The sequence below is a fragment of the Dipodomys spectabilis genome, unplaced genomic scaffold, assembly GCF_019054845.1.
Source record: "Dipodomys spectabilis isolate Male_0828 unplaced genomic scaffold, ASM1905484v1 ptg000069l, whole genome shotgun sequence".
In the NCBI taxonomy this organism is placed as follows: domain Eukaryota; kingdom Metazoa; phylum Chordata; class Mammalia; order Rodentia; family Heteromyidae; genus Dipodomys; species Dipodomys spectabilis.
In genome coordinates, this window is record NW_024870746.1 from 24,176,513 (window position 1) to 24,247,399 (window position 70,887).

Genomic DNA, 70,887 nt, shown 5'->3' on the forward strand with positions numbered 1-70,887 from the left:
CTGAAATATGGATACTAGGTCTAAGTAACACCAACTTGTCCTCACCATCATCCGGGCATCTTAATAGATAATGGAGACTTTTTTTACCCAGCCCAGACAACTCTAGAGGTGAAATAGGTCATTCTTTGAATTGCAGATGTGTCATGTGGTTTAGCTCCTAGAAAGTTTTGCTCCAGAGAATAGTTGCCCTTAATGCCCCTGATTGTTCTGGATAGTTTGCTTTGTTTATATACAATACTTCTATTAAGTTTAGTTCCCCACACCAATCATGTGGTTTTTGACTTTATAAGCATTATGCTACCTGCATTTGGGGCTGTGAGCTTTTGGGAGACACGTGTCCACTTGCAGACTCCTGATTTGACCTCTCAAAATGTGGCTTCTCTGTATCTGGATGATTGATTTCCCATGTAACACAACAACAAAACACCTGAAGCTGGGTGTCAGTGACTCATGACTTTATCCTTGCTACTCAGGAAGTTGAGTAGCAAGTTGAGATCAAAGTTCAAAGCCAGCCTGGTAGGTAAGTCAGTGGAACTCATCTCCAATTAACAAACAAAATGCTGGAAGTGGAGCTGTAGCTCAAGTGTTAAGAGTGCCAGCCTTGAGCAAAAAAGCTTAAGAACAGCACACAGGCCCTGAGATCAAGCCTGATGACAGAAGAAAAGAAAAAAGAAAGGGGAGGGGGGGGGGGGAGGCAGGCAGACAGAGACAGGAAGAAAGGAAGGGAGAAAGGAAGGAAAATAAAAAATAATTAAGCCATTTCTAATTGCAGCAAAAGCAGGAATGTGACTAAGTTCTAGCACATAGGCCTTTAGGGGATATTTAAAACCCAACCATAACATGGAGTTAGCTATTTTTATAGGAATCCTGAGCTCCGTCTCTTAGTTTTCAGCATCCAACAAATGACCTGTGGTTCCCTTCATTAATGATTTTAAAGTCTTAAGCCAGCCACACCCACCTATAACCAAGAATAAGAGTCCTCTTTTTAAAACTCAATAAAGAGCACATGCTGTGTGCCAGACATTGTTTTTAAAGCCTTTTCATCAAGCAAACTATTTATTAGGGTTATTCCTCATAACCCTGTGATGTAGGTGTTGTTGGTTCCCACTTTGCAGATGATAAAACTGAGGTAGCAATTTTCCCAAATTAAACAATTATTAAGTAAATGGAATTGGTATTCTAATTAAAACTCCTTCGTGGCCCCAGAGCTCATGCCCCTAATTCACCATGAATCTCTTTTCTTCCCCCATGAAAACAGTAATGTCAGAGACGGGGACATAAATGACCCTGAGGAGCCTCTCTCAAGGACCAGAATGGATAATGGAATTGGGGGGTTGGGGGGGGGGGTGAACCTATTTCTCGATCTTGTGTCCTTACTCCGGCAGCGTGGCGGGACCTTGGAGACGTAACGCTAGAGCTCGGATAAGGGGCTTGTAGATTTAAGGTCAAATTTTTTGAACCTAAGGAATTTCCCTCCAAATCGGAAGCAGCCCCTTCGTGACGAATCTGCTACCTACCCCACGGGTTCTGAAACGGATAGATTTTCTCGGTGAGCAAAGCAGACGAAAAGTGAGGCCGTTATACCAACGCCAAAGGACGCCGAGTCCTATAAGATCCCAGTCGTTCCAACTTCCAAGCCGTGGCGAATCTGCCCCTCCGGCGGGGCAGCCAGGGGGCGGGCTGAACAGCGACCATTTTTGTTTTGCGGCCGTGCGCTCTCAGACCACCTTGACTAACAGGACCCCACGGAGGAGGCGGAGCCTATCAGAGGGCGGGGCGGGGCCAAAGAGACGTGATGATTCAAATGAACTAATGAGCAGGGCGCATCTGGCAGAAGTAGCCAATGAGCGGGCGTGTTGGGGCGGAGCGCACAAGCCCTAGTATGCTCGGTTGTACCGCAGCTTTGGCGCATTTTCGGCTGGTTTGATTCATCCATTTTGAAGAGACGGGGGAGCGGGGGGCTCGTCTGATCCAGGGACCCCGAACCAAGGAGCAGCGGAGTTTGAGACACCAGGAGCCCGGGACTCGGCGGCCGCGGCCTCCTCGGCCGAAGTTCGGGGGGGGTGGGGCGCCGAGTGCGCGGGGTGGGGGGGGGTCGCGGTCTTTGGCTTCTCGACTCGGTCCTGTTTGGACAGCGAACATGTCTCGGCCTGTCAGGTCAGTGCGGAGCCCGAGGCCTGGAGCGGGCGGTGGGGGTTGGGAGTGAGGGGCGAGGAGTGGGGGCCGCACGCCCGGAGTGGGCCCTCCCGGGTGCCCCCTCGGCCTCCTCCCTCGCGGGGCCCGCGCGCGCCCTTGGACGTGGGGGGGCCCCCGGCGCGCGGGGCCGGCGGCAGCGCGCCCGTGCGCGCGCCCTCCCCGCCCCACGCCGCAGCCCGCGCTCCGGTCGGCCCCGCCGCCTCCCCCCCCCCCCCCGCGGGGCGGGGTGTTCCCGAAGCGCCGGGGCCGGAGGGGGAGGGGTGAGGAGTCGTCGCTGCGGAGCAGGCCCCACCTCCGCGGAGCCCGCCCGGGAGCGCGGGGAGACGCTGGGCCCCGCCGCCGCCGCCGCTGAGGGCGGGAGACGCCGAGTGACCCCTGCCCCCGGAGGCTTGTGCGGGGACACCCGGCCCTGTGGGCTGAGCCGACGGGGGAGGGGGGCGGGTTCCGGGCAAAGGGGGAGGGGCCACGGAGTCGCCGGGCCCCGCCTTCCAGGCCGGGCGTGGGCGGGACTCCCCCGCCCCCCCCTTCTGGCAAAAGTGAGTTTGAGATCAAACCCCGGGACACAGTGGACGGCTGTCCTCTCCAGGCCCGAGTTTGGAGAGCTTTAACACCCCCCCGCCCGCCCCCATTCGCTTTGGCCTCGGACTGGAAATGCCCTTCCTCGGGGACACGTCCATTCCCAGGGAGGTGCGGGTTAACAGCGCGACCCAAATCCCGTGTGGTTCTCGTTCCACCCTCGCCCGGCCTACGCGTCTCGGGGTATGTCTGTAACCCTCTCGTTCTCGGGGCGTCTTTCATCCTGAAGGAAATAAATAGGTGTCGTTAGCCGTCAGACTTCTATTTTGCTCGTTTCAACAAGTTTGCCGCCCCTGTCCCTCGCGGCTCGGTGGGGTCGCCCTTCGCCGGCTTCCGGGCGAGGGTTTGGACGGTGCCATTCGCGAAGGGGTGTGGCCCAGCCCCGCTGGGGAAGCCTTTTTTTTTTTTAAAGGGGTGCGCTGTTGTAAATAAATACAACTCTTACTGCAAAGGAGTGGCTACTTGGTGTAGTGTTTTCTAAACGGTTTGTAAAGGTTTTTGAATGCCTGCATGTAGTCGCTTCCCCTTCGTTTCAAGTTTTGTGGGTAACAGGAGTTTTCAAAGAGTGGCTTGTGAGCTGGGAGGGGTTCGGTGGCGAACCTCTCTATCTGGATGCAGCTCCAGCTGGAGGGTGGTGTGGGACCGCCTGCTGCAGCTCCCGGAATGGGAATATGCTGAAAGTGTAGCTTTTCTTTCCACCATGCACCATCTCTTCCACTGTGAAAGTTTTCCAGGCTTTGGGCAAGGAGTCAGGATGGCTCTTTCAGATCATAGGATGGATACTAGTCAGTATACGCATGAATTCAGAATATTTTTTGTAGGAGTAGGTGGTGAAGGCAATATTGCAGTAAAGATTTCTTTTTTTGGGAGGGGGGGGAAGGGATGCTGATCCTGGGAATTGAACTTGGGTGCTCTCACTTTTCTCCTTGAGAATGGCGCTTTACCATCTGAGCCACACACTACACCGTTGTTTTTGGTGGTTAATTGTTGATGAGCAGCGTGGACTTTTCTGCCCAGCCTGATTTTTCGAAGGTCCCATCCTCAGATACAAACCTCCTGAGTAGCTAGGATTACAGACATGAGCCAGCCGGCCCAGCTACTAAACATTTCTTTTAGATTGCTTTTTGTCTTCTGAAAGTAATTACAGTGTGGTAAAATTAAATCAGTTTTCTTTTCTTTTTTCGGGTCCGGTCGTGGGGTCTGAACTCTGGGCCTGAGCGCTGTCCTTCAGCTCAAGGCTAACAACGCTCTACCACTTGAGCCACAGCGCCACTTCCGGTTTTTTGCTTTTTGCTTATGTGGTGCTGAGGAATCGAACCCAGGGCCTCAGTCATGCAAGGCAAGCACCCTATCACTGAGCCAACTTCCCAGCCCTAAGTCAGTTTTCTCTCAGCCTTAAATTTCAGATCACTTCTAATTTTGTTTATTTTTGGTGGTACTGGAGTTTGAACTCGGAACCTTGACTAAGGGACCTTGGTGCTTCACTAAGTAGGCTTTCTTAACATTTGGGCCATTCCTGCCAAATTTTGGTGTTTTTATTGGAATTATCTTATTTATCAGAATTTGTGTTCCCAGATTTAAACATTGGAACGGAACAGAGCTTTTTACTGAAAAACTAGATATTTTATATCATTGGGTGGGGATAAACATATTGAGCACATTTTAGTTTGTGTTTTGAGTCATTGGGATTGCTATGCTTTTTCTTACTCAGTGTATTAGTAAAAAAAAAAAAATGACTTTGCCTTAAAAGTAAAGTAACATTTTGGGTCACTTTCAGCTTATTTCAGAGTGACTTGGTCCTCTTTTTTTTTTTTTTGGTCCGTGGGGGGGGCCTGAACTCAGGGTCTGGCCATGTCCCTGAGCTCTTTTTCTGAAGGCTAGTGCTCTACCGCTTTGAGCCACAGTGCCACTTCCCGTTTTCTGGTGGTTAATTGGGGAGTAATATTCTCTCGGACTTTGAACTGCAATCCTCAGATCTCAGCATTTTGAGTAGCTAGGATTACAGGCGAGAGGCTCCCTGCTCCCAGCAGTGACTAGGTTTCTGATTATATTTTAGTGATAAAAGTCTTGCAATTTTTTTAAAGAAGTCTGTGATATGACCAAAAAGGCAGAAATAGTTAAATTTGAGTTTAGTTGTTTGTTAAATTTTTCATAAGAAGTTTTAGGGAAATGCTGTTTCAAAATATAATTGAATGGTCTGATAGGGCAGAGCATTAAACAACAGCAAAACACATTGCATTGACTTGGCTTTTACTAAACATGAAGCAAGTGTTGAAGAATATTGGTGTCAATTTTGCAGTTTTCTGTTCATTTTTTCTGGTAATAGTATTTCACTAACTTCTAAATGAAGCTAGTGATGGGCTGGTCTGCTGCAATGTAGTTATCACAATGAAACTAACACATTGCTTTTCTGATTTTATTGTGAAGATTGAACCAAGGGTCTCACATAAGCTGGTGGTATACCACTTAGCTATATCATCAGCTAGCAAATTATTTGTGGGTTTTTTTTGTTCTTTTAATGCAAGGTGGTTACTACATTTTATGTTTTGACAGCTCAAATATTTTGAGTCTTAGATTCAAATTACTAACACAAAAATAATCTTGGAAGTAGGAAGACAGCACCTAAAGTCAATTCCTCAGTTCATAAGGGACCATACTTAGTGGGTGTTGTTCAGCTTAGGACCTACGTTTCTTTATTCCAAGCCCTGCCTATTCTCTGACTATAGTGGTAATCAATTTACTTTCTGCTTGGTAAATAGTATTTTTCTCAGGGTTGACTAAAGAACATAGTTTGGGATTTTTTTATTTTAACTTTTCAGAGTGTTTCCATCCTTGTGAAGTGAAGCAAAATATTACAATACATGTCTTGCCCAGACCAGAACCCTGGTTTCTTAATCCAGCTTGGCATACTCTCCAAGGATTCTACACACCTAATAACAATAATCACTCAAAGCAATCTATTCTTTGCAACTTAAATGTGCTTGATGACACCTGTTGTTGGATACTAAAAAGTACAAAGAACTTATTGGGGGGGGGGAGTTAGTCATAGGGCTGGGAGTTCATAGACTTTCTTGCCTGGCTTTGAATGAGATCATCAGATCTCAGCCTCTAGAATAGATGGGATTACAGACATGAGCTACCAGTGCGTGGCAAATAGATTGTTTACTTTTAGATTAATTCTTTGTGGGTAATGTTTTAGGGAGAACATGACTAAAATATTTTAATCTGAGCATTTTTGTTCAGTATAATTTAAAAAATATTTCAGAGATATTTTGAAAATGTAGAGGTAATAGCAAGGCTGGATTTAGACTGTAAGAATCTGCTGTAGGAGACATAGCTGACATTGCTCACATGGTAGAGCATCAACCAGTGAGCAAAAGCCTTGGAGACCAATTTATCTGCCTCTAGTTTGAAACGACTAGAACCATTTATGTATGTTGATTGAACATTTGAAAGTGGTAGGTATACTGTGGTGCCCGTGGCTCATGCCTGTATTCTTAGCTACTCCGGAAGCTGAGATCTGAGGATCATGGGTCAAAGCCAGCCAGGCCATGAAAGTCCATGAGACTCTTTATCTCTAAAAAAACCCACCAGAACACCCCCCACCCCCCCAAAAAAAATAAAGTGGTAGGAATACTGTAACATACCATCGTCGTCTGGAGTACTTCTGTAATCTAATACTTCTTTATCTAATAAAAAGTTTTTTTTGTGTATGCCACTAGGACTTGACCACAGGGCCTAGTTCCTATCCCTTAGATTTTTCCACTTAAGGCTTATCTCTACTACCAACTTTTTGGTGGTTAATTGGAAATAAAAGTCTCAAAGACTGTAATACCAAGACTTGTCAGATCTCAGCTTCCTTGAGTAGCTGAGCCACTAGTGCCTGGCCTAATTTTTTGAATTTTTTCTCTAAGTAAATAAAGATCATTAAAAATCTTCATGTGTAAATTAGAGTTTACTACTAGGTAAATTTTTAAAACTTAGTCCTTAAAACTTGTGGGTTTCTAAATTTTGAATTGTGGACATTATGGACCTTCAGTGGCATAAATTGGAAAAAGTTCAGTCACTTTCATGTTCAGTAGAACTGAACTGAGCAGCTATACTCTGGCAGGTACTTTATACATATTTCAAAGTCATATATATATCCATATATATATACTTTATACATATTTCAGCAAGGTATACTCTTCCCATTTCATAGTTCCTTTTGACTATTAAGAGATGAAGCAGAAATTTGAATTCAGGTGAAGTCAACCAGTGTAATCCTACATGACACAATCATGAGGTGCTCTTTGTCATGATGGTAGCACACTTTGGAAGGGGTTGTAGCCCTTGATAGGAGTTCTGTCTGAGAGGACTGACTTTAAAATAAGATTTTGGAGAGTGGGGGCAAGTGGAGCAGTGAGTAATAGAGAATGAAAGAACTAAAGGAAAACATACATGGCAATGAAAAACAACCAAATGTTTAATGTGAGCCTTTGGATGGTGTATATTAGGTTGTACTTTTTTTTTTTTTTGTCGGTCGTGGGGCTTGAACTCTGGGCCTGGGCGCTGTCCCTCAGCTCTTCAGCTCAAGGGGAGCACTCTACCACTTGAGCTACAGCGCCACTTCCGGTTTTCTGGTGGTTTATTGGAGATAGGAGTCTCACGGTCTCTCCTGCCCGGGCTGGCTTTGAACCGGCCAGGTTGCACTTTTTAAGTATATGTATTTACTAATGTGAGACTATTAATTTCTAATTAAGTGAATAAATTCCAAAGCCACTTAATAGAGAATGAAAGAACTAAAGGAAAACATACATGGCAATGGAAAACAACCAAATGTTTAGTGTGAGCCTTTGAATGGTATATATTAAGTTGCACTTTTTAAGTATATGTATTTACTAATGTGAGACTTAATCTCTAATTAAGTGAATAAATTCCAAAACCACTAAATAGATAAGACAGTTAAAGTTTCAGAAAACCTCCACTGAATTTAGGTAATTAAATCCATTGGCTACTAAAGTATTATGTGACAAAAAAAAAAAATTACTATTTTTTTTGATCCGGTTGTGGGCCTGAACTCTAGGCCTGGGCGCTGTCCCTCAGCCCTTCAGCTTAAGGCTAGCACTCTACCACTTGAGTCACAGCGCCACTTTTGGCTTTTTTTTTTCCCTGCTTATGTGGTGCTGAGGAATCGAACCCAGGGCCTCATGCATGCAAGGCAAGCGCTCTACCACTGAGCCACCTTCCCAGCGTGACCAAATATTTTGTTGAATGAACAAAACAATTTATCAGAGTATAAGAGTAAAAGGAAAACCAAAGGCATTTGAAAAAAGGTTTAACACCTATTACATAACAATGGGTTAAAATAAGATTAAGATTAAAATGAGTAAATTTAACAGTGAAGGTTACAAATAAAGGCAAGCAGTTTTTAGGATCTTAAGCGCAATTAGTGATAAAACTAATTCTTGGGAGGGGTAGCAGTAGAGCAAAAAAGAAATGTTGGTGTAGGGAGACTTTGTTTCAGCCTCTTCTAAGTTTATGTAATACAGATGTTGAACGCCCTTGAGATTATAGTACTTTGTACTTGTAAAGCATTTTGCAATACCCAAAGCTTTCTCATCAGTTTCTTCTAGCTCTAAAATTAATTTCATTATCAAGGAGAAAGGTGATTACAACTAAAAGTTTATTTTTTGGAGTTTTTGTGTTTTTCCCAGAAATGCAAAACAGTGTCATGTACTGTGTAATTCTGGAAAATTGCATTATAGTCAATATGTATACACAAGTATTATTGCTGTGCTAATTTAATTCTATTTTTAAAAATCCTTATCTGCAAAGAGAAATAATTGTGACTTCATTACTCTAGAATCAGAAGAAGCTGAGGAGGCCTTGTCAAGGAGACATATTGTACACAATACAAGGAAACCTTTGACATGGTGAAGAACCACTTTGGTCATACTGGCATCCTTGTTTCATGGGGAAAATATATTTAGATTCTAGGAGGTGGAATTGATTGTAGTAGAATTACATTGCCATTTTTAAGATAAGTATCATAATTATAGATCTTTGAAATACTTTAGATGGAAGAAACCACTGGCTGTCAAAGGTGTTTGAGCTAAGCAATATCTTAAACCTATGTATTTAATTGTGTACTTGTTCTGTTTTCTGAACAAGTGATCTTCAGGGAGATTTCTTTTCCAGCTACTGTAGGTTGAAGTGTATAGAATCTTTTATCTGGTAAGATAAGACAATCTAGCCCGGTGCTGGTGGCTCATGGCTGTAATACTAGCTACTCAGGAGGCTCAGATCTGAGGATTGCAGTTTAAAGCCAACCCAGGCAGAAAAGTCTATGAGACTTGTAATCTCTGCTAAACTACCCAAAATGCCTGAAGTGGAGCTGTGGCTCAAGGGGTGGAGCATTAGCTTTGAGCAAAAAAGTCAGAGACAGTGCCCAGGCCCTGAATTCAAGTCCCAGGACTGCCACCAAAGGGGGTGTGGGGGGGGGGGGAATAAACTACTTGAGAAACTAAAATTTGACCAATAGGTTGAAATCCAACCTGCTGTTGGTTAGAACAGAGTAACAGACACAACTGTCTTGTCATCCAAGGACATGCCACAGCTGAGAAGCTTCATAACCCTTCAAAACAACACACACACACACACATACACGCGCGCGCGCGCGCGCTTTTCTTCTTAACAAGAATAGTGGTTCTCTAGAATCAAGAGACTTGCCCAGGCATCAGTGACTCATGCTTGCAATCTAGCTACTCAGGAGGCTGATAAATGAGGATTCCAGTTCAAAGCCAGCCTGGACAGACAATTCTGAGAGACATTTCTAATTTACTGAAGTAGAGGTATGCTTAAAGTGGTAAGAGTGCCAGCCTTAAGAGCGAAAGGCCAAGTGAGAGCCTGAGGCCCTGAGGTCAAGCCCTGGTACTTGCACAAAATAAAATAGAATCAAGAGACATAAAACTTTGGCTGGAATTATATCTATAAGAATGAAGCAGCTGGGTGCCGGTGGCTCACGCCTGTAATCCTAGCTACTCAGGAGGCTGAGATCTGAGGATTGCGGTTCAAAGCCAGCCTGGGCAGAAAAGACGGTGAGACTCTGATCTCCAATAAACCACTAGAAAACAGGAAGTGGTGCTGTGGCTCAAGAGGTAGAGCGCTGGCCTTGAGCTGAAGAGCGCAGGGACAGTGCCCAGGCCCAGAGTTCAAGCCCCATGACTAACAAAAAAAAAAAAAAAGAATGAAGCATTGTAACTTCTTGTTAGACGGATCTAAGTCATTTTGACGCACAACTTATTTCTAAGGTACAACTTCAGAGCTTTGGGTGAAGGATTGCTGGCCACTGCATCTATCTTGCTTGCTACCTTCCAGGTGATTAAGGACTCTAGATCCATTTTGCAGCCAGGACTTGATTTCTGTTCCTTTAGCACACAGTCCTATACTTAGAGACTCTAAATGTTGATGTACTGATTATTCCTCCAAAGCCCTATTTTTTTTTTTCCTGTTAAATGAAGTACCTCATACCATGATAAGTTTTCCCTTGTGATATAAGCCTAATGTGGTTGGGCTACAGGTTTTGACTCTGATGATTGCTCTAAATGATTTTAAAGATACTTCAGTCTCACCCATTTGAAGTTTGTCTGTTCCCAGTTGAGTAAGTTTTGCATTAAGCCTCTATTGGGGAGGAATCTGATTTTACCTTATCTTGTACTCATTAAAATATTCTGTGTGAATTTGAAAGAAAATGTTTTCCTCTGTGGTAAGCTGAATATTCTGTCATAAACTAAAATAACTTGAGTCCTGGGAATAAGTGTTAATTAAGGATTAGAGGTGTGGCTTTTAAGTGGTAGACCACTAAGGTAGAGCCAGAGCTTCAAGTTCAAGGCCCACTACCACTGAAAAAATTTAAGAAGTGTTCACTAAAGAGCCAAAATGTAACTAGTGGACCAAAACAAATTCAGTAAATGTTCAATAGGAAAACTGACACCTAGCAAATATGTGGCCCATCATTCAGATCTTACACCCTCCCTGGAATTTGTCTTACTCATTTGAAAAATTTAGAAACTTATTTCCTGTCATTTCCTTTCTTATTTTATTTGTTTATTCTGTCAGTGGTGGGGCTTGAAGTCTGGGCCTGAGCACAGTCCCTGAGCTCTTCAGCTTAAAATAAGTGCATTACCACTTGCGCCACACAACCACTTCTGGTTTTCAGGTGGCTAATTAGAGATTTAACTGTTGAGTAGCTAGGATTACAGGCATGAGCCACCAGCGCCCAGCTTCCTTTTTTTTTTTTTTTTTAATTTTCTTGCAGTCGTGGGGCTTGTACTCAAGGCCTAAATGGTGTACCTGAGCTCTTTTGCTCAGGGCTAGTGCTCTGCCTCTTTGAGACACAGCTCCATTTCCAGCTTTTGCTGGTGAATTGGAGATAAGAGTCTTAGAGACTTTGCTGCCCCAGCTGGCTTTGAACTGTGATTCTTACAGTTTAGCCTACTGAGTAGGACTAGAGGAATGAGCCACCAGGGCCTGGCTCCTGTAATATTCTTGCTTGTTTTTCTTTGTCTTGACGTGGTAGGCAAATAACCATTAAGCTACATCTTCAGTCTTTGAAAAGTGAGTGAGGTGCCAGTGGCTCAGGCCTGTAATTTTAGCTACTACTGCCAGCCCAGGCAGAAAATTAACTGTGAGACTCTTAGCTCCAATTAGCCATTCAAAAACCAGAAGTGGTGCTGTGGCTCAAGTGGTAAGAGCACTAGAGCACAAAGAGGCTCAGGGAAGGTGCCCAGGCCCTGTATTCAAGCCCCACAAGGCGAAAAAACAGTGAATAACGTAAGGCAAGTGCCAGTGGCTCATGCCTGTAATAATAGCTACTCAAGAGGCTGAGATCTGAGGGTCACAGTTCAGAGCCATGCTGGCAGGAAAATCGGATTCTCACACCCAATTTAAGCACCAAAATGCTATAAATGGAGCTGTGGCTCAAGTGGTAGTGTGCTGGCCTTGAGCAAAAAAGCTCAGGGACAGTGCCTTGGTCCTGAGTTCAAGCCCCAAGACACGTGTGTATGTGTATGTGTGTGTAAATAACTGAATAACTTAAAATGCTGTCAAAACCACATAGCTTCTTGTTCATTTATCTCTTTGAGAGCATAAGGGGGGGGTCACAGAAAGGTGGAGAACATAGGGTGAACAAATACAGCAGTGGTACTAGACACTGTTGTAAATGAACTATACAACTTGTGAGTGGGATGGAAGGGTAAAATGCAGAGAGCAAGGGAAGGGTTGACATTGTCTAAAAAGAAATGTACTCATTACCTAACTTTATAACCCCTCTGTACATCACTTTTATAGTAATAATTAAAAATAATACTAATAAACCATAAAGTTTAGGGAAAAGGAACTTGAAAGCCAATATAAATAAAACAATTACAAAAAAATTATCCTGTGCTGAATTCAACAGTATCCTGGCCTCAAGTGAACTAACATTTTTATATCCTGAAAATATCTGGCATGTCTTAATCATCCTTGAGAAATAAAAGAGTAAGAGGCATATATCCAAACTGTGTGCGTGTCTGTGTGCTGTTTCTGGAGTTTGAACTCAGGGCCTACGTTCCGTTGGTACTATTTCTTGGGTAGTTACCTACCTGCATTTATATGCTCAGGATAATCTTGATAATTATTCCTGTTTTGCACTTAAAATAAGTTCAGTAGTTGAAGGTTTAGATTTAGCTTAGTGGAAGAGCACTTGCCTTGAGGTCGGTCCTCAGCTTTGGGGGGGAAAATAAGTTCAGTGACAGGAAATTATTTACTCAAGGACATATAACTAGAGCCAGCCAGGTTTAAGTGGCTCATGCCTATAATCCTAGCTACTCAAGAGGCTGAAATCTGAAGAACATAGTTCAGAGCCAGCCAGGGCAGACTCTGATTTACAGTTAACCAGCATAAAGCTGGAACTAGAGCTGTGGTTCTAGCGATAGTGTCAGCCAAGAATGCTGAATGAGAACATGAGACCCTGAGTTCAAGCTCAGTAGTGGTACCTCCCCAAACAAAAGGAAGGAATATCTAACTTGTAAGTGGCAGAATAAATATCTAAATCTCAAATTTTCTTTTTAACCTCTGTGCTGTACTGAAAATAATTTTCTGTTGGCCTCCCAATTGTAGTTAATGTTCATTAAAATTAGAACATCCAGAACATTTGGTGACATGTGATCTCCCAATGGTTGGACAAATCCTTAACAGAGGCTCTACATTCCTGTCACTACTGACCTTCCTCGGTTCTTCAGTGTGGCCTCATTTTTTGAGCTTTATACATTGCCCTCTTTGAACTGCCCAGAGGGATCCCAACTTTGGCGCTCATCCATGTCCTAGGCCTTCCTTTGAAATCTTTTCTTGTTGGAATCCTCTAACCCCAAAGTTCATGTATATGATGCCAAGGTCTACCACTAGCTCAAGCCCTCTTGGACCTTGGCCTTGATTACCTGAATGACTGAATGGAGGGAAACACTTCTAGGTACCACATGGAAGCAGAGCAGAGTTCTTTGTTTCACAAAGTCTTTCAAATAGGTTTATTCCTTAACATTCTTTAGATGGATGGGATCTGGCCAGTTCCTCAGAAGCTTCAAGACACCATTCCTATTGTTGATATGTAAAATACTTGCCCTCCCCTTTCTTTGCCAGTCCTGGGGCTTGAACTCAGGGCACTGTCCCTTAGCTTCTTTTGCTCAAGGTTAGCACTCTACCACTTGAGCCACAGCACCATTTCTGGCTTTTTCTGTTTATGTGGTACTGAGGAATCATGCATGCTAGGCAAGCATTCTACCGCTAAGCCACATTCCCAGCCTTAGATGAGAGATTTTTTTAACTCAGCCTCCCACAAAGTCTCAGGGCATAAACAAAAAATATAGATGAATTCTGTGCCACAATGTAACATGAATGTACAATTCCTCATAGAATCTTTCCCATCTGAAGCCTCATGAGCATAGTCTTGACTGCACACGTTCCTTTCAGCATTCTGGTTCTGAGGGCCTGACAGAATCATCCATTGAACTCTATTGAATAGCACTTTACATTTTTTTCTAGCCTCCCAATTTTCTCCAAGCCTCCCACAAACCGTTTGCCAAAGCTTCTGAGCCACATGGTTGGATATAGTCTCAAAAACAGCCCCAGTTTTTTTTTTCAGTGTTTTAGCATTTTATGGTTACAGTATACCTGAGATGAGCAAGTACAACCTAAGGGAGGAGGGATTTTTTTTGGCTCACGGTTTTAGTCCTTTGTCTTCTAGGTGCTTTGTGGGCCTGAGGCAAGGCTGAAAGAAACTTGATAGCAGTTCCAGGGGAAAAAAATTTAAGGGATATGCCTCCAGTGACAAACTTTTAACTGGGCCCCACTCCCTAGTTTTCACCAATAATGCTGTAAAACTGGGAATCCCATCACTGGATTAACCATTGGTGTTAGAATCCACATTATTCTCTCACTTCCCCCATAACTCTTATGAACTGGCAACCTGCATTTAACACACGAGTGATTTGGTGAAACACTTCATATACAAATTATAATAGATGGGGTTGGGAAGGTGGCTCAGTGGGAGAGTGCTTGCCTTGCATGCTTGAGGCCCTGGGTTCGATTCCTCGCACCACATAAGCAGAAAAAGTGATACTGAGGCTCAAGTGGTAGAGTGCTAGCCTTGACCTGAAGTGCTGAGGGACAGCACCCAGGCCCAGAGTTCAAGCCCCATGACTGGCCAAAAAAAAACAAAAAACCAAACAACATTAAAGTAGTATTTAGTTTCTGGGGTTGAAAATAGCAAATTCTTCAGTATAAAGGAAACTGTCAATAAGGGCAGTTCATTAGATGTCTGAATGCACCAGTACAGTAGACATGCTCTATATTAATGATCTTCTTTTACCCTGATCCTTTGCAGATGCCCACCAAGAACATTTCTTGGGTTTGGTGTTCTTCATGAGGAAGGAATAAACCCTGACCACTAGAAGCTCACTTTCAGTAGGGGAGACAGGAGGTATTAAGAAAAGGATTAAGGATCTTGACAGGAAGTGAAATTTTATCTGAGAGACAATAATATGATCAGCCTTCCAGTACAAGTCAGTAGGAACACATGATAAGAAACAACAGACTTGGAGGAATTACAGGCTTCTTGAGTTGCTTGTTACTAGGTAGCAACTGATGAGCTCATAAAAGTTTTGAGATTAGATAACAGAATATTAAGTTTCTAACAGAACCCTCAAATTTGATTTCAAGAGCAAACAGTTAAAATATTTTGAGGAGCTGGGACTGTGGCTTAGTGATAGAGCAATTGCCTAGCATGCACAAAAGCCCTGGGTTTGATTCCTTAGCACCACATAAACATAAAAAGCCAGAAGTGGTGCCTGTGGATCAAGGGGTAGAGTTCAAGCCTTGATCACAAAGAAGCCCAAGCACAGTGTTCAGGCCCTGAGTTCAAGCCCAGGATTGACAAATGTGTGTGTGTGTACACAAATATATATACATTTGAGTGTCTACTTTTTACCTTGCCCTATACCATAAATTTGAATGTAAGGCATGGTATTTCTGCCTATAATCCTAGCTACTCAAGAGGCTGAGATCCTAGGATTGAAGTTCAAAACCAGCCCTGGCAGGAAAATCCCTATGAGACTCTCATTTATGCTTCCCACTTTAGTGGGGATGGCAGGCATGTGTCATCACACCCAGCTTTTTCCTTTTGAGACAAAGATGTCCTGAACCTTTTTTCTGGGCTGACCTCATACTGATTCTCTTAGGTGTGTGTTCAGTAGTGCATATTGTTGTACAACACTCCCAAACACCTCATCTTGCAGAACTGAACTGCCCTGCTCCGTGGCAACACCATTTTGACTTCGGTTGTTAATTGTTTGTGGAGTGTTTTTTTGTTTTGTTTTGGTCATTCGTGGGTCTTGAACTCTGGACCTGGGCGCTGTCCTTAAGCTCTTCAGCTCAAGGCGAGCACTCTACCACTTGAGCCACAGCGCCACTTCTGGCATTCTGCTGGTTAATTGTAGTTGTGGACTTTTCTTCCCAGGCTGGAAGGATCCTCAAATCTCAGCCTCCTGCATAACTAGGACTACAGGGGTGAACCCCTGGCACCCAGCCCATTCTGCTTTCTGACTTAAAAGTTTCACTGCTCCAAGTCCTTAGTGTATAGGTGGGATTAGTAGTCTTTTTGTTTTCCCTGTACTGGGGTTAGAACTCAGGGCCTGGTGTTTGCTAGGCAGTTTTTCTACCACTTGAGGCACTCCCATGGCTAAAGAATTTTCTTTCTTTCTTTCTTTTTTTTTTTTTGAGTGGGTGGTGGGGCCTGAGCTCTGGGCCTGGGCGCTGTCCCTCAGCTCTTCAGCTCAAGGCGAGTGCTCTACCCCTTGAGCCACAGCACCACTTCCGGCTTTTTCTGCTTATGTGATGCTGAGGAATTGAACCCAGGCCTCATGTATGCAAGGCAAGCACTCTACCACTGAGCCACCTTTCCAGCCCGAGTCATTTTTTTTTAATCTTCCCTAATGTGGAGTGTTTGATACTCTAAACTTGTCATGCAAATATAAAGTAAGATTGTCAAAGAAAATGGAAGGCAAAATTCCTTAGAATCTTCTTCCTCTTTCTAGAGCTGGGGGTGTGGTCGTTCATTTTTCCACATGAAAGCCCCAAGTATGTTTTCAGAATTTACTCCATACTTCCATATGGCAAATGAGGGATCAGTGCTTCCATTCTGACTGTACCTTTAAGTGGTGTCCGAGTGTCCTCTGCTGTTGTTAAGTGTAATGAGTAACATGCTTTTCTCCTAGTCCTCTCAGTTTACATTATAACCATTTAGGTCTGCAGTTGCTGTGCATGTTACTTAAGACTCTTTTGTAAGCTAGTCTGTTTGGGTTCTAACATTGAAACTTTCCTCTAACAGACAATTGTCAAATTTTCAGACTTAGAAAATACAGTAGGAAAATTAAGGCTAGTTTGAGATGTTAAAAGATAAGTTATAGGAAGTACTCAATCTTTTAGAGTCAAGGAGATAGGTGCACAAATTTGTGAGGCTTTCATAGTTTTTTAAATTATATGCCTTTGTGAATGGGGGAGAGTTTAACCACTATATAATGTAGACTGGTCTAGAACATGTGATCCTCCTGCCTAAGTGTTGGGATTAGAGTTGTGTACCGCCACATCCTACTATACACTCTTTAATAAAAAGCCTCTGACTAGACCAGTTGAATTTTTTCCTTCTTCTTCTTTGTAGTCATAATTTATTGTTAACCCTAATTTTTGTGCTTTATAATGTAACATAAGAACTGCTTTTGCCTTTAAAAAATGACTTAGGAACAATCCTACGTTTGTAGATAGCAGTAAGAATAAAATAATTTGGGGCTTGTAATATGTTTCTGTAAAGGATATATGTGGTAAATTAGTACATTTTGCTATCTTATGTATGTGTGTTTTAGGAGATTGACTTATGGAGAATGTCATTACTGAGTAAAGAGTATAAGTACAGTTTGAAGTCCTTTTCAATTCAGCTGTACTTTGTAATATTGTGAAGTATTGAGAGCTGTTGTAATTCTTATAAAATAAAAACATGTTCTACGATCTCCTAAATCTTACATTTCTGTGATCTTAATTGTAGTCTCTTCTTTCTACAGAAATAGAAAGGTCGTTGATTATTCACAGTTTCAGGAATCTGATGATGCAGGTAAGTTTTGTGATTTCACAAATTATATATAGGTCTGACCAGTGGAGGAAGTGACAATTTATACTTTTTTTTTTTTTTTTTGTCGGTCGTGGGGCTTGAACTCTGGGCCAGGGCGCTGTCCCTCAGCTCTTCAGCTCAAGGCGAGCACTCTACCACTTGAGCTACAGCGCCACTTCCAGTTTTCTGGTGGTTTGTTGGAGATAGGAGTCTCACGGTCTCTCCTGCCCGGGCTGGCTTTGAACCGTGATCCTCAGATCTCAGCCTCCTGAGTAGCTAGGATTACAGGCGTGAGCCACCAGCGCCCGGCTTATACATTTTTTTATATCATGCTTTAGTAATAAGTTGAATTTTTTTATTTTTAGAATGTTTATATAACTTATCAATGTCAAAGAGAACAAAAATTAAACTTGCCTGTGTTTTAGCTTTTTCGTTTCTCTTCTTTTTCTTTGTTTGCCAGTCCTAGGGCTTGAACTCAGGGCCTAGGCACTGTTCCTGAGCTGCTTTTGCTCAAGGCTAGCACTCTACCACTTGAGCCACAGCACTACTTCTGGCTTTTTCTGTTTATGTGGTACTGAGAATTGGAACACAGGGCTTCATGCATGCTAGGCAAGCACTCTTCCATTAAGCCACATTTTCAGTCTGTGTGTGTGTGTATGTATGCGTGTGTGTGCGTGTGCACACAAACGCACATATGTACATACATACTAGGGCTTGAGCTCAGCATCTGGACTCTGTTTTGTAGCTTTTTGGGGGGAGGGGGTCGGTCGTGGGGCTTGAACTCTGGGCTTAGGCGCTGTCCCTGCACTCTTCAGCTCAAGGCGAGCGCTGTACCGCTTGAGCCACAGTGCCACTTCCGGTTTTCTAGTGGTTTATTGGAGATAAGAGTCTCATGGAGGGCTGGGAAGGTGGCTCAGTGGTAGAGCGCTTGCCTTGCATGCCTGAGGCCCTGGGTTCGATTCCTCAGCACCACATAAGCAAAAAGAAAAAAAGCCGGAAGTGGTGCTGTGGCTCAAGTGGTAGAGCGCTAGCCTTGAGCTGAAGAGCTGAGGGACAGCGCCCAGGCCCAGAGTTCAGGCCCCACGACTGGACAAAAAAAAAAAGAACACCATACTTCCCATTTTAAAAAGCCGGGCGCTGGTGGCTCACGCCTGTAATCCTAGCTACTCAGGAGGCTGAGATTTGAGGATCGCGGTTCAAAGCCAGCCCGGGCAGGAGAGACCGTGAGACTCCTATCTCCAATAAACCACCAGAAAACCGGAAGTGGCGCTGTAGCTCAAGTGGTAGAGCGCTCGCCTTGAGCTGAAGAGCTGAGGGACAGCGCCCAGGCCCAGAGTTCAAGCCCCACGACCGACAAAAAAAAAAAAAAAAAAAAAAAAAAAAAGAGTCTCATGGACTTTCCTGCCCAGGGCTGGCTTTGAACCTCAATCCTCAGATCTCAGCCTCCTGAGTAGCTAGGATTGCAGGCATGAACCACCAGTGCCCGGCTTCTTGTAGCTTTTTGATCAACCACTTGAGCCAAGGTTCTATTTTAGGCTTTTTCTGTGATGAAACTGGAGATAAGGGCCTCATAGACTTTCCTGCCTGGGCTGGCTTTAAGCCTCGGTTGTCAGTCTTCTGAGTAGGTAGGATTCCAGTTGTGAGCCACTGATACCTGGCTCAGAAAGTCTTAGATCATGTTTTTAAACTTTTTTTTTGGCCAGTCCTGGGGCTTGTGCTGTCCCTGAGCCTCTTTGTACCCAAGGCTAGCAGTCTACCAAGTGAGCCACAGCACCACTTCTGGCTTTTTCTGAGTAGTGTATTGGAAATGAGAATCTCACAGACTTTTTCTGCCCTAGCTGGCTTTGAACTGGGATCCTCAGATCTTACTCTGTTGAGTAACCAGGATTACAGGGGTGAGCCACCTCTACCCGGCTACTCTTTTCTTTCTTACCTAATTTTACCTTACAAAGATAATACATTGGGCTAGGAATGTGGCTTAGTGGTAGAGTGCTTGTCTTGAGCAAAAGAAGCTCAGGGACAGTGCCCAGGCTCTTGAGTTCAAGGCCCAGGACTGGCCAAAAAAAATTAGGTTAAGTGAGGTATGGCCAAGACCAGAGAGGTAAACGGCAAATGTTCTTCCTGATATGTTGAAGTTAGATCTGAAACACACTGGGATATAACAAATTACAGAGACCAAAACAGGATAGTTAGGAGAAATCACAGAGGTGATTTCCAAGGACCTCTTCAGATATATATGAAATAGAGAGGGGAGGGAGGGTTGGGGGGGATTCTGGGAAGGGATGTGAAGTGTAAACAAAGGAGGAGGCTGCAATGCTTGATAAGAAATGTACTCATTGTACTCATTATCTTGCCCATGTAATTGTAACTCCTCTGTACAATATGTTCACAATAAAAAAAAAAAAAGAAATAGAGATACTGAAAAGAACTCAAAGATAATAGAAACAAAAGATTTTTTTCTTGTTTTTTCATTTACTGATGACTCTTATTCTTTACATAAGGTGTATTCATATGCACATCTGGAGGAGGGTGGGGGAGAAGCATAGAATCAGAGGGAAAGAACAGTGAAAAGTGCAGCAATGGTGAAAAGTGCAGCAGTGGAGCCCACTGGCTACACAGGCCGCTATAGAAAGTGAACTGTGAGTGGAATGGGAAGGGAGGGAATGGGTGAGAATGAGGAAACATGATACTATGCAATAGAAAATGTACCTATTACCTAATGTATGTAAAGGTAACTGCTGTATAGCACCTGTAAAACAACAATAAAGTAATTTAGAAAAAAATTAGGATTTTACTTTCTAAAATGCTTATTAGCATAACCATACTACTATAAATTAAATATGAAGATATTAAAACATAATTAAATAATAGATTGTGAGAATCATAAAATGAGATATTTGCTGTGGATATATGAAGTATGTATGCATGAAGACTTGAGTAATCCATAAAAATCAAGAGCCAGAAGCTGGGTGTGGTGACTCATGCCTATAATCCTATCAGCCTACAAGAGATCTAATGAACTCGTTCAAAGCCCACCCAGGCAGGAAAGGCAGTGAGACTCATATCTCCAATTAACCACTCAGAAAATCAGAAGTGCTGCTGTGGCTGAAGTGGTAAAACTTTGAGCTGCAGAGCTGAGGGACAGCACCCAGGCCCAGAGTTCAAGCCCCATGACTGACTCCCCCCTCCCCCCCCAAAAGAAAAAAAAAAGAGCCAGGTGCTGGTGGCTTATGTCTGTTATCCTAGCTACTCAGGAGGCTGAGATCTGAGGATCACGGTTCAAAGACAGCCCAGGCAAGAAAGTCCATGAGACTCTTATCTTCAATTAACCAAAAGAAAACCAGAAGTAGAGCTGTAGCTGAAAGTGGTAGAGTATTAGCCTTGAGTGAAAAAGCTCAGGGGATAGGATAGCACTTGGCCCTGAATTTACACCCCTTGAGTGACAAAAAAAAAAATCAAAATGGGTGAGATGGGTAAAAATTGTTTTCAATGAAAGAAACCATTTAGGAACTTGTATATTGTTTACAGTTTGAATATCATGAAAGATAAATAACATAAGTAAATATAGTGGTGATTTAAACATGTAAGATAATTATATTGAATTGAATTTTAAAAATTGCCTGTTTAGATGAAGATTATGGAAGAGATTCCGGCCCTCCTGCTAAGAAAATTCGATCATCTCCTCGAGAAGCTAAAAATAAGAGGCGATCTGGAAAGAATTCACAGGAAGATAGGTAGGAGTCATTATTTGTCAGCCCTGCTTGCTCTGTCACCAGCCTGAAATCCCCAGCAATCTGCCATCTCTAATCTCCATAAGTTTCTGCAAAGTACTTGTTATCTACTTGATGTTTTGCCTATTTCATATTCAGCTGTACTTCTGTGGCTACAGGCAACTACAACTTCAGTCATGAGGCTCACTTGGTCAACCTTGAATCCAAGGTGATCACCAACAATGCCTTTTCTGCTACCTTACATTTCTAACTTAGGCTGTGTGTTTCAGTTTGTAATTCGTTGCTTATACCTTACATTTCTAACTTAGGCTGTGTGTTTCAGTTTGTAATTCGTTGCTTAAGGTTAGTATTGCCCCTTTGTTGTAGTGATAATAAAAAGGAAATTATTTCTGTTCCATTATAAATCACTAGTAAAATAAAGAAAGCTTGCAGAATATTATTGCCCCTTTGTTGTAGTGATAATAAAAAGAAAATTATTTCTGTTCCATTATAAATCACTAGTAAAATAAAGAAAGCTTGCAGAATATTAGTTTACCATCTCATAATCAGTTCTTTATTTAAATAGTATAGTCAGCTGGATGCTGGTGGCTCAGGGCTATAATCTTAGGTACTCAGGAGACAGATCTGAGAGCTACAGTTCAAAGCCAGCCCAGACAGTAAAGTTCATGACACTCTTTATTTTTAATCACCAAAAAGCCAGAAGTAGAGCTGTGGCTTGAGTGGTAGAGCAGCACTAGTTCTGAATAAAAAAAGCTCAGGGACAGAGCCCAGGCTTTGAGTCCAAACCCCAGGACTTCCACTCATTTTGGTACTTTCTTTTTACTTAGGTGTTTTTTCTCTTGAGTTCTTCCTTTATTCTTTTTGTCTCTTTTCCTTATTCTCTATTCTTTATTTCTTTGTCTCTTTTTTACCTTTCCATCCTTTCTTTATTGTTTCCTTCCCTTTTCTTTTTTTTCCTTTTGTGCTGAGGATGAAACGACATGCCTTGTGCACTAGGCAGGCATGCTAGTTCATTGAGATACATCCCCTAACCCTCCTTTCTTTTAGCTTATAGTAAAATGTATTCACATGAGTTGCAATTTAACTAATTATTTGTAGTGAAAGTACCATGAGACTAGGATAATGTAACTTCTGCAATTTTCTTTCAAGGTATATATATACTCTCAAAGTTAATATAGCATAACTTCTTGAAGATGATCCTTTAAGTCTCACAACACTTTTACTAGGTTGAGAATAGTTCAGTGATTTAGCCAAGGTAGCCAGCAGATGAAAAACATGTTGAAACCACAACCTGTTGAACCCCATTTTTCAGTCCATTAAGCTCTACCACTTCCATGATAACATGAATGCTAGTTTTTCTAAGTACCTTGTAACATAAAAATTATTTAAATATGTGCATTTATCTATTAGCTTTGGGCTGTTTTGTGTTGCTGACTTCTAGTAGTGTTGGAAAATTTCAGAAATGTGTTTTTCTGAAAAAAAATCACAATTATGACATTGTGAGAGTTTCATAATGTTTCTCTAATTCAGTTTTAAATAGCAGCCCAGCTTAGAACTATTTTTCATTGTAGGGGCTGGGAAGGTGGCTCAGTGGTAGAGTGCTTGCCTTGCATGCCTGAGGCCCTGGGTTCGATTCCTCAGCACCACATAATCAGAAAAAAAAAGCCGGAAGTGATGCTGTGGCTCAAGTGGTAGAGCGCTAGCCTTGAGTTGAAGAACTTAGGGACAGCGCCCAGGCCCAGAGTTAAGCCTCACGACCGGACCCAAAAACAAACAGAACTATTTTTCATTGTATCCACTTCTGTTGCTCCTAAGAATGGGCTACTTACATGGCCTGTTATTGTCATCAGTATGGTTGTATTAAACCTAAGGTTTTTGTTTTTGTTGTTGCAACCACTTATATTAAGTACCTTTACCCACTGAGCTTTATTTTTTTATTTTTTTGTCAGTCGTGGGGCTTGAACTGTGGGCCTGGGCGCTGTCCCTGAACGCTTCAGCTCAAGGCTAGCACTCTACCACTGGGCGCTGTCCCTGAACGCTTCAGCTCAAGGCTAGCACTCTACCATTTGAGCCACAGCACCACTTCCAGTTTTCTGGTAGTTAATTGGACATAAGAGTCTCATGGATGGTCCTGCCTGGGCTGGCTTTGAACTGCAATCCTCAGATCTCAGCCTCCTGCGTGAGCCACCGGCAACCAGCCAAGCCTTGACAGAACTTTTTTCTTTTGGGTCTTGGGAAGCACTTTGTCTTCAATAGTGGATAAAATAAAATAAAGATTGTTGCTGGGTGCTGCTGGCTCATGTCTGTAATCCTAGCTACTCAGGAGGCTGAGATTGAGGTTTGCAATTCATAGCCAGCCCCAACAGTCAAGTCCATGAGACTCTTATCTCCAATAAACCACTAGAAAACCGGAAGTGGCGCTGTGGCTCAAGCGGTACAGCACTTGCCCTGAGCTGAAGAGTGCAGGGACAGCACAGCGCCCAAGCCCAGAGTTCAAGCCCCAGGACCAACCAAAAAAAAAAATAAATTGTTCATGTCCTGTAAAGTGAGGACATATTAAAACACAACTTTTTCCAGCTTGTTGGAACATTTCACTTACAAAAATGTTTTTCAGTGTTCTTCTCAGGTCAAAAGTCAGAAATCTTAATTAGGCTTTAAAGATTTTAAATGTTTACTTTTTCCTTATTGTCTTACAGTGAGGACTCAGAAGAAAAAGATGTGAAGACCAAGAAGGATGATTCTCATTCAGCAGGTAGCAAACTATTTTTAATGTAATATATACAAATTTATTCATATATTCATTAGACATTTTAACAAACAAATTTGTATGCCAGGCATTATTGCAGATACTAGTCTTCAAGAGTTTCCTTATTTATTTATTTTGCCAGTTGTGGTACCTAAACTCTGGGCCTGGGCACTGTCCCTCAGCTCTTCAGCTCAAGGCGAGCACTCTACCACTTGAGCCACAGCACCACTTTCAGCTTTTTCTGCTTATGTGGTACTGAAGAATCGAACCCAGGGCCTCATGCATGCAAGGCAAGCACTCTTACACTGAGCCACCTTCCCAGCCCCAAGAGTTTCCTTCTTTAGAGAACTAAAGTGCTTCTCTGTCCTGGTGGCTTATTGCAAAGTACATATGCTGGGCTGGGAAGGTGGCTCAGTGGTAGAGCGCTTGCCTTGCGTGCATGAGGCCCTGGGTTCGATTCCTCAGCACCACATAAGCAAAAAGAAAAAAGCCAGAAGTAGCCCTGTGGCTCAAGTGGTAGAGCGCTGGCTTTGAGCTGAAGAGCTAAGGGACAGCGGCCAGGCCCAGAGTTCAGGCCCCACAACTGGACCAAAAACAAAAAAAAAAAGCAAAGTACATATGCTGAGTCTTGCCCCTGGTTTCTGATTTAGCATGTCTGTCTTCAACAGATCTCTGTGAGCAGATATAATGTTCACTTCTGATAATTTAAACTTTTTTTTAATTGTTTGATATTTTAATCTTCTAAAATACTTTAATAATTATTTTAATATTGGTGAGCTTACACTTTTATTTAATTTTAAATTTACCTTTTAAGAATTTAAAGTTTTGGGCTGGGAAGGTAGCTCAGTGGTAGAGTACTTGCCTTGCATGCATGAGGCCCTGGGTACGATTACTCAGCACCATATAAGCAGAAAAGGCCGGAGTGGTGCTATGGCTCAAGTGGTAGAGCTCTAGCCTTGAGCTGAAGAGCTGAGGGACAGCGCCCAGGCCCAGAGTTCAGGCCCCACAACCAACAAAAAAAAAAGAGAGAATTTAAAGTTTTGGGCTAAGAATGTGGCTTAGTGTGGTAAGTTCTTGTCTAACATGCAAGAAACCCTGGGTTTTATACCTCAGTACCACATAAACAGAAAAGGCCAGAAGTGGTGCTGTGGCTCAAGTGGTAGAGTGCTAGCCTTGAGCAAAAGCAGCTCAGGAACAGTGCCTAGGCCCTGAGTTCAAGCCCCAGGACTGACAAAAAATAAAAGAATTTAAAGTTTTGAATGGTAACCCTTTGTGTAAGATAACAGCAAAAAAAGAGTTGAAAGTTTTATTCCTTGTTGCTGCTAGAGACTTTTGACTTATATGCCCCTGGAGCTTTCTATTAATGAGATGACCATTAGCTGAATTCACTCCACTGAGCTGCATTTTCTCCCTCTTGTTATTTAAGAGTACATTTGGCTGTTGACACTCAAAAGAATACTGTGTTAGGGGCTAGGAAGGTGGCTCAGTGGTAGAGTGCTTGCCTTGCATGCATGAGGCCCCGGGTTCGATTCCTCAGCACCACATAAGCAAAAAAGAAAAAAGCCGGAAGTAGCGCTGTGACTCAAGTGGTAGAGTACTAACCTTGAGCTGAAGAAAGATATTGTGTTAACCTTCTACACTATCCAGTGATTCTGTGCGCAAAGTAGTATGTACTTTCCTGCATTTGCTTTGTGAATCCTCATTTTTTTGTATTCTTCACTGTGTTTAATTTAAGCATATCCTACCAGGTAGGTTTAGAGTCTGCCAAGATCTATTTTATTCTCCAGTTACTTCTGACTTTAGTTTCTAAAAACAGTGAATATAGATTTGAATGAAATTGAGAATTTTGTAGAAAGCATGTCTCCACACTTTAATTCATCTTGGTTACTGCTTCAAACTACATGCCAGCCAGTTGCTGGTGGCTCATGCCTGAGATCTGAGGATTGCTGTTTGAAGCCTGCCCAGTCAGGACAGTCAGTGAGACTCTTCAATTAACCACCAGAAAACTAGGACAGGTACCGTAGCTCAAAGTGGTAAAGCAGTAGCTCTTCAGCACCAAACGTCAGGGATAGCACCCAGGCCAATCCCACAACCAATCCCAAAAAGAAACCTAAAACTACATGCCTAGCTGGGCACTGCTTACTCACTATAATCCTCGCTACTCAGGAGACTGAATTCTGATTATTGCAGTTAGAAGTCCAGCCCAGGCAGCACAGAAAGTCTCTAAGAGTCTTAATCTCCAGTTAACAAGCAAAAAAGCTGGATGTGGTGCTATGACTCAAGTGGTAGAGTACTAGCCTAGAGCAAAAGTGAGCTCAGGACCAGCACCCAAATACCTAAGTGATTTTATGTGTCATAGGTGCATAATTTTATAGTTCTCTGAATTTTAACATCTCTTCCCTGTGTTTTACAGGGTTTTGTTTGAGACAGGGTCTTGCTGTGTAGCCCAGAAAGGGGTCTAACTCTGAATCCTCCAACCTCAGCCTCAACAATAACTAAGATTCCATTCATAAGCTACCATGTTTAGCTTTCAGCAAATTCTAAGGGTTGAATTTACTCTTGTAGAATGATATAAGGCTGCAGGTTTATCCTCTATTGATTGCTTTATTTGCTACTCTGTGTACGTGCATGCGTGTGTGTGCGTGCACATGTGGATACCTCAGTACTGGGACTTGAATTCAGGCCCCAGGTACTGTCCCTTAGGTTTTTTCTGAAGGCTGGTATTCTACCACTTGAGCCACACCTCCACTTCATCTTGTTGGTAGTTAATTTGAGATAAGAATCTTACACTTTTCCTTGGCTTGCTTCAGTGATCCTCAGGTATCAACCTCCTGAGTAACTAGGATTGATTATAGGTGTGAGCCACTGGCACCTAGTATTGTGTTTGCTTTTTCAGGCAGCTGTCTCTAAGAAAATTCTTTGGTCATTATATCATACTAACTTCTACATTGCAGAGGAGAGTGAAGATGAAAAAGAAGATCATAAAAATGTGCGCCAGCAACGACAGGCAGCATCTAAAGCAGCTTCTAAACAGAGAGAGATGCTCATGGAAGATGTTGGCAGTGAGGAGGAGCCAGAAGAAGAAGATGAGGCACCATTCCAGGAGAGTACGTGAACTTCTTTGGTTTTTTGTTGATGATTGTAATTTCTGGATTACTTTGGCATATCCTAAGATGCTAAATGTTACATCCAGTCCTTTAAATTAGGGAGATACTTCCTGTTAAGAGGTAACTGCACTGATAATATGTTAATATTTTAAAATGTTCAGATGTCCACCATTTGTAGTAGTTGCACTCTATTTAAAGACATTTGTGTTTAAACACCGACCAAGTACTCAGAGTAAAGTTAAAATGGATGTGTGACTGTGGTTTGTATAAATTGACCAAATTTACATGTTTTACAAGTTACCCAGATTGTATGTCATGTATTTTTGTTTTATGAGTAGTTTTCTTAGTTGATGTATTCAAAGTTGGATCTAAAGTACCAGGTTGGATCAGTTTCATTTCCCTGATCTCAACCAAGTACTGCCTGAAAATGATGGAATTGCCAAAAGTCTCATTTAGTTATTTGATACTCCTTTTGTTGTTGTTGTTTTGCTTTGTCTTTCAAGATAAGATATCATTATATAGCCCAGACTGACCTCCAACTCATAATCTGTCCTTGGCCTCCCAGGTGTTGAGATTACAGGCATGTATCACCATATCTGACCTGATTGCAGTTTTTATTCAGATTGTCTTGATCTCTTTCAATTTCAGCCAGCTCTTGAAAAAGTCCATTGTGCATTTCCTGTTAGGTACATGCTAAATACATTTTTACAATGGGACCAGTGACAGTTCCATCCAATTTGGTAGACCAGCTACACAAAGAATCTGGTGCTCAACTCCCAAATCTCATCCTCTAGTCATTCTTTACACTCTTTCCTTTGTTCATTTGGAAGGATTTGTACATTAAGTTGGATGTTGAAATTCTTCTTTCCTCTCAGAAGATTCTGGCAGTGATGAAGATTTTCTAATGGAAGATGATGATGATAGTGACTATGGCAGTTCAAAAAAGAAAAACAAAAAGATGGTTAAGAAGTCCAAACCTGAAAGAAAAGAAAAGAAAATGCCCAAACCTAGGCTAAAGGCTACAGGTGAGCTCTGCAGAAGTGAAACTAAGTCACTTCTTTTCCAGTCTCTCTCTCTCTGTCTCTCTGTCTGTCTCTCTGTCTGTCTGTCTGTCTGTCTATCTGTCTCTCTCTCTCTCTCTCTCTCTCTCTCTCTCTCTCTCTCTCTCTCTCTCTCTCGTGTGTGTGTGTGTGTGTGTGTGTGTGTGTGTGTGTGTGTGTGTGTGATGGTACCTGAACTCTGGTCCTGGGCGCTGTCCCTCTTCAGCTCAAGGCTAGCACTCTTACCACTTGAGTCATAGCACCACTTCCAGCTTTTTCTGCTTATGTGGTGCTGAGGAATCGAACCCAGGGCCTCAGGCAAAGCAAGCACTCTACCACTGAGCCACCTTCCCAGCCCCGACCTTTTCAAATCTTTAAGAGCCAATATTTTCTGCTCAGAAATTCATTAGACCTCAGAATTATCTTTAAAAAGAAAAATTTTTACTTTTTTTGGGGGGGGGTCTGGTCGTGGGGCCTGAACTCTGGGCCTGGGCGCTGTCCCTGAGCTCTTCAGCTCAAGGCTAGCGCTCTACCACTTGAGCCACAGCACCACTTTCCGGCTTTTTTTTCTTTTTGCTTATGTGGTGCTGAGGAATTGAACCTAGGGCTTCATCCATGCAAGGCGAGCGCTCTACCACTGAGCCACCTTCCCAGCCCTAAAAAGAAAAATTTTTAGTAAGGGTTTATGTTACATATCAAGATGAATGTAGGGAGAAAGAGAAAAGGACATCCCTGTATATAAAATGCAAGTGAAAGATCCAAAACAACACTTCCAGCCAGGTACCAGTGATTTGTGTCTACTCAGAAGGCTCAGAGCTGAGGATCGTGGTTTAAAGCCAGATTGTGAGTCTCTTCTACAATTAATCAACCCCCAAAAGCTGAAGTGCAGCGGTGGTTCAAGCAGTAGTGCACTAGTCTTGAGCTCTTGAGCAAGAAGCTCAGGGACTACTAGTACCAGTGCCCAGGCCTTGAGTTCAAGCCCTAGGACCTGCTCAAAATAATAAATAAAAGGTACTTCCTCTCTGTAACTTTTATACTTTCTGAGCTGGATAAATCCAAACAGTGATTCCTTAGATAATGGTTTGGGCTGAGTAAGATGGGCAAGGCCTATATAAAACCCAGGACATCACTTATTAATACATAATTTAGCTCTTCCAAAAGTCTAGTGGACTTAGTTCTGTTTTTCAGATACTACCTTGTATGAGCAAAATTTGGTAATGACCTCTTCATTTCAGCACAGTAATAGGACCAGTGTCAACCCAGCTATTACTGTCCTATTCTCCAACTGATTGCACAGTCCTTGCATCTCTTGAAATACTCTAAATGTACTTTAAATGTGATACTGCATTCAGAAGTAGCTGTGGCTCAAAGTGATAGAGTGATTGCCTTGAGCACAAAAGATCAGGGACAACGTCCAGTCCCTGAGTTCAAGCCCCACAACCTACAAAGACAAAAAAGATCACTGTAAAATAATACAAATACATCACTGTGATACTATATTCAATTTGATGTTCTGATCTCTTATCCTCTCTACTGTCCCGGCATCTCCCCTCCCCCTCCCCCCCACAAAGACAGTATAATCCTGGTAGAGAAAAAAATAAAACCACATTAACATTAAAGATTGATTTTCCTGGTGGTATCTGTCAGTACTGACCTAGTTGGAGCCAGTTTGTTAATTAAATCAAGAATCTAGATTAGCTTTATGTATATGTGATTTTTGTCCTGGTCAGTAGTATCAGTGACTTTTTAAAAAAACTTTTACTTACCTTTTCTTTTTTGTATGGATGGTAGAACTATCAAGCTATTTAATGGCATCAATTTCTAATGAGAATTAGTTATATCTTTTCTTACTACAGGTGATACTTATATTCTCTATCATCATGTTTACTTTTTTTGGGGGGGGGGTGGGAGTCTGGTCGTGGAGCCTGAACTCTGGGCCTGGGTGCTGTCCCTCAGCTCTTCAGCTCAAGGCTAGCTCTCTACCACTTTATTTTGCTTATGTGGTACTGAGGCCCTCATGCATGCAAGGCAAGCGCTCTACCACTGAGCCACCTTCCCAGCCCATGTTTACTTTTTTAAACCATTACTATTCAATGTAATATTAGGATATTGAAATAAGTAAAGCTGAACCAGGTGCTGGTGGCTTGCGCCTATAATCCTACTTACTCTCAGAAGGCTGAAATCTGAGAATTGTGGTTCAAAGCTGTCCCAGACAAGAAAGTCCATGAGACTCTTATCTCCAATTAGCAACCAGAAAACTGGAAGTAGCACTGTGCTCAAGGTGGTAGAGCTTAGGAACAGCACCCAGAGCATGGCCTGAGTTCAAGCCCTACAGCAGAAAAGAGAGAGAGAGAGAGAAAGAGGCAGGGGGACTCACCTATATAATCCCAGAACTTGGGAGGCATGGCAGGAGAAATGAGAGTTCCAGGCCAACCTAACTAGCACCCCACCCCTGCCCACTCAAAACAAAACAAAAAACCTGGATAAATATTGATAAGGATAGGTTTAGCTGGGTTTTTTGTTGTTGTTGTTTTGGGGGGGGCGGTTGTGGGGCCTGAACTCTGGGCCTGGGCACTGTGCCTCAGCTCTTCAGCTCAAGGCGAGTGCTCTTCCACTTGAGCCACAGCACCACTTCCAGCTTTTTTTGCTTATGTGGTATTAAGGAATCAAACCCAGGGCCTCATGCATGCAAGGCAAACACTCTACCACTGAGCTACCTTCCCAGCCCTAGCTGGTTTAAACATTATGAATTTAAAAAATCACATGGAACCCAGCATAAATATGCAATTTTCCTGTAAGCTTAAATTTTCAAATGATTGAGCATATTGGAGCAATTTTATGATGATCTGTTTAATTTGTTACATGTAGATACAATATTGCTCTTCTTTATAAAAAGTAAGTTGGAGGGGTCAGGAATGTGGTAGCATACATAAAGCCCTGGGTTCGATTCTTCAGTACCACATAGACAGAAAATGCTGGAAGTGGCTCAAGTGATAGAGTACCAGCCTAGAGCTAAAGAAGCTCAGGGACAGTGCTCACGCCCCGAGTTCAAGCCCCAGGCCTGGCAAAACAAAACCAAAACAAGTAAGTTGGGATGTTTTTTATAAGGTGTTCTTTCAGGTATGTATTTTAAATTTTACTAAATGTTCTTGTGGCATTCCTTAATTTGTTTCTTTTCAGTGACACCAAGTCCAGTGAAAGGCAAAGGGAAAGTGGGTCGCCCCACAGCTTCCAAGGCATCAAAGGATAAGACTCCTTCTCCCAAAGAGGATGATGAGGAACCGGAAAGCCCTGAAGAAAAGAAGACCTCTGCAAGCCCTCCTCCTGAGAAATCGGGGGATGAAGGGTCTGAAGATGAAGCCCAGTCTGGGGAGGATTAAAAGTGATGATAATGTGGGGAGAGATTTTATTAAAAAAAGAAAAAAGAAAAAAAGAGGGTAAAAAAGAGAACCTACTTAAGATAGAATATGGTTCATGGTTTTGGCTATGGCTTGACTTTAACGGGCTTTCAGTGCTTTTTCCCATGTGTTGAAATAACCCTCTCCCCTTTCTCTCTCTCTTCGCTCTCACCATTGCATATGAAGTGTTTAAGTACCTTTTTGTTTATTGGTCTTCTCTTTGCCACCACCTCCTCCATTTCCCCAATGAAAGCCATGTCAGATTAATCACTGGGTTGACCGCTTCATCTTTTTATTTTTAATGGAAGGTATACTGCAGTTGTAAAGCAATAAGATTTTAGATGAATACTATGGAATTTTGCTTTTGGCTAAAGAATAGTGAGTTGGACTGTCATCAAAATCGTAGAAGGTTTTAGTTAAAAATGATTGCTTCTTTCTCTGCCTGAACTTAAAAAAAAATCAGTTGTCATCTAATATGGAGTTTATATAAATCTATATACATACATGTAAGAATCTTAAAAAATCATGATTCTAAACTTCCACTGATGAAGCAGGTAGGAGATAAAGATGAATTCTGAATCGTTACTAAAATTCTTCATGTTTTTTACCGTGGGTCATGGGAGGGAATGGGTTACCTGGTCTTGTTTGTGAGTGTGGGTTTTCTTTTTTATTTCATCACTTGTTATCTCAAAAAGACTTGAAGTCAGTGATCCTTTTATCCTGCTACAGTCTTTAAGGAACTTAAAAAACAGGGGCTGCCAAAAATGAAATCACTTGATTTCATATTTCATTCTTTTTAATGGTTCATATTTTTTAAATATATATGTATCCTGTTTTTTGGATAAAATTTTACCAAGAATCAAAAAAAGACACCTTAGAATTTAAATGACAAGATAAATCTACATATTACTGTAGATTTCTTCTCAAACTGACAATGTTTAGGTTTTAAAGAAATAAAGTTCCAGTTAATGTGAAGCTCAATACAAAAGGTTGAGACTTTTCCTTTATTAAAACTGAGATGAAATTCTTTTTATGTTATCATTGTGCATTTAGATCCCATGAACTATGCTCTCTTTTTGTTTATAGATACAATATTCTTTTGTTTTATACCCCCACTCTTTTCTTTGTAGAAACATGGTGTGACGTACATCTCTCTGCTTCCTGCTGCTAACCTAGAACACCACTGCGCATTCTAGCCCACTCTCTGCCAGCTCTACTACAGGACTCTTCCTGGGTCTGTTCTCTATTTACTCACAAGATGGGAAGTATGTGACATACTGCTTTTGTATATGAAGTGTTTTTAGTATTGAGTTTACTTTTTTTTAAGTTGGTCTGAACTCTATCTATTGCTCATGTTTCTTAAAACAAGAGACAGACTAAAGAGTATAAAAATGATGCATTTTAGGATGCCTTTGTGCCATTGATAACACATTTTTTACATGCCTTAGGTAAGCAGGAGATACTTCTGTAGATTTGATCCTCTATATCCTACACCATGAGCTACTTGGGAGCAGAGTTGAGGAGTCCTAGTAAGCCAATAATCTGAAATTTTAGTGAAAACTAATACCTATATTTTACCTGCACTTAGTGTAGATTTGCTTCTTCAATATCCTACTTTAATAGTTTTCTTTTTTGTGTTTTAAGGGACAGCGTGGGTTTTTTGACATGGTTTCCCTTATAGATATTCTTAGGACAAAAGGTTCTTTAAGGAGTATTTTTACTCTGATTTTTAAAACAATTTAGAAAACATTCTTAACTCTGATTTTTAAAAACAAAAATACCCAGTGGCATAGTTATTTCATTGTTGCACCATGTTAAAGAATGGATAAGACAAGACTTGAACATAGTTGCACATGGACTATTATCTAAATATGATGGTTAAATTGATAGTTTTGAACTCTGTATAATGAATTACTGTGGTCTAATGCGTTTGTCAGATAACCATTTCTAAGAACAAAAACCTTTGTGTTTATAAAGACTCGTGAGTGTTTCTACCACGCACTTCTGGTTTTGGGGGCTTTACAACTAAGTCTTACTTTTCTAGTAATAATTGGGCTATTTTTAGGCTGTGTCACAAAGTCTGACGGGGGGAACACTCACTTTAATACATTAATATATACCAACGTCTATGTGACGTGCACATACTTCAGAAGCAATCCTGTCTTCTAAGTTACTTGTGTGCATTTGATTGGGCTTTTTGTTTAGGGTCCCTTTTAAAATTAATTCATTACATTAAATATATTTTCTATTTCTAATAGGCTAGACCAAAATATCTGTGTCCTCAAGGTCCAAATGACCTTTATTTTCTCTACTTATTGATGATTTAAAATATTCTTAGTCTTCCCCTCATATCATGCATGCAAATAGGACAGTTATGTGACTCAACTGGAATTAGGTGCTCAATAGTCAGGTCTGAAGCATTACTGCTATAAGCCAATAAGTGACTAGCCGTTGGCACCTCCCTTAACTTAACTCCCTCTTTTTCTAGTGTGCCTATGGTGAAGTGACAGTAGCATTTGCTGGCTTAGTTTGCAGTGCTCAGGAAGTGAGACATTAACTTTGGAGGTGCTTGTTTATGTTATCTGAACCCCCTAAGATAGCTCTGCTAGATTTACCTCTATAATACAGATTTCAGCAGCTATGCTTACCTAACACTACATTCTAGGTCTTAAGGTTGTTTCCAGTCTTCCCTCCCCTGGCTAGAAATAAGTAGCATCTGTCTTATCCAGTAGTAACTTATTGCTGGCTTTAGCCTTCATCTCAGATCAAAATTGGGGGAGTAAGCCCACAGGATAAATTTTAATTACAATGATGGTAAATATGTCCACTTTGTAAAACACCTCATGCCAATCCATAATGAGGTGTTTACTCTTTAGGAAGGCAGTTAGAGGAAAGCTTTTCATCTTAGATAGTAGTTTAGTTCTCTTGAAGGAACTTTTGAGAGTGATTTTTTTTTCTCTCATAGTACTGCTTTGTCCCCCAGTTCAGTCTCAGATTCAATACATGTTAGAACTGGTTCAAATAGCATTTTCTTGCATTTAACAATTCAAATGAATTTGATGTTATAATCTAGATATAATCAAATATTATCAACTAAACTGTATTTAACACTTTTAATAGTTCTTTCTATGTCCATAAACATTCAGGTAACATGGGGCAGGAAATAGTGCTTTTCTTTCAACAAACTTCAGTTTTGGAGTTTCTGTGAGAGTATTAGAAAGACAGGAGCTACAGGAAAGGCATTAGCAAAGATCATAGGCCACTGTTGCTGCTGTAAAGAACAAGTGACCGTTCTTTCTTTGCCTTCATTGCCAGTGGTTACACTGAAAAAAATCTACCACCTTAGGAGTCTGGAAAGTACAAAATATGGGCTGTGGTCTCTGTGGCATTTGACCAAGTTATCTTAAATATGCTTCCTGGCAAAGGGTAAGGAAAACTAAAGCAAGCTGTTTGCTCTGCAGGGTAAAATCTTGCCCTTTTCTCTGTGGATGAAGCTGAGTTTACTTGAAAATTGAGAGGTGGTTTATTGTTTAAATCTTAGGCCATCAAGTTTCCATTTAAACTAATTTTCCCTTTGTCTTGGACAAACAATACATAATTCTTTTGGAATATCAAATTCATAAATTTTACTTTTGTTCAAAGCCTAACACAAATCACAGTGGTGCTGATTGTGATAACCACTATTGGGAAAATCCCATCCATATACCTGCCTGTAGCCAGGCCAGTGGAGTGGCGGAACTGATGACACCTGTTTGAGCATGCCCCGTGTGGCTGGTAGAATGCCACCGTTGTGCAGACACTTTGTACATCAGGGGTGAGGGAGGGTTTTCTAGATTGGGAGGGGGGGGTAAAATTGGGATTCTGTTTTGTTGTTCCTTTTTTGGTGGGGTGTGGGGGTATAGTACTCAGTTTATGCCCTAAAATAACGTGTAAAAACCCCTGAAGTATTGTATGGGTATGGGTGTGTGTGTGAGTGCATTTGTATATGTCTGGCAATTAAACCTTTGTCTTCTGAAAATTAGTGAATCCTTTTTTTTTTTTTTCTCCAGAAGTATTTGTTACAAGATTTGTAAATAAGAGCTCTACTTAAGTCTGTTTACCATGAACGTGTTGCAGCAAACCTTATACACCTAATTCCTATGAGACTTAAGGAAAGACTAAGACTTACCAGGTTAAGCAGCAGCCAAGTTCTCTGTAATTGTTTGCCTTGATTCATCTTTTAGTCTGCATTATGCCAGCTCTAAAACTCCCAGTCTTGTTTTAGTCCTTAATCTTTTCTGTTCTAAGCAGGAAGGGTAAAAGAGGAACCTGCTTAACTGTATTAATTCATTAGTCCATGGCTGAAACCAGGCCTCCCCTTTTTCATTCATCCTGCCATGTCACTAGATACATGATCAGACACCGGAGGGTTGGGCATTCTTGCAATACCTTAACAGTGCTGAAATCTACAGCATGGTACTAAGGAAGTTAAAGTTTGAATGTAACCACTTTATTTAAAAGTTTTTTTCCCTTTAATTTAAATGAAATGGGGTTGAAGTGAACATGATTTTGTTAACCATGTTCGTGAATTATAGATACAACATGAATTGGTAGAATTTGTGTGATGATCTTTTGTGATACTTAATTTTTACATATCCCAGTCTCTATATGTATCTGCATAAACAAAACAAATTCCTGCTTTGCTTTTATTGAAAGGTTTCCAGGACTATGTGTCTGCTCCTGAGCTTTGTTTTAAGTATGTGTATCCTTTGCTTGTATTTTGTATTAAAAAGAAAAAGAACCCATTATTGTTGAGCATGTTGGCATTGTCCCCTTTACTTTTTCCTCCCTCCTTTGGGGACATATGGAGCAAGTTAATCTTTTTCTGTATCTTTTTTTTTCCTTTTGTAAACTTTTTTGTTTTGTTTAAAAATGGCTTTATAAAAGGGCTTTTATAACCCATATGTGTGCTCTGTGTACTTCTTATGGTACTTGAAAGCAAATACACTGACCTGTACATCCTATTACTTTGGCTATCAGCTTCTGATACAGCCCAACTTTGGGGGAAACTCCCAGATAATTTAGAAACTTTAACATGATCACCCCTGTTGTTAGAAATACATCTTGCTTCCAGAGTCAGTACTTAAGACCATGGAATCAAAAGCAGTGGGTAGACTTTTTGGTGCTTAAGGGGGAACTAAACTATTTGAGGGTACCTAATTAACATTTTTCCTGTTGATATCCAAAGCTAGGGAGTTGTAGAGGGAAAAGTATTTTAGTAGCCAAGTATAATGGAAGAGGGTTTTTTGTTTCTAAAACATTTGCATTCAATTTGATTTTGTCTTCTTTGGTTTTTTTTGGGGGGGGGGGTCCGGTCGTGGGGCCTGAACTCTGGGCCTGGGCGCTGTCCCTCAGCTCTTCAGCTCAAGGCTAGCACTCTACCACTTGAGCCACAGCGCCACTTCCGGCTTTTTTCTTTTTGCTTATGTGGTGCTGAGGAATCGAACCCAGGGCCTCAGGCATGCAAGACAAGCGCTCTACCACTGAGCCACCTTCCCAGCCCCTTGCATTCAATTTGAATGCAGAACTATATTAAACTATCTCAGAAGAGTTTTATTTGCATGGAGAACATGGGACATGATCCCTCTTTAAAATTAGTTCTTCTGGCTTTCACCGTTTCCAAGCTTTCTCTTTTATTTGCATACTTGCATTATCACATAATTGACATGCAAACTCTTAACAGCCCGTGCTGTTATCCGTCAGTGACTAGCTAACTTTATTAATAGGTATTTGTCCCACGTCAAAATTGACTTCAGAAGAATGTCAGCCATTCACTTTTCCTCAAATTGTGTTTTATGGTAAACAAGTGAAATGTTATATTTTGTACAGTGTTGAAGACAGCCTAATTTAAGACATTTCAAAGGCCATTGCATAGATAAGCAACAGATACATGGAGGTAAACCACATTTGGGGCTACCTTGACTGTTGTCCCTAAGTATGACTATAGTAATAGTAACTATAGAACTTTCTAGTTCATGGAGTTTCTACTTCCATAATGAATTCTTAACAGCAATAGACATTAGTGAGATGTTGGTTCTCCAGAATTGCAGATAAGATTCTTCAGTTAAGATGAGAATTGATATGATTCTGCAGTGGGCTAACGAAAGGATGTGAAACAGGTCTGTTTTGAGTTGTCAGCGCTCTTTGTAGCATTTGGTGTTTTTATTTCTTAAGTAATGATACAGGAATCCAGTGAGTTGCATTAAAGATGTAATGGAAGGCTGGTAAGGTACTCAGTGGTAGAGTGCTTGCCTTGCATGCATAAGGCCCTGGGTTCGATTCCTCGGCATCACATAAGCAGAAAAGGCCGGAAGTGGTGCTGTGGCTCAAGTGGTAGGGTGCTAGCCTTGAGCTGATGAGCTGAGGGACAGCACCCAGGCCCAGAGTTCAGGCCCCAGGACCAACCAAAAAAAAAAACAAAAACATGTACTGGTGATGTCGTTCAATGGTAGAGTCCTTTTTCAGCATGTGCAAAGTGTCCTGGGTTTGATCCCCCACAATGAAAGAAGTAGGTTAAATTGGAAGCCTTTCAATAAGATGTTGAGGTTTATCATCTTGACTGCATAGCAGTTGTCATCTACCAATAGAGGGCAGTGTTTGCCCTCCACATGATTCTTCCCATCTCATTTTTTTAATAGGACAACCTGCCACCTACTTGAGCCATAAAGATTCTGATCCACCAATCATCCTGATCCAATGCAGCATTAATCTAGATTTTAAATGGGAAATAGTATATCTGGACCCATGCACAACTCTTGTATTTATAACTCTCAAATATGTAGACAGCATACCAGAACAGAAATGTATGTTTAGATTTCAGAATGCAACTGGACTCTTGGCCCTATTTTAAAAGGTAGTCTTTTGAAATTGGCCTCCAGCTCTTTAAAAAAACAAAAACAAAAAAACCTTGTTTCTTGCACTAGATACACTGATACATTGTTGCACACAACAAATAATGATACTCCTCAAAGTAGCTTGCTCCTTGATTTTCACATCTGCTTCTTCCATTATTGAACACATTTTGACAAGATTTGTCTGTAAGTCAGCTCATGGGTGTGCCTCCTGTTTCAATAATAAAGCACTAGACAAATATTGTGAAATGCTGTGTTAATTCTGGAATCCGGGAGCAAGAGGGTACACCAAAGTTTCCATTCTAGTAAAGCAAATAATTGCTTTAAAATATGATAGCAGAATGTTGGAAATAATGCCATGCCTTGATTTAGTGCTAAGCTGGCACCTAGAAGTGATTTTTGTTTAGAAACCTAACTTAAGGGGGCTGGGAAGGTGGCTCAGAGCATTTGCCTTTCATGCATGAGGCTGTGGGTTCGATTCCTCAGCACCACATAAGCAGGGGGGAAAAAAGCCGGAAGTAGTGCTATGGCTCAAGTAGTAGCACACTAGCCTTGAACTGAAGAGCTGAGGGACAGCGCCCAGGCCCAGAGTTCAGGCCCCACGACCGGACCAAAAATAATGATGATAATAATTAAGAGGCTAGGGCAGGCTAGGAATGTGGCTTAGTGGTAAAGTACTTGCCTAGCAGGCATGAAGCCTTGGGTTCGATTCCTCAATACCACATAAACAGAAAAAGCCAGAAAGTGACACTGTAGCTCAGGTGGTGGAGCACTATCCTTGAACACAGAGAGGCTCAGGGACAGTGCTCAGACCCTGAGTTTAAGTTCTAGGACTGGGGCATGGGTTCAAATGCTAAAGCACCTGCTTAGCAAGCACAAGGCCCTAAGCACTATACTCCTTCACCCTCCAAGAAAACAGGTAAAGCATGGAAGAATGTATGTGTGTGGTATGTGTACACGTGTACTTCCTTGTTCACCCTAATAACTATTACTGGTAATAGTTAAGCTATTAAGTTGGACATATGTATACATGTACACACATGTATATGAATATATATACATACATATATACATGTACTTTTCTATCTTGAATATGAAGTCAACTCTGAGCTCTCTCCTGACTGCAAGAGATTAGGGTAGATTGGTAAACCAGGCTTTGAAGGAACAATAGGAAAGGGAACGATACAAAAATAGGTAGAAAGTCATTAATCCAGAAGAATCAGTAGTTCAACCCAGTGGATACATTACTAATTGCAGAATAATGTTATGTTAGCAGGGAGCCAGTGGCTCTGGAGGCTAAGATCTAAGGATAATGGCAGATAAGTCATGGGAGTCTTATCTCCAGTAAAGCATCAAAACTGCCATAAGTGGAGCTGTGTCTCAAATGGTAGAGAACTAACCTTGAGCAAGAGATAGTACCCAGGACCTGAGTTCAAGCCCCAATATTGGCACAAGGAAAAAAATTTTAAAAGGATAGTGATATTCTATAATAAAGCTATAAGCCACTAAGTGTCTTAGGAATCACTCACCTGACATTTTGTTTAGGTCTTGAAACATAATCTGTAGCCAAGGCTGTAATTTCATATCTAATGCATGCTACATCTCAGTGACAAACTAGCTCCCTCCCAGTTTTGTCTCCTGCCTCTGACCCAGTTTGCCCCTATTTGTCTTTTGCTTCTCTTGATTTTTGTGAATTAACAGCTAGTCTCCATGAAGGTTAGTGCTTTTGAGGCAAATAGATTTTTGTACATGAACTGGGTCCTCCTAAAGGTGGAGGGTTAGCGGGTTAGCCAGCTGTTCCATTGAAAGCCACACAGTTGGCCCAAACACAAGGTAAATAACATTTCTTGGTAAAACTTGCAACAATACAGCGCTTAGATTCCAAAGGTTTATTGTGGTAAATTCTGGTCTCATTTCAGGTGTACAGGATATAGACAGTATCTGGTTCAAGACTGTAAGTATTGTCCCTTGCACAATGAGTCAGTCTTAGGCCATCAGAAAAGCAGGTCATTCCTTCTCTTACCCTGCTCTCCCTCATTCTCTTCCCACACATTCCTGTGAAGCAATAAGACCAACCAACTGTCGGATCAAGCTACTCGAGAAGTGAACACCATTGAGTAGTCACTGAGAAGTAGGTGCCCCCTCTGGGACACTTAGTGTCTAAGTGGGGACAGGAGATCCTAGACTGACGGTTCCTCTATAGGACACCTCAGTATTGGCTGGCACTATTTATTGACAGTGAAAGTTATGGTGACTATATTCCAACCCAAAAATTGGGACCCATGCTATAATGAAAAGTTGGTCACTTTGGATATTAGCATGACTGGGTAACATGATTAAGAAACTAAAGCATGGGCTGGGAAGGTGGCTCAGTGGTAAAGCGCTTGCCTTGCATGCCTGAGGTTCGATTCCTCAGCACCACATAAGCAAAAAGAAAAGAGCCGGAAGTGGTGCTGTGGCTCAAGTGGTAGAGCGCTAGCCTTGAGCTGAAGAGCTGAGGGACAGCTCCCAGGCCCAGAGTTCAGGCCCTACGACCGGACCCAAAAAAAAAAAAAAAGAAACTAAAGCATGATAGCCAGGTGATAGTGGTACACACTTGTAATCCTAGCTACTCAAGAGGCTGACATCCAGATGATCACAGTTCTAAGCTAGCCACAGCAGAAAAGTCCCTGAGTCTCCATCTCCAATTAACTAGCAAAATGCCCGATGGAGGCAAAATGCTCGATGAAGGCATGACTGAAGTGGGCCAGCCAAGCAAGCCAAATAAACAAGCTCTAACTAAGTTCTAACCCTAATACCACCAACCCAAAAAGAAAAAAAGACTAAAGCATGTGACAGAGAAAGCTGGATTATTTCAGGGAATTTATGTGAATAATAAAAAAGTATAGCAAGTGGGGCTAGGGAGTTGGCTCAGTGATAGAGTGCTTGCCTTGCATGCATGAGGCCCTGGGTTTGATTCATCAGCACCACATAAGCAGAAAAAGTAGGAAGTGGCGCTGTGGCTCAAGTAGTAGAGGGCTAGCCTTGAGCTCAGCTGAGGGTCAGCGCCCAGGCCCAGAATTCAGGCCCCCCAAAAAAAAGTACAGCAAGTGTTCGCTCAGTTGAGAATCATACAGTGCTCACTATAGCATGAGTAGTTAGGTGTTGGTTTTATTTGAACCCCCAGTTTTCCTCACCTATTGACCTGCTTTGGAGAAGCTTTATATGGATGAATCTACATTTGGGTGATCTTGGGGAAAAATCATCTACAATCTACTCCCTACCCCATTTCTCCTTTTTATATGATGTAGATAATAAGGGACTTCTGCATCAAAGGGACATTGTGAGAGCAAGTAAGGCTGTGTGTGCCCTGCACCTGGAGAACGGGCTCTTTATGCTCAGAAGTTGCTGTTGGCATCATAAACCCACCAGCTTCAACAAAAGCAGTAATGTCGCTCTAGGCAAGGTACACTGCAGGCAAATACCTCCTCACTCCTGCAGAACTGAAATCCTTTATCTTTGTCTCTGAAGTTCAAATGAGTTATTTATTAGTAAGAACACTCTTGCCAAAAGGTAATCTTTAACCTGTCCATAATAAGGGTAGTTTTAGAGGGGAGGGTGACAGTAACTCCCAAGTTACCTGCAATAGGAAGGCTTTTTCAGGTTTGGTTTAGAGAGTTTTCTTCACCTTAATTTGGAACTGTTGTTTGGAATTTGGTTTCCAGTTCCTTGTAGAAAAAAAAAAATCTAGTGGTTTCAAACTATATTCCTAAGAGCCGTGCACGGTGGCTTGCACCCATAATCCTAGCTACTCAGGAGGCTGAGATCTAAATAAATACCACAGTTGAAAGCCAGCCTGGGCAGAAAAGTCCCAATGAGACTCGCCTCAAAAAAACTGGAAGTGGAGCTATGATTCAAACTGGTAGAGTGCTAGTGAGGCAAAACTGCTCAGAGACGGACCCCAGACCCTGAGTTCAAGCCCTACAACAGACAAAATCAAAAAAACTGTAGCCCTAAACATGAGACATATTTCAAGTCAGAGAACATTCTTTTGGTCCAAAAAGCATTAAAATAATTGTCAGGGGCTGGGAGTATGGTTCAGTGGTACAATGCTTGCCTAGCTTGTGTGAGACCCTGAGTCTGACCCCTATACCATGGAGGAGAAAAGAAGTAATATTTGTCAGTATCATATTTTTATATATGAAGTCATCAAGTTTTATGTGTCCTTGGTCTTTCAAGTTTAATACTAGAAGCCTCAAGACTATCATAGGGACTGGGAATGCAGCTTAGTGGTAGAGTACTTGCCTTACGTGCATGAAACCCTGGGCTCAATACCTCAGTACTCCATAAACAAAAAAAGCTGGAAGTGGCACTGTGGCTCAAGTGGTAGAGTGCTAGCCCTGAGCAAAAGAAGCTCAAGGACTATGCCCAGACCTTGAGTTCAACCCCCAGGACTGGCAAAAAGGAAAAAAGCATTGTGTGACAGGAGGAGTGCTTATCATGAGTCCCTTTTTGGGGTTTTGGCATTTTAGCAATGGAACCCTAGGACAAGGTACAAGATGGATGTCGCTCTTCTCCCCCACAAATTCTCTTCAATCTTTGGGCTAGTGAAAAGTTTGACTTACACGTATGGAGTAACAGTCGACTACATAAATACTAAAGTTTGGTAGAGAGCCTGTTATCTTCTAATACACTCTTCCTCAGCTGGTACAGAACATCATTTGTTCTTTGGGGAGAGATAAGATATCTCCATGAAGTTCCTCTTGTCCTGCTATCTTGCGGAAAGAGATAAAATTATTCATTTTGGCTTTAGTAAAATTTTCAGTTTTCTCAACTCAGTTACTATCACAGCTCCGTTAATGTGCATGACACATGCTTCCCCTCATTAAACATTTTTTGGACAAGTGTCAGCATTTAAGGTCGTGAGAACTGGAGTTTTGTTCCCCTTAAAAGAATGGTACTAAAAAACCAGTTGAGAGCTAGGATAGCATTCTTTCCCCATGCTTAGCTTTAAAAACAAAAAAAATTCTCGTAGCTTCAGACCACCAGCTTGGTCAGAGATAGGCACAAGGCAGAATATTAATTTTTTTTTTTTTGGTCCAGTCGTGGGGCCTGAACTCTGGGCCTGGGGCCTGAACTCTGGGCCTGGGCACTGTCCCTCAGCCCTCCAGCTCAAGGCTAGCACTTTACCACTTGAACCACTGTGCCAGTTCCGGCTTTTTTTTTCTGCTTATGTGGTGCTGAGTAATCGAACTCAGGGCCTCATGCATGTAAGGCAAGCACTCTACCACTGAGCCACCTTCCCAGCCCAAGGCAGAATGTTAAAATGGAAGCATCCAGTGGTGGTGGAGTGGGGTAAGAAAGATCCCTGCTTTGGAAACCCTTCTCTCTGCCCACTTGGCAGGTCAAGTCAGTTCCTGTTGATGTTTGTAAGACTTTGTATGGAGTTTTGTTTCTGTTTCAGACTAAAATGAATCCAATATCCCTGGTTCATGCCTATAGTCCTAACTACCCAGGAGCCTGAGATCTGAGGATCAAGGTTTGCAGCCATCCAGAAAAGAAAAGTCCACAAGACTCTTATCTCCAATTAATCAGCCAAAAAAAAAAAAAAAGAGCTGAAAGTGGTAGAATGCTAGCCTTGAGTGGAAAAGCTCAGAGATAGCACCGAGGCTCTAATTCAAGCGCCACAATAGGCTCAAAAAAATAAAAAATAAAACTCTTGAGATAGTCTGGCTATGTAGCCCAGGCTGGCCTAGAACTGGCCATTTTCTTCCTTCTGTCTCCCAAGTGCTGGGATTACAGGCACCGATACCAGATCAGGATATTAATTGAGAATGTACAATCTCATTTCTTAATCAAGGAAGCTGAGCATCAAATAACTAAATGAACTATCATCATTGGAAAACAAAGTATGAAGTAAAGGTTCAGCAATTTTTTTTTGTTTTTTTTTTTTTGGTCGGTCGTGGGGCCAGAACTCGGCCTGGGCACTGTCCCTCAGCTCTTCAGCTGTAGACTAGCTCTCTACCACTTGAGCCTCAGCCCCACTTCCGGCTTTTTCTGCTTATGTGGTGCTGAGGAATCAAACCGAGGGCCTCATGCATACAAGACAAGCACTCTACCACTGAGCCAACTTCCCAGCTCTAGGTTCAGCAATTTTTATTACTATTATATTTTTGGTCAGTTGTGGGGCTTGAACTCTGGGCCTGGGCTCTGTCCCTCAACTCTTCAGCTCAAGGCTAGCATTCTGCAACTTGAGCCTCAGCGTCACTTCCAGTTTTCTGGTAGTTTATTGGAGATAAGTGTCTCATGGATTTCCTGCCTGGGCTGGCTTTGAACTGTGATCCTCAGTTCTCAGCCTCCTGAGTAGCTAAGTTTACAGGCCTGAGCTACTGGCACCTAGCTCACTACCCTTTTCTTTTCAGTGGATTCTACTGCCATGAGGTACCTATGGGCACCTCTGCTTTTAAAAAAAAAAAAAAAAAGTACAGGGGGTTGTACTTAGAACCTTCTACTTGCTAAACAGGTGTTCTACCATTTGAACCAGACCCAGCCCTTGTACTTCTACTTTTTATCCCATGACATCCTGTTATATACTACTTAATATCATCGATCCTGCCAGCTATTAGACTTCCTACAGATTTAAGCTCTGTTTGGATTTTTTTTCTCTCTCTCCCTGGAAAGAAAAAGCATAGATGTGTGTGCTCCCAAATAGAATGCAGAGAACACACACAGTAGCATTTTTAACAATCCCATTTTATGTTGTCCTGTGCCTCTTCCAACACTGTGTTGGTAATGGTAACTCCAGTTTATGGAGGACTCACTACACCTAAGACATTATCTTGAGCACTTAAACATGCCTTCTGTCATTAAATCCTTACTTCAGTCTCACAAGGTACTGGTAAGTACTGGGACTAATTCCAGTTTACAAAGGAAGAACCTAAGGCCTACAAAACAATGTGCCCCAGGTCACGTAGCCTGACAACTACAAACTCACCAACCTGTTTTATTGACTAAAGTCAACACAGAATAGGGTGTGGTGGCTCACACCTGTAATCTTACCTACTTAGGAGGTGGAGATGGGGAAGATCCCAGTTTGAGGCCAGCCTGGGTTTTAAAAAGTAAGCAAGGCCGGGGGTGGCTCACGCCTGTAATCCTAGCTACTCAGGAGGCTGAGATCTGAGGATCACAGTTCAAAGCCAGCCGGGGCAGGAAAGACTGTGAGACTTTTATCTCCAATAAATCACTCAAAACCAGAAGTGAGGGCTGGGATGTAGCTCAGTGGCAAAGCACTTGCCTAGCAAGTGCAACGTCCTGGGTTCGATCCCCAGTACCAAAAAAGAAAAGACAAAAAAAAAAAAAAAACCAGAAGTGGCACTGTGGCTCAAGTGGTAGAGTACTAGCCTTGAGCTGAAGAGCTGAGGGACAGCGCCCAGGCCCAGAGTTCAAGTCCCACAACTGGCAACAACAACAAAAAAAAAGTAAGCAAGACTCCATCTCAACAACAGCATGGGGAGCTATGTGGAAAGACAAAGGTAGGCAGCACAAGGTCTGAGGCCAGCCCTGGGCAAGAAGTTGAGGTCCTAGCTGAAAAAAAAGAGCTACAGACTGCTTAAGGGGTAGAGAACCTGCCTCGCAGGAGGGAAGCCTTTGAGTTTAAACCTGCTGCCTATTACTTTTATGTCTCTGTTGCTCCCTAGCATATCCAGCTTGACAGAGGCCTCTGGAGCAGTAAATTGAACAAAAGTAGATGAAAAGTCACGAACTGGGTTTGAGTTCTAGTTTTTCACTAACCAGCCAGGTTCATGACAAGACCATTTCTGAGTCTCTGCACTATGTCAGTACCATCACTTCCAGGATTGTAGAGGCTCATTTGGAAAGCCACCAAGCCCAGGCCACCCAGCAGTGTGTGCTCCCCGGAATCAGTAAAGGCAAGGAGCCCTTGCTGAACCACAGTGCCCATTTATTCTTTTTTGCCAGTCCTGGGGCTTGAACTCAGGGCCTCAGCACTGTCCCTGAGCTTCTTTTGCTCAAGCTAGCACTACCACTGGAGCCTCAGCACCACTTCCACTCCTTTCTGTGGCTGTGGCACTGAGGACTCTAACCCAGGGCTTCATGCATGCTAGGCAAGTACTCTGCCACTAACGCACATTCCCAGCCCGCCCATATAGTCTTGTGACACTGGGAAGTAATCTTTCTCTAACTGTTCTATCTCTTGTGTGGGATTATGGTGCAATCTAGGCAAATGAGAAGGGAGGGCAGGCTGGGGAACACAGTGCCTCCCTCTGTGTCTCCTGTCTGCCTTGCTTTGCTACTCTCTATTTGTATTTGTTCTATGAGCTATCTGGCAAACAAGGTGTTTATTATGCATATTTTGATACTTGTGAGTGAGCCTAGACAAGGGTCTAGGTTAAAATGGTCTAGCACTCAAGAAGGGCACAGACCAGGCCTCCTTCCTACGCTCTCCAGGCTGGCCACTGTTCCCTGGTTAGGGCTGTGCATCAGGATGCAGGATGGGAATGATAGGGGCTGTGGGACCCTGTTGAGGGTGGAAGGGGCTGGAGATGGTATGACCTCTCCCCTAGCCTGCCATTTCCTGTGCTGCAGCAGATGGCAGAGATGGGAAGGTGCCAGGTAGGATAATCCCACAAGCTCTCTTGTTCCTTCTTCTTTGTTCCCCAGGGAAGTCACCTGAGTCTGGGCTTTGGACTGAAGTCCCATCCACCCATTTATGTAGGTGCCCTCCTACTCCACGGAGAGTGGCAGGGTGGCACATAGGTGGCTGAACTCTGTCTGGAAACCCAGGGCAGCACTAGGGGGTTTCAGCATAGGGGAAAATAGGAGAGATATTGAACAGAATGACCACCAGGCAGAAAGCAATGCCAAGGACCACACTGTATACTTCCCTCTAGTAACCCAGGTTGATGCTCATGGCTGGAGGTGGTCCTGTGCCTACCATCCTAAATGCGACTAAATGCTCAGGTCTGGGGCCTGCAGACCTGCCTGGCTTGCTGTTTGCCCAGTACAGGTGTTCAGGAGGAGCAGTAGTGACCGTGGAAGCTGGGCTGTGATCCTGGAGAGGATCACTTGCTTTGTTGTTTCCCTGTGTTAAAGGGGCAGTTGTGTGGGGCATTCTTCCCTTTTATTTTGTTGTGCTGGTATTGGGGCTTGAACTCAGAACCTACGCACTGTACCTTAGCTTTTTTTGCTCAAGACTAACACTCTACCATGTGAGCCACATGTCTCCTTCCAGCTTTTTTGGTTGTTAGTTGGAGATAAGAGCCTCATAGACTTTGCTGCTGGCCTGGCTTTAAACTGTCATCTCAGATATCAGCCTCCTGAGTAGCTAGGATTATAGGCATGAGCCACCAGCACCCAGCAACATTCTCCCCTTTTGGAATCTGGGAAAAAGGAGGAATTTGGAACCTAATGTATCAAGAAGTATTGGTTAGGCTGGGAGTGTGGCTTAGTGGTGGAGTGCTTACCTAGCATGCATGAAGCCCAGTATCACATAAACAGAAAAATCTGGAAGTGGCACTGTGGCTAAAGTGGTAGAATGCTAGCCTTGAGCGCTTGAGCAAAAGAAGCTCAGGGACAGTGCTGAGCCCCTGAATTCAAGCCCCAGGACTGGCAAAAAAAAAAAAAAGGAAAGTATTGGTTTATCTAAAACAGGCTTCTCCATGTTGGCACTACTAACACTTTAGATCAGATGATTGTTTGCTGTGGAGGGGGATTGTCCTGGGCATTGTAGCATGCCTAGCAGCATCTCTGACATTCCACTCACAAGATGCCAATAACACCCCTTCCGTGGTGATAATCAGAAATGTCTTCAGACATTGCCAAGCATACCCAGGGGACAAAATTGCCTCCAGTTGACAGCTACTAATCTAATTTCATTTCCTACAGTTTCTCCCCTCCACCACGCCCCTCCTCCCAAGTAAATTGTTTTTTAAGCTTTTTGAGGGCCAAGGGATAAAGCTAAAGTTATCTGAAGGAATCAACCCTTGGTCCCCCTTCTTTTCCTTTGCAGTTCCTGGGAGCCTTAAGAAAGCTCTCTGATTTTCACCTAGACCACTGAAACCCATTTGGCTACCCAGGCCTGGACTAGAAACAGAGAGAAAAGAGGTTTCAAAACTTTCGGGACTCTACTTAATCAGGGCTAAGGCAGCCTGCACCTGTCTACTTCCTGCCACAGTATGAACCCTGAGCAACTCACGCTCAACGGTGGGCACCTAGGACGTCTCTGTCTCTATTTGTTTCTATCTCTGTCTCCTCCTTTTGTTGTTGTTTTTCTTTTCTTTTCCTTTGTTTTTTGGTTTTTGTTTTTTGCCAGTCCTGTGGCTTGAACTCAGGGCCTGGGCACTGTCCTTGAACTTCTTTTGCTCAAGGCTAGAGCACTCTACCACTTGAATCACAGCCCCACTTTTGGCTTTTTCTGTGTATGTGATACTGAGGAATTGAGCCCAGGGCTTCATGCACGCTAGGCAAGCACTCTACCACTAAGTCACATTCCCAGCCCTGTTTTTTGTTGTTGTTATTGTTGTTTTTGAGACAGGACCCCACTATTCAACCCAGGCTGTCCTCAAACTTAGTGATCCTCCTGTCTCAGCTTCTTAAGTGCTAACATTATAGGTCAAGGCCACCATGCAGAGCTTAAATAAATTTATCTCTGAAGATTCTTCCTCTTTTCTCTTCCTTCCTTCCTTTTCCCCCTCCCCTTTCCTTCTTACCTTCCTACCTTCCTACCTTCCTTCCTTCCTTCCTTCCTTCCTTCCTTCCTTCCTTCCTTCCTTCCTTCTTTCTTTCTTTCTTTCTTTCTTTCTTTCTTTCTTTCTTTCTTTCTTTCTTTCTTTCTTTCTTTCTTTCTTTCTTTTTCTTTCTTTCAGACAAGGTAAGCCTCTAATTCATAATTCTCCTGCCTCCTCTCCCAAGTGCTGAGATTACAGGTATGTACCTTGTGTACAGGCCTGACCTAGAGTTTCTTTTGTGTGTATGATTTGTATGTGTGCTTATGAGAGTGTTGGAGAGGAACGTGTGGATCCCCGTCTTGCCCTCTCCTTTTGTTAAACATCACAGCCACACTTCTATAACAAAAACAGCTTAACAAGAGAAAGTAACAAATACTTTTTTAATGTTTTGGCTCTGTTTTGGGTTTTGAATTTATTCTTGCTCAACTTGCTTTCTCGTTTGAGCCATAGCCATACCTCTAACTGTGATTTTTTTTGGGGGGGGGGGTGGGTAAGTAGGTCCTGGGGCTTGGAACTCAGAGCCTGCATGTTGTCCCCAAGCTTTTTGTCAGGCCTTTAAAAAAAAAAATTGGAGATAAGAGACTTGTAGACTTCTCTGCTTGAGTTGGCTTCAAACCATGATCCTCAGATGTCAGCCTCCTGAATAGCTGGGATTACAGGCGTGAGGCACTCACCTCTAGCCCTGCTTTCTACTGGTTATTTTGGAAGAGGGAGATTTGCAGATTTTTCTGCTTAGGTTGGCTTCAAATCAGGATCCTTGGGATCTAAGTCTCCTAAGTAGCTAGGATTACAGATGTGAACCATCAGCACCTAGCTGTGAGTTGATGAAAAAGAAGACCGTCATACAGAAATGCAGTTGGACAACAGGTGTGGTGTAGTGCTAATGGACTTCGGTGGGGAGAGGCAAGGCGCATCTATTCACATTCTTCACGTGCAGCTTGCGGCTGCACTCCTGGAACTGGAGAAAGTCTCATGACCTTGGTCAGGAAATGCCTTTGGAAAGGCAGGCAGGGTCTTAAGACCTTGGTCAGAACATGTCTTTATGGCCTGTGCTCACACAGAGAGATGGGAGATAGAGTAACCTTTTAGGTTCTATGACTGGCTTTGAAGGAGGGGATCCTAGATTTCTACCTTGAGAAAGACAGATTCTGGTTTCCATGGCTGGCCTTACAGAACAAGGAGACCAGAGAACCAGAGAAAGTCTGTTGGGGTATTGTTTTCTGAACCTCAACAAGAGAAGCAGAGTGTTTGCATGTGGGGTGGGGGAAGGGGGCTTCTTGTCCCTCTGGAGCCCTCTTGTCACTGTGGCCAAATGAAGTGTTCACTCTGGGGCCCTCCCACTTCCCCAGGCTAATTACATGCTTCTTTAATGAAAGGAAATCGCTTCTCAGCTGAGCTGGGAAACCCAAGTCCCCAGTGCCCTCTCTTCGTGGGTATCATGGGAAGGGTAGGAAGAGAAGCAGCTGCTCCACTCTGTGCCATCTCTGCCCTCTATGAGGGTGCCCAGCCCAGTCTGGGACAAGGGGTGTTTGCCTCTGCACATGGGCCATGGATGTTTCTAGAGAACCCAGCCAAAGGATGAGAAACAGGCTGGGTATCTGAAAGGCCACAGAGAAAGTCAAGTTCTTATTCCCAGCCCCTCAGCTGCTGCCTGGTGGTGAGTAGGAGTGTGGCTGCCCCCTACCCCTGCTGTGTCCAGCTGCTGGGGACAGAGCTGGCCTCTTCAGGCTTGGGGAGGGGTGTGAAACACAGCGGGGAGCAGGCTGAGATTGGCTAGAGTCCCAGGATTGGGCTGCAGGGAGGCTCTTCCTCTCCCGCCAGGCAGGGCTTCCCTGTACAGTCCCTGGGACATGATTCTAGAAGAGCCATGTGGGGTTATAGGTGAGGGGACATGGGGAGCAGTTATGGGGGCAGGAAACAGCTGGCTGCTGCTTCCCTAGGGGGGTGACTCACCAAACTTTTCAGGATGTCAGGGTTAGAGGTACCTTTCCTCTTCCAGAGAAAGAGAGGGGCGAGCAGTCAGCAACAGCACCTGCAAGGGGAGGATGACCTTTAAGGTCACAGAGATGCTGAAGTGGCTCTAGTACAGGTGAAATGTACACTTTAAAGGGACATTTGATTTTTCTTTTTTTTGGGGGGGGGTCCGGTCGTGGGGCCTGAACTCTGGGCCTGGGCGCTGTCCCTCAGCTCTTCTGCTCAAGGCTAGCGCTCTACCACTTGAGCCACAGCGCCACTTCTGGCTTTTTTTCCTTTTGCTTATGTGGTGCTGAGGAATCGAACCCAGGGCCTCATGCATGCAAGGCAAGCGCTGTACCACTGAGCCACCTTCCCAGCCCCGGGACATTTGATGTATATCCTGCCCCTCCCACTTTTTAACTGTGGGTTCCTGGTAAGGCACTTCATCTTGCTGAGATTCCCCCACCCCCCTCCCTCCCTCTCTCTCTGTTCTAGTTCTGGGGCTTGAACTCAGAGTCTAGGTGTTATCCTGGGCTTTACCACTTGAGCTCCACTTCTGGCTTTTCACTGGTCAATTGGAGATAGGAGTCTCATGAACTTTCCTGCCCAATCTGGCTTCAAACAGAGATTCTCAGATCTCAGCCTACTGAGTAGCTAGGATTACAGGCTTGAATCACCAACTCTTAATCTGTAATCTGAATCGTTTTCATAGGAGTAAACAAATAAAATAGTAACTGTATGAAGTTCTTGACTCCCAGCAGCTCCTGAGTAGATACGTGTGCCCCTCCCTGCCTCCCTCTTAAGGGTAAGCTAAGGAGTCCTAGATAATGGGGGAGGGAGGCAGATGGTGGGGAGCTGATTAGTGCTGACATTTGGAAGGCCCCTGGTCTAGAGGAAGCCCTGGGGTGGGTGGGAGACGTGGCAGCAGGGTGATGAGCAGTGAGCCACTGGGTGAGATGCACACACCTCTCTGCGTGTACTTTGTGCCTACAAGCAGAGTACGGGCTGTTTCTCCTGTCTTGGAGCAAGCTTTCTCCTGCTTCATGGAAGGCCTGGGTTGGACAGTGTTGTCCCTCTTTGGAATGCTGCTGGTACACTCTAGTCAGAAAACTGTCCTCGGGCCCACGCCCGTGCAAGCCATCCACCAACCACCTCTCCCTCCACATTCCAAACCCTAAACAGCCAAAATTGCCTTCCAGAAAGTGCCTGGCCTTACACTGCCCTCCACCCAGGGCTGCCTTTGATCTCACCAAAGATGTTTAACCTTTCGATCCCATTGCTGGACTGTCCCCAGCCACAAGTTGCCTGAGAAGAGAGGTTCCACCCTCTTCCATTGCTCCCTTTGCATCTCTCTGGAAGAGAAGGGACTCGAGGCTCTTGACTTTGTTCTCGGTTCTCATCTACCCTTCCTGCCCCAGATCCCGCCCAGCTCCCAAGCTCCTCTGGGTTCCATCCGGAGCCAGGGATATGGCTGGGAACAGCCCTAGATCTTTAAAGCCCTTAGTGAGAGTAGTTGGAAGGGTCAAATTCCCCTGCCTTCCAGAATGCTGAGTCCCTGCCAGGTCTCTCTCCCATCATCCTTTGAGCTCCTGGTCTTGTGTGGGGGTGTGGATAGTGGAGACAGAAGGATGAGGAGGAAGGAGAAGGGCTTCCCTTTGGATGAGGCATTCCCAGCCCCTCAAGGACCCTCTAGCTCTCATGACATACTTGTGTTCTGTTCTAAGCCTCTTTGTATCTATCATCATCATCATCTTTCCCGCTAGACATAGTGATATTCTTTCCCACCAAATTAATTACTCCCAAAGTGATCTTTCAAACTGTAAATTGCATCCTGTCTCATCTCTGGTTGCCCCTTCTTTTTTTTTTTTTTAAATTTTTTTTTGGGTCCGATCGTGGGCCTGAACTCTGGGTCTGGGCGCTGTCCCTCAGCTCTTCAGCTCAAGGCTAGCGCTCTACCACTGGAGCCCCAGCGCCACTTCCAGCTTTTTTCTTTCTGCTTATGTGGTGCTGAGGAATCGAACCCAGGGCCTCTAGCATGCAAGGCAAGCGCTCTACCACTGAGCCACCTTCCCAGCCCCTCTGGTTGCCCCTTCTAATACCTTTCCTGTTGTAGGAGAATGAAAGTCACACGATCTGGTTTCTGCCCACTTGTCTGACTCCCTTTCTACCTCCCTCCCTCTAACTCGCTTTCTTCCTGGCACTCACCCATTGTGCCTGCTGGTCCTGTCTCAGGGCCTTTGCATTTGCTGAGTCTTCTTCCTGATGCTTTCCTCTGGGATCTTCCTAGGGTAGGATCCTCACTTCTCAGATAAGCTCTCTTGTGTGACTTTCAAGGTCCTCCCTCCCTGAACCTCTTGACTTCTTTCATAGACATCTGACTTTTTTTTTTTTTTTTTAAATCATGGGACTTGAACTCTAGGCCTAGGCGCTGTCTCTGAGCTCTTCAGCACAAGGCTAGCTCTCTACCACTTGAGCTACAGCAGCACTTCTGGTTTTCTGAATGGTTTATTGGAGATAAGAGTCTCATGGACTTTCCTGCTTGGGCTGGCTTTGAATCATGATCCTCAGATCTCAGCCTCCTGAGTAGCTATAATTACAGGCGTGGGCCACCGGTGCCCAGCATCTGTCATTCTTCAGTAGTGAGTATGAGTGATTATCTACAATATCTACTCCAAGACAAAGACCTCACCTGCCTGCTTCTCTAACAAATATTTTGCTAGGTGATAAATGAACCTCCTTAAGATTACAGGACAGCATGCGGGCCTTGAAGACCAGAAAACCAGGTATGAATCTGTACCCCAGCTTTACCAGATGTGGGCCATGGGACAATTTGTTTGGCTTCTTTGAATTTTTCTTTTCTTCATCTGTAAAAGAGAAATGTTTCCACTTAGTTTCGCAAGAGTGTGGTGAGGTTAAGAGAATTGTACAAAAGCACAAAATAGATATGGACACAGCAGTAGCTTAAAATTAAGCCCATATCCTTATCCAAAGAGAGCAAAGCCCAGCCTGGGTGCTGTTACACACTAATCTCCATCCCTCTGATCAACCTCGCCTTGCTTTTCATTTAAGGATGCTGAAACTCGAGGCAGCTTTGATGCTGAGATAACAGAACCCACCCCCACTCCCCCACCCCCCACCCGCCCCGTCGTCCACGCCACTGCTGGTTCCCTGTGGTTCATGAGGGACAGGTTTTGTTTTGTTTCTTAACTTTTTTTTTCAAGGTAGGGATTACATTTTTAAATGGTTAGGAAAAATTAAAAAATGACAGGGCTAAAGGAAGACTTTCAGACACATAAATATTATTGGGAACTCTTCCCCACCCCCACCCCCCTCTACAGGGGTTTGAACTCAAGGCCTGGGCACTATCCCTGAGCCTTTTTGCTCAAAGCTGATCCTCTACTACTTGAGCCACAGCTCCACTTCTGGATTTTTGGTGATTAATTGGAGATAAGAGTCTCATAGACTTTCCTGCCCAGGCCGCCTTTGAATGTCAATCCTTAGATCTTAGTCTCTTAAATAGGATTGCAGATCTGAGCATGCTGCTCAGGTCTTAGAAGTTTTAATAGTTCATAAATAAAATTGCCTTAGAATCAACCTTTACTTCTATATGATCCAAGGCTGCTTCTGTGATACAAACACAGTCCGTCGTGACAGAGACCACGTGGCTCTGGAAGACACCCACCGTCTGACTCTTTAGGGAAGAAGCATGTGGATTATGGATGATCCCAAAAAGAAAGGGGCTGCACAGTGGCAAGGAGGGGCGGGAGGGCCCAGGGGATGGTTCCCCTTCCAGAACTTGCTGCTGGCTGCCTGCTTTGAGAGGTCTTGTTTCACCCCTGGCCTCAGAGCCAGTGCCAATCTCCTTGAGCCCAGGGGTGGTTCAGGAGGCAGCCCAGCTCCTGGAGAAGGGCCCCAAGAGTCCCTGCCAGACCCCCTTGTGATGCTGCAGCCAGGCTTGCCTCCCTTTCCCCTGAGCTTGCTTTTCATTACAAGGTAGAGGGTGGAGTGTCAAAGTGGCTACACTGGGGACATCAAATGCCCAAGACAAAGGTGACCCGCCCAAGGGAGGAGCCCTCTGAACCCCGTCTTCTCCCAGAGGCTGCTTCACATCCGCCAGGCCGGCCTGTGTGGGAGGGCGGGCTGCAGACCTCCGGCGGCCAGTAGAGTATTCTTAGGGCAAACACGAGAGCTAGTGGCTTCAGGGAGGTGGGAAGCCACTCCTAATGACAGGCCTCTCTCCCCCTGGAGAGTTTATAACCACCTTCTGTGTGGCAGAGCGCCAGGCTTGATGGGGTCGGCAACATGGACAGAGGCTGCTAGTGGCCTCAGGGGCGGGGATGTGTCTGTTCATGGCAGTAGAGAAGAAGGGACAATAATCAAAATGTAAATCACAGGCTCTCTCCTCACCAAGGCCAGTGAGCTGGGGATGAACTGGACACAGAGGGCAGGAGGGAGCACTAGCTACTGCACTAGGTGCAGGGGTGAGGTACCGTGTAGAGGCCTGGTACTCACCAGCTGTCCCCACCTTCTCCTTGGCCTTCTCCCTCCCTGTGTAGGGAGTCTGGAGTGCTGGGGCCATGCCCTAACCCTGTCTTGCTCACACTAAAGAAAAAGGGCCCTTTGCTAAAGACAATGTGTGTGTGTGTGTGTGTGTGTGTGTGTGTGTGTGTGTGTGTGTGTGTGTGTTGGTACTGAGGCTTGAATTCAGGGCCAGGGCACTGTCCATTAGGCTTTTTTTTTTTTTTGCTCAAGGCTGGTGCTCTACAGTTTGAACCACAGCTCCACTACTAGCTTTTTGCTAGTTGATTGGAGATAAGAGTTTCATGGACTTTTCTGCCCAGGCTGGTTTTCAATCCTCAGATCTCAGTCCACTGAGTAGCTAGGATTACAGGCATGAGCTGCCAGTGCCCAGCCTACCAAAGAGTTCTCCCTTTTTTTTTGTTTTTGTTTTGTTTTTTGTTTTATTATGAAAGTACTGTACAGAGGGGTTACAATTACTTGGGCAAGATAATGAGTACATTTCTTATCAAGCATTGCAGCCTCCTCCTTTGTTTCCCCTTCCCATCCCTTCCCATCCTCCCCCTTGTTTGTTCATTTTTATTGGTCAGTCGTGGGGCTTGAACTTTAGGCCTGGGCGCTGTCCCTGAGCTCTTCAGCTCAAGGCTAGCACTCTACCACTTGAGCCACAATGCCATTTCCGCCCTTTTCTGTTTAGGTAGTGTTGAGGAATTGAACCCAGGGTCTCATGCATGCAAGGCAAGGACTCTACCACTGAGCCACCTTCCCAGCCCTTCCTTCTTAGGAAGCAGAGATGGAAACTTTTCCTGTCTTAACTGTTCCCACATCCAAGTACTCAGCAGCCTCTGTCCCCTTGGGTCCCCTTAGAAGTAAACCCAGTCAGAGGCCAGAGGGCAAGGCCAGGCTGTAATGCTATCTGCCCTGTGGCCCCAGCAGTGGGACTGACACCTGTCTCTCAAGGCCACTGCAATTGCCAAATGACATACTGCATACAAAACCACTTTGAAAACCACTCATGGGGATGAACTCTGATCTTTGTGCCAATCTAGGAGCTGTGAGAGGATCTCCCATGAGGACCCATCATCTCACAAATGAAACTCTGCTCCCATCCCTGGGAGCCTCCACTTCTCTGTGAGTTCCCATTTTGGTCTGGGCCTGAGTCTCTCTAACAGGGCTTAGTCTTCCTGATTTAGCCCTGGCCAATAGACTGAGGTAGGGTCAGCTTCCCACCAAACCCAGTTCTGCAGCTTCTCAGGGCTCCTCAGAGAGACCCTTAGAACAGGGAGGTAAAGTTCTAGAAATACCTGTGCAATCTCCAGGAAGCTCAGTGCAAAGGGAGTGGGCCCTGGGTTCTAGACTAGCCCCACCCCTTTCTGACCTAGGAGTTATCTGTCTCCTGTTCTCCAAGGTTGTACCCTATAAAACAGAATGGATGTCCTTCTCAGAGTGACCAGGACCAAAGGGAAGAGGTTGCTAATGAAAGCATTTTGACATGGTGTCGCTAGTTTTATGGCACAGAGAATTAAGCAAGAAGCAGATACAGATCTGCAGTATAATGGGGACAGAAACAGGTGTTGGACCTGAGCTAGGGAGAAGGGGAACAGGGAAGAAAGGGTGGGAGCTAGGGACAGGGGAGAAACAATTACTAAATGCTCTGTGTCAGGTAACAAACTAAGAGCACTCTGATGTGCGCACACACACACACACACACACACACACACACACACGATCTGAGATGTGTGCTGTCAATCCCACAGAGGGAGCAAGCCAATCTCACAGAGGCAGGAAGTTGCCCGGATGGCCAATAAGGGCAGAACCAGCTAGCCAGCTGGTCTACCTGACTCTGAGTCTGAGACCTGCGAATCCCCTTGGTCTCTAGAGTACCTATGTCGAGTGGAAACATAGGGTAGGAGAAGAGTCAGCTCCAGCGGGGCACGTGAGATGGGAGGGGGAGGTGGAGGCAGAGTATCTCTGGTTGTCTCACCTCTGACCCCGTGCCTACTGTGCAATCCCTAGGTACCTTCTCAGTGCACCTGGTAAGTGCACCTGGTAAAAGTGACTGCCAGCTGCCAGCAGTGGACAAGGTTCATATGATTTGCAGTGAAGGGACACATCCCTTGGCCACTGGGCCAGAGGGTGTCTAGTCACTATTTGTGGGTGTTCCAGTCCTCTTTCCTAGCCCAGGTGCCCAGCATGGCACCACCCACCACTGCTTCTTTTCCTCTAGTGTCCTTGTCCAGCCACCTGGGCCACTACCTTCCAGAAGCCTGGGGATTGGTTGTGAAAAAGTTGTGCCATACCCTGCAGCACAATCTAGTTATTAATTACTCACTTGCTTATTATCTCAAGCATTGCATCAGGACCGTGAGAATGGCTTTATAGTATCAGCCCCCCTCTCTCCCCCAACACACACACAGGGCCAGGTAGCAAATCCTGCCAGTTACTCCAGCCCCAGCCGATCTCACACAACCCTGGTCCATTCCAGCCATTCCTTTCAGAATAGAAAAGTTGCTCACCCAGAAGGATCCTCAATCTCATAGGACACTCCCCTCCCAAGATGGGGACTGTCTCATTCATTTGTTACCTCTGTTTTAACTTGTTCTGTCCTGAAATATCTACAGCTCGAGTGGTCATCTATAAGAGAGATTGCAGATTTGATGCCTTACCTCAGATGCTCTGGTAAGTTCCTCTGCGAATCTGACTCTTATACATCCTGACTCACATCCAGTAGAGTACATATCCTGGAAACAGTTAATGGTGGGGGATGATGAGTTGTTCCGTGTGTGTGTGTGTGTGTGTGTGTGTGTGTGTGTGTGTGTGTGTGCACGCACATGCACATGTACACCAATCCTGGGGCTTGAATTGAGGGCTTGGGCACTGTCCCTGAGATTTTGTGCTCAAGGCTAGTGCTCTACCACTTGAGCCACAGCTCTGCTGCCACCTCTCTGCCAGGTGGTTAACTGGGGATAAGAGTCTCATGGACTTTCCTACCCTGGCCAGCTTCAAACTTCAGTGCTCAGATCTCAGCCCCGTGAGTAGCTAGGATTACAGGTGGGAGCCACCAGTGCTCAGCAACTTGTTTGGCTTTTATTTCTGCAATGCAGACTGGGGAGAGTGGGAATGAAATCTGGGGCTTCTCCTTACACCCTTCTGCCCTCTGCTTGACCCCTCTATTTTTCCCACTCTGAAGACTGTGGGTCCAAGCCAGCAATCACACAGAATCCCTCTGAGCTCCTCAGCCTCCTGGTGTGGGCTCTGTCTGGGCCTGCCGCTGTCACACACAACGGAGGTACAGAGCTGAGAGTGTGGCAATGGTAGCCCTCCCTGGGCTGCCAGGCAGAAAGCTTAGGGCTCTTGTGGGCACACCCAGATGAGGGGGCCCTAGGTTCTCACTTGCTTCAGATTTGTCCCTTGGGCAAGTTATGTGACCTCAGCGTCTCCATCTTTAAAAGGAGGTGGCACCTGCCTACCTTCAAGGTACTTGTGAGAATCAAACCAATGATGTCTTTGAAAGTGCTGGTAAGCCGCTAAGTATAGCACAGAAGCGAGTAATTATTATTCTCCCTTTCCAGCATCCTGGCTGCAAAGCCCCAGCTTAGAACTCCTCCACTCTGCCTGGCTACCTTTGGTCTGTCCTGCTGAACTCTGAGCATTTCCTACCACCAGAGTTGTTTTTCAGTCTTGAGATGTTTGTACTTGCTGACAATGTGGCTGGATCACTTTTGTGTGTGTATATGTGCTGGTGCTGGGGCTTGAGTTTAGAGCCTGGGCCGTGGCCCTTGGCTTTTTTGCTATCCCACTTGAGCTGAAGCTCCACTTCTGGCTTCTTGGAGGTTGATTGGAGATAAGTCTCACAACCAAATATTGCTGGCTTATATCTATGATCCTAACTACTCAGGAGACTGAGATCTGAAGATCATAGTTTGAAGCCATCCAGGGCAGGAAAGCTCAAGGACAGTGCCCAGGCCCTAAGTTCAAGCCCCACAATCAAAAATTTAAAAAATTTTAGCTGGGCGCCAGTGGCTTATGCCTGTAATCCTAGCTACTCAGGAGGCTGAGATCTGAGGATGACGGTTCAAAGCCAGCCCAAGCAGGAAAGTCCTGTGAGATTCTTATCTCCAGTTAACCACCAGAAAACCAGAAGTGTGCCGAATAGCTCAGGGACAGTGTTCAGGCCCAGAGTTCAAGCTCCACAACCAACAAAAAATAATAAATAAATAAAATTAAAAAGTCTCTTAGACTTTCCTGCCCAGGATGGCTTTGAATTTTGATACACAGATCTCAGCCTCCTGAGTTGCTAGAATTACAGATGTGAGCCACCAGCACCTGGCTAGATCACTTTTGGTCAGTTCTTGGGGCCACTGGAACCAGAAACTAGGTCCTGGTGTTCTTAGTATGGCCTCACATTTAGGATTCCATAGAGAAGACAGACTGAAGAAAGGTGCTCTAGGACCTTCGTTGAAGAACATTATTTATTTATATTTGTTTTTGTTGGTCATGGGGCTTTAACTCTGGGCCTGGGCATTGTCCCTCAACTCTTCAGCTCAATGCGAGTGCTTTACCACTTGAGCCTCAGCGCCACTTCCAGCTTTTCCTGTTTATGTGGTGCTGAGGAATCGAACCCTAGGTCTCATATATGCGAGGCAAGCACTCTACCACTTTGCCATCTTCTCAGCCCTGAAGAACATTATATATGTAGCAGCCTGTGTTCTTTCCCCCAAAAAGCTTTCTCTATCAAAAATGAGTTATTGGCAGGCGTAAAGTTACCCTAGTCTTACACTAAGCCTGCTTTGTGCTTGTTATTTAGTATGTGTGAGTCGGGAGAGAAAAGAATGATTGGATGCACCTCTGTGAGCCACACTGGGTCTGTCTGATTCGAGAGCCCACACAGTTTTTCCCCATAGCACGCAGCCTCCCGGTGAGAGTCCCTTGGGGGTGTGGAGCTGGCAGAGCTCTGTCGCCTCTGGCTGTCCCTCCTCATTCTCCAAACCCACCAGTAGTTAGCTTAGTCTGGCAGTTAGCCCCTCAGGCAGTCTAAACTCCAGTAGAATGGCAGCATTCACAGCACACAATCACCTCTCTGCTCCAGGCATTTCAGAAAGCAGCGGGGTCACTCGGTGTCTTTCCCACTTAGAGACCCACAGGGAGGGTGGTGCTCCTGAAACTTGAGGTGGGAAGGAGATCCAATTACCTTCCACGCTTTTGTCTTGCAGGCCTTGAAGGGGTTTCATCTAGCCTCTAATCCCAATTCCAGTGCTCCTGTTAAATTAGCTACAGGTAATTCAGTGGTAGGTGTATGCCTAACAAGTAGAAGAGCCTGGGTTCTATCTCCAGCACTGACCAAAAAGAAGGAGGGAAGGAAGGGAGGGAGGGAGGGAAAAAGAAAAGAGGAAAGAAGGAAGGGAGAAAGGGAGGAGGGAAGGAAGGAGGGGAGCTAGGGTACTGGGTTTATCTAGTCTCCCCCTTGCCTGGATGACTCAAAGACCAAAGTGTCCCCTACCTGCCGCATCTCTGCTTGAAACCACTTGGGACTTACCTCCCTCCTGTCCCCTTAGATGTCATCTTCCCTGTCTTGTGCTGTGATTGGTTCTCTATGTCTCAGCTATTTTTTCTCAACATCATGGAAAAGCCCAGAACTTTCTGAAGCAGGAATGGGCTCAGTTGGGTATGTTTTTTAAATTTTTTATTGTTCTTGTAAAGGTGATACGCAGAGGGTTTACAGTTATATAAGTCAGATAATGAGTACATTTCTTTTTGGACAATGTCACCTGGATCTTTTTTTTTTTTTTTTTTTTGGTCATGGGGCCTGAACTCTGGGTGCTGTCCCTGAGCTCCTCAGCTCAAGGCTAGCGCTTTACCACTTGAGCCATAGCACCACTGCCCGCTTTTTCTGCTTATGTGGTGCTGAGTAGTTGAACCTATGGCTTCATGCATGCAAGGCAAGCACTCTACCACTGAGCCACCTTCCCAGCCCCTCACCTGGATCTTTTAAAAAAAAATGAATTAACTGATTAATTTTTGTGCGAGTACTAGGGCTTGAACTCAAGGCCTGGGCACTATCCCTTAGCTTTTTACCTCAAGGTTGAGTCATACCTCTACCTCAGTTGAGCCGTACCTCTACTTCCAGTTTTTTTGGTGGTTCATTGGAGATAAGAGTTTCATGGACTCTTCTGCCCTGGCTGGCTTCAAACTGCAGTCCTCAGATCTCAGCCTCCTGAGTAGCTAGGATTATAGGCCTGAGCCACCAGTGCCTGGATCATGTCATTTTTTTTTCATGACATAATTTTTAATGGCAACATAGTGTTTGTGTGGAGTTGATACAATATGCTTAGTCTATGGTTCATCCTGCACTTAAAATTTTTTTCTAGGGCTGGGAAGGTGGCTCAGTGGTAGAGCGCTTGCCTTGCATGCCTGAGGCCTTGGGTTCGATTCCTCAGCACTACATAAGCAGAAAAAGTAGGAAGTGGCGAGTGGCTCAAGTAGTAGAGTACTAGTCTTGAGCTGAATAGCTGAGGGACAGTACCCAAACCAGAGTTCAGGCCCCATGACTGACAAAAAAAAAAAATCTAGCTGGGCATTGGTGGCTCACACTTACAATCCTAGCTACTCAGGAGGCTGAGGGATCTGAGGATCACAGTCCAAAGTCAGCTCAGGAAGGAAAGTTCATGAGACTCCTATCTCCAATTAAGCACAATAAAAGCCAGAAGTGGTGATGTGGTTCAAAGTAGTAGAGCACCAACCTTGAGCAAAGTTAGGGACATCACCCAGACCCTGAGTTCAAGCCCCATGACTGACCAAAAAAAAAAAAATGATGGAAGTGGACACCTATGGCTCACACCTGTAATCCTAGCTATGCAAGAGAGATCTATAGGATCAGCTTTCAAAGCCTGCCTGGACAGAAAAGTCTGCTAGACACCATTTCCAAAATAACCAGCAAAAAGCAGGGCTAAAGATGTCACTCAAGGGGCTGGGAAGGTGGCTCAGTGGTAGAGCACTTGCCTGGCATGCATGAGGCCCTGGGTTTGATTCCTCAGCACCACATAAGAAAAAAGAAAAAAGCTGGACGTGGCACTCTGGCTCAAGTGGAAGAGTGCTAGCCTTGAGCTGAAGAGCTGAGGGACAGCGCCCAGGCCCAGAGTTCAGGCCCCACGACCGGACCCCCCCCCCCAAAAAAAAAAGATGTCACTCAAGTGGTAAAGTACCAGCCTAGCAAGCAAGCAAAGCAAGCAAGGCCCTGAGTTCAAGTCCTGGTACTGGCAAAAATGGTCAGAGGAACATCTCTTACATTCTTACATATTTCTTTTTTTTGTTGTTGTTGGCCGTGGGGCTTGAACTCTGGGCCTGGGCGCTGTCCCTCAGCTCTTCAGCTCAAGGCGAGCGCTCCACCACTTGAGCCACAGCGCCACTTCCGGTTTTCTGATGGTTTATTGGAGATAGGAGTCTCACGGTCTCTCCTGCCCGGGCTGGCTTTGAACCGTGATCCTCAGATCTCAGCCTCCTGAGTAGCTAGGATTACAGGCGTGAGCCACCAGCACCCGGCACATTCTTACATATTTCTGATACATTTATCCCTCATTCTTTTGCTATAAGAAAAATGTCAGAAATGGAATTGCTGTGTCCAGGAGATCCAGACCTCCTCCTTCCAAGTCCACAGACTGCATTTGGCCCTCATGCAGGTCCTAATGCTTAAAGAGACTGATTTCTCGGGGGCAGGGTGAGAGAAGCAAAGAAGTCTTGACATGGAGCACAGCCCTTAGATCATGGAGATGGTGAGAGGAGATGAGAACATCAGAGGAACTCCAGGTCCTCCGTGGCTTCTCGGCCTTCTGGGAGGTCAAGCAGCCCCAGCTGGGTATCTTATCTCTGTAGAATGAGGAGGATGCTTGCGCTGAGCCCAAGGATAATGGGGAGAGGTTGGGGTGGGGGTGGAGCAGAAGCTGCTAATGCATTTTGCCAGACTATTAGCAGTTCCCCAAGGATGGCCTTGATCCTCACGTCATCCCCCATTTCCTAGAAGTGGGAAGTGGTCATGGAGGAAGGTGTGTGTGTGTGTGTGTGTGTGTGTGTGTGTGTGTGTGTGTGTGTGTGTGTGTGTGTGTGTGTGTGTGTGTGTATGGTCAAGAATGGAGGGTAGAAGGGAAAGGGCCATGAAGATTTTCCCATAATTGATTTAAAGAACCAAGGTCCATAGAAGTCTCTATTTGTTCCAAAGGACACAGCCTTTGTGTGTGTGTGTGTGTGTGTGTGTGTGTGTGTGTGTGTGTGTGTGTGTGTGTGTGTGTGTGTCTGGTCGTGGGGCCTGAACTCTGGGCCTGGGCGCTGTCCCTCAGCTCTAGGTTAGCGCTCTACCACTTGAGCCACAGCGCCACTTCTGGCTTTTTTCTTTTTGCTTATGTGGTGCTGAGGAATCAAACCCAGGGCCTTAGGCATGCAAGGCAAGCGCTCTACCACTGAGCCACCTTCCCAGCCCAGACACAGACTTTTATGAAGGGAGCAGTATGGGTATTAGCTAGGATGTGGTTGTGCCTTTTTCTCTTAGACTCTGAAGCTCCTGGCAAGGCTAGATGAAGATTGCTAGTCTCAATTGGTGGCTAGAAGTAGAGCTGTGGTCAAGTGGTAGAGTGTCAGCCTTCAGCGGAAAAAGTTAAGGAGAGTTCGAGGCCCTGAATTAAAGTCCTAGTACCAGTGCCCACACATGCGCGTGCACACACACACACACACACACACACACTCAAAGATTGCCTGATTTTCAGAGCCTAGTAGCTGGATTTCCATGTTGGTTATAGTTGAAGAAAAGAGACTCAACTGGGAAAGTACTTCAATTTCTTTATCTAAAAACGGTACCTCTCTGTAGAGTTTGCTGTAGGGATCCAAGGAGATAATTCCAGGGAAAGCATGGAAACAATAGTACAATCTATAATGATTAACTATTATTACTACCTGAGGAGGCCACATTGATAAAATAGGGGAGGTTTCCAGAGGGACAATGGACAGGGATAATGCATCTGTTGGCCTGTTTGTTTATTTATTCATCTAGGACAAAGTGTGTGTGGGGGTGTGGGGGTGTGTATAGGCCAAGCTGGCCTTAAATTCATGATTTCCCTGCTTGCCTTAGCCCTCTATGTGCTGGGATTGCCAGTGAGCAGCACATCTATCCACCTGAGAAGGCTGGGAAAGGAACGTTGTCTTCACTGGGGAGCGTGTCCATGTGGTTGTTGGAGTGGCACACTGCTGAGCTGGGGCTGGGATCTCACACCTGCTTGTCTGCTCATTCTCGGGTGCTTTCTACTCCTCTTCCCTGTGTTTCAAGGCATAAGGTAGATGGGGTGCTGGAGGGAGAGAGAGAAGGCTCCTCAGTTTTCTGAGGTGGGACAACTCTCTCCTGCTCCCTGTGTTCTTTCTCAAGCCTGGAAAATACCACTGTCCACCCTCAGCTGGCTCTGTAATTTTCCAACTGACCCAGAAATCCCCGAGTCCTCCTCTTTTTTCTGGGGCAAAGGGGACACCCACTGAGGGACCCAGGACTCCACCCTCATCTTTCTGCTGGCCCCAAGTGAGTATGCCACCGATTTAGGAACGCTAGGGTCCCTAGCTGGGGTGTGTATGTATGTGTACGTGTATGTGTGCGCGCCTCCCAGGGAGGCTATGCAGAGATGGTTTTCAAGTTTGACTTGTTTTGTGACTCAGAAAGCCCATTCTCGACTTCTCTCTCTGCTCACTCCTGCAGCCACTCTCCCCATGACCACCAGGACTCCACCTTCTCCCTCTCCCTTCCGGGTCTCCCTTTCTGCTTAGGCTCTCTGCTTCATAGCCGGAGGTGACTTTAAGGATGATCTGGTTAACTCTTCCTTCAGAGGCCCAGAACATGGAAAAGACTTTTCCCACATCACACAGCTGGTTGACACCGGGCTAGCTTTGGAACCTAGTGTCCTGGTGTCCAACCAGGTCCTCTTGCAAGGGCATCTCCTAGGTTTTTGTAGTGCAGATAGTTTTTTTTTTTTTTTGGTTGGTCGTGGGGCTTGAACTCTGGGCCTGGGCGCTGTCCCTCAGCTCTTCAGCTCAAGGGGAGCGCTCCACCACTTGAGCTACAGCGCCACTTCCTGTTTTCTGGTGGTTTATTGGAGATAGGAGTCTCACAGTCTTTCCTGCCCGGGCTGGCTTTGAACCACGATCCTCAAATCTCAGCCTCCTGAGTAGCTAGGATTACAGGCGGGAGCCACCAGCACCTGGCATAGTGCAGATAGTTCTAGGGCTCCACTCCACTCCAAGTGCTTGCACGCTCAAGTCCCATACAACAAGACGGAGTACTTGCATCTAACCTTAAAGTCCTCTGGACTTCAGATCAACTCTAGATGACTCTAATACCTAATATGATTTGTAAATATTTGTTGGTTCTTTTGTACGAAGGTACTGGGGCTTGAACTCTGTGACTCATGCTGTTGCTTAGCTTTTACAGACAAGGCTGGCACTCTACCACTTGAGCTACCTCCACTTCTAGCTTTTTTGCTGGTTAATTAAAGATTAGAGTCTTACCAACTTTTCTGTCCAGTTTGGCTCTGAACTGCCATTGGCAGATCTCAGACTCCTGAGTAACTAGGATTATAGGTGTGGGCTACCAGTGCTGGGCATGAATATTTGTTAGACTGCATGTTTTTTAGGAAATACTAACAAGTCAAATATAAAGTCTGTACATGTTCACACACAGAGGCAACCCAAACCATTCTTACATAGTACACATCAACACTGGCATGGCTTTCTCCCTAATATTTGTGTGATTAGGTGAATCCCCACTGCTCAGACCCACAGATACACAGGGCTTCTCCACTCAGATAAAATGCCCAAGGAAGAAACAGACACAATGGCCCCCACCCTGGAACCATCCTAGGACTCCAATTATCTGCCTCCCACCTGCTGGGCACCCAGCTGTCAGATACATTCTGGAAACAGGTACTTGTTGGAACATTGTTCAACAGCAGATACAGGGAACATTTTAGTCTTCTATAAGCCTTGGGTAGCCTGTAATCCTAGCTAGTCAGGAGCCTGAGAGCTGAAGATCGCAGTTCCAAGCCAGCCAGGGTAGGAAAGTCCATCAGACTCTTATCTCCAATTAATTACCAAATAAACAGAACAAAACAACGAAACACCTGGAAGTGGAGCTGTGGCTCAAATGGCCGAGTGCCAGGCAGCCTTGAATGACAGCACCCAGGCCCTGCGATCAAGCCTCAGCACTCACCCTCCCACCCGGCCCCAAGCCAAAGAGGGACAGAGTTAAGTGTATGTGTGCGTCGGGGTGAGTGACTTGGAAGAATGTGACATCTTTCAAGGGGTGGTCCTGGGAGGGTGGGGTGCCGCTGTGCGTGGGGAAGGGATAGCCGGAAGGGCCACGGTCGCAGACTGGCTCTGGAGCGTGGTGGAGGGGAGGCGCCCGGTGGGAATGGGCAGCGGGCTTTTACCTAAACGCCCGGGTGGCAGCGACAGAGGGGGCGATGCACGGCCCAAGGTAATGACAGGGCCGTCTGGGAGCCACGGGGGGGGGGGTTGTCCGTCGCGGCGGCGGCCGCCCGGGTTACAAAGACGAGCTTTGCGACCTACCGCTTTCTTCCCTCGGGTACCGGCCCCACCCCTCCACCCCCCTCGCGGCACCCCCCACCTCTGCCCCGCTCGCCCCGCCTCCCTCCTGGCAACCCCAGCGCGCATGCTCTCTCCCCCCGCCGAGTAACCTGGAGATTTAAAAGCCGCCGGCTGGCGCGCGTGGGGGCACGGAGGGGGACGAGCTGGCCCGCGCCGGCCCGGGTGACAGCGCACGCCTCGGCCAGGTAGAAGAGCGCCCCCTCCTCTCCCCGAGAGCCGGGAAGGGGGAGGTGGCCCAGCGCGGGGCCGGGCGGGGCGCTGCGGGGCCGGGCTCGGCAGGGTCGCGTGTTTTGCGCTCCGCGGGATGGGACCGCGCGCCGAGCCCCGCGCGAATCCCGGAGGAGGGCGCGGGGCTGCGGGCGCACCGGGGCGCGCCCACCCCCCTCCCCGGCTGCCGGGTGCCCGATCGGGTGCCCGCCGAAGCCCGCTTTCTTCCGTGGAGGGCGGGCTGGGTGGAGGCGCCCGGCCCCACCGAGCGTCCCAGGCCGGGCGGGGCGGCGGGGTGGGCGGGGAGCCCCGCGCCGGGCCGGGCCGGCCGGGCCGCGGGTGGGATCGGCCGCTCGCTCCCGGTGCCGTCTCCCGCGTCAGAGTTTTCTTTGGAAAGTTGCATTTATTTTCTTCCCTTGTCTAGGCTTCGGCGGAAAGGGGCAGGGTGAGTCACCGCGGCGCGCACAGCCCGGGGGTTGGGGGGAGCTGGGAAAGGGGCCCGGGGCCGGGACGTCGTGGGGGTGCTCCGGCTTCAGCCAGCTTCGGTAGAGAAAGAAAGACGGGAGGGAAGGGGGGGCCGGGCTGGGTGGATGGAGGCCGGGGTGGTGCGCTCCTGTACCCCCAATCTGCGCCTCGGCTGCCCCCCCCCCGCCCCCTGCGAAGGCAGAGCGGAGCCCGCGGTGGTCTCCGGTTTCCCCGGGAGGCCCAGGTGGGGATGGCAAACAGGTGTGCACTTGGGCGTGCCCGCGGCTTCCCGGAGCTCGGCCGGCCGCGGCGTGGCCCGGGGCAGCAGCCCGGCGGGGGGGGGGGGGGGGAGCGGAGGCTCTGTCCTGCTCCGGTGCCCGCCTCCCCTCCGGCGGTGGGGCGCCGTGAGTTACTCTTTCCTTGGACCTCTGAATCAGCCGCTTTCTTCCCATCGCGCATTGTTGACCTGTTCAAGGCCAGGGGCATTCCCCACGCTTCCTCCTTTCCCTAGGGGCCCGAGTGGGGGGGGGGAGAGGGGGAGGGAGGGGTTTGGCATGGTGGTACCTGGGGAGGACTTGTCCTTCAGCTGTTACACAGACCCAATCCCAGTAGAGCTGGGACTAAGAATAGCCCAGCTGCTACTTGCTGCCCCAAGTCTGCATGCGCCACTGCCACTAGACCAAGAGCCCAGAGTGACCCTTGCTGGGCTCCTGGAAGGTTTGCTCAGGGGTAGGGGTAGAGGTGAGCACCTACGCCCTTCCCCCCCCCCCCCCCCCCCCCCCCCCCGTCCCGCCCCAGGCTTCTGGCTTCTTTTCCTCTAGTTCTTAGTAAATCTACTTTTCAGAGCCCGGACAGGATTGGTGTTGGAGCCACTTGCCCGAAGCTTGGGGCTCAGACGGAAAGCCTGGAGAAATCCATCAAGTACCAGGTCCTGGGTAGTGAGTGGGCCATAATATGAGGTTACAGACCCTTTTGTTGGATCCATTTCATCCTCTTATTCCTTCCTTATCTCCTCTCCATCCCCCCGCCCCCCAGGCTTGTCCTGGAACCAGGACTGTTATTCTAAAAGTGCTCAGAAAACGGAGCTTGAGTCAGCCGGATGAGTCCGAAGATAAAAATACAGCTGTGGCCATATAGGCCCCAATTTTAGTGGGCGTGTGCTGGGGGCAGCTTTCCTGTGGCATCCTGAATCACCCTGAGGTCCCCAGGTGCCTCTCCTGGTGTTGGAGGAGTAGACAGGAAGCCTGGGTGGTCCCCTGTGCCCCTACCAGCCCACTGGGTTGTGGCGGATGGCATGCATGCAGGTGCCAAGTGAGACCCCCTCAGTCTGGCCTGGGCTCTGGAGAGAAAAGACAGAAAGGCAAGGAGGGTAGGTCTGAGGACCCTGGAAGTGAGGTTAACCCAGACTTTACCTTCTAGAACTTGCTAACACAAAGTGAATGAAGATTCTGACTCTGAAAGCTAGCTTTATTTAGCTATTTATGCCCATACTAGGTCTTGAACTCAGGGCTTGGGCACTGTCTCTTAGCTTTTTCCAGTTTAGGCTAGAGCTCTACCACTTGAGCCACAGCTCCACTTCCAACCTTTTTGGTGCTTAATTGTAGACAAGAGTCTCACATAATTTCCTGTCCAGTGTGGCATCGAATCGCTATCCTCAGATCTCAGCCTCCTGAGTAGCTAGGATTACAAGTGTGAGCCAGTCAGCTAGAAAGCTAGCTTTATACATGGTCATTCCACCAGCTCCTTCAGTAACTCTGCTTGAAAACTGAGGTTGGATGATAATGGTCACAACTACTGAGTGGCTTTGTTATTTATTGCCAAGATACATCAAGTAGAAATATTGCTTATAAATATGTAATTGTATAACAGTTTAAAATTATAGCTTTATTAAATAATATATGTAGAACATGTAACTATATGCCTGAGACGTAATAAGTATAGTAAGTTAGCTAGTATTAACTATCGTATCAATCACCCGTGAATGCATGGACAGCACCAGCCCAGACTTCCTTCTTGAAACAGTCTTGTTATGTAGCCTAAGCTGGCCTTGAACTTGATCCTTCCACCTCAGCCTCCTGAGTTCTAGGATTACAGGTGTCTGCTATCATGCTATCGTGGCTGGTTGGGGCCTTGTTTCCTCCTCCCACCCGCCCCCCAGGTCATAGGGCTTGAACTCAGGGTCTGGGCGCTGTGCCTGAGCTCTTTGCTCAAAGCTAGTGCTCTACGCTTTGAGCCATAGCTCCACTTCCAGTTTTCTGATGAGAGAAAGTCTCACGGACTTTCCTACTGGAAAGGTTAGATTTGAACCGGGATTCTCAGATGTCAGCCTCCTGAGTAGCTAGGATTTTCAGGCATGAGCCACCTGCTTTAAAAAAAAAAAAAAAAAAAAGTTTGTGCTTAACTTTATTTTCTTTGTTAGCCAGGGTTCCTGGACTTTGGGGAGTTGGTTCAAATACTTGAGAGTTGGCTGTGGTGAAATCGTTTGAATCCCATTTCCTCTTGTGCAACTTATTTGACTTCCGTGAGCTTCAGCTTTCTCCTCTGTAAAATGAGCATAATAGTACCCACCTCATGGTATTGCGAGATTAAATAAGCTAAGGTAGATAAACCTCTGAGCACAGTGGCCGCTTGTAAAAAGAGCTTGATAAATGTCAACTGCTCTTATTTGGCCACAATAGAGGCCATCATTGTGGTTTAGCTTAGACACCAGAGTTCTTAGCAAGGGAATGATGCCCTATATAACCATAAGAGAGCTATGAATGACACATCTGCACTTGAACTTGTGTTCCAATGGAAAGAACAAACAAGGCCTGGATATCTTATTCTCTCTCTGTCAGAATTGTGCAGAATGACGACTCCAGAGCCCTCTGCCCTGTGCCTGTCTTTCATGAGGGCTCTGTACACTTTGAAGGAGGCTGTATGCACTGATGGTGAATTTCTATCGTGAGAAGTTAAGGGCTTCTTCCTATGTAGAAAGGGTCGTTGGTATTTCCAGGAAGACTGGGGACTCTCCTCTGTCCTCCTTCCT

General features: G+C 45.0%; 2 protein-coding genes across 3 annotated transcripts in view; both read left to right on the forward strand.

The window, feature by feature from the left end:
- The first annotated feature begins 1,893 nt into the window (after nucleotides 1-1,893).
- Nucks1 (nuclear casein kinase and cyclin dependent kinase substrate 1) lies at nucleotides 1,894-36,409 on the forward strand. 2 transcript variants are annotated; one of them, XM_042682248.1, is made up of 7 exons: nucleotides 1,894-2,157; nucleotides 17,400-17,449; nucleotides 21,075-21,180; nucleotides 23,874-23,929; nucleotides 26,878-27,030; nucleotides 27,909-28,055; nucleotides 31,251-36,409. In XM_042682248.1, the coding sequence occupies exons 1-7, from the start codon at nucleotides 2,141-2,143 to the stop codon at nucleotides 31,448-31,450; spliced, it is 729 nt and encodes a 242-aa protein (XP_042538182.1). In that variant the 5' UTR covers nucleotides 1,894-2,140; the 3' UTR covers nucleotides 31,451-36,409. The 2 variants fall into 2 exon arrangements, with proteins under 2 accessions (XP_042538182.1, XP_042538181.1); XM_042682247.1 differs by having other exon boundaries at nucleotides 1,898-2,157; nucleotides 27,906-28,055.
- Nucleotides 36,410-67,284: 30,875 nt separating this feature from the next.
- Slc45a3 (solute carrier family 45 member 3) overlaps nucleotides 67,285-70,887 on the forward strand; it is a 19,629-nt gene continuing 16,026 nt past the window's right edge. Inside the window, exon 1 of the mRNA XM_042682113.1 lies at nucleotides 67,285-67,372. The gene's annotated coding sequence lies outside the window, so the exon portion shown is untranslated. The remainder of the gene's footprint in view (nucleotides 67,373-70,887) is intronic.

Coding starts and splice junctions, on each gene's coding strand:
- Nucks1 (XM_042682247.1), top strand. Junction 17,450..21,074: donor TCAGGAATCTGATGATGCAG/GTAAGTTTTGTG, acceptor TTGCCTGTTTAG/ATGAAGATTATGGAAGAGAT. Junction 28,056..31,250: donor ACCTAGGCTAAAGGCTACAG/GTGAGCTCTGCA, acceptor GTTTCTTTTCAG/TGACACCAAGTCCAGTGAAA.